The sequence below is a fragment of the Macaca mulatta genome, chromosome 5, assembly GCF_049350105.2.
Source record: "Macaca mulatta isolate MMU2019108-1 chromosome 5, T2T-MMU8v2.0, whole genome shotgun sequence".
Taxonomy (NCBI): Eukaryota; Metazoa; Chordata; class Mammalia; order Primates; family Cercopithecidae; genus Macaca; species Macaca mulatta.
The window spans coordinates 42,748,761-42,820,849 of NC_133410.1; the positions used below are offsets into that span (position 1 = coordinate 42,748,761).

Consider the following 72,089-nt stretch of genomic DNA (forward strand, 5'->3'; position numbering starts at 1 on the left):
ATGTGATAAATATAGAGTGAGTATCAACTTGTTATAAAAAGTTCTAAATGCTAATATTCAATTTTTGATGTATCTCATGTAGACCAGTAACAGTTTATCTGAGGACACACTTTGAGCAACATTCTCTAGGCCTTATTACCTTCTCTCATGTTCTTTTTTTTCTATCCTTTTGTTTATCCTTGCTTCAGTTTTAATATTTTCTTTTGAGATGCCTCCCAATTTACTAATTCTTTCTCTAGCTGCATCTAATCTACTGTCAAATACATACACTAAGTTCTTAGTTTCTGTTATTGTGTTTTTAAGTTTTACAATTTCAACTTTCCTTATTTTCTTTAAGTTTATACTTCAATACTGAAATTACAAAATTGTGTCTCTTACTTACTGAAACACAATTTTTATAATTATTTTAAAACCTGTGCCATATAATGGAATAATCTGAATCTCTTATCTGGTTATTTCTTTTGGCTTTGTGGTCACTTTATTTTTATCTACTCGCATACCTGGTTATGCTTATCAAGCCGTACGTATGAAGACTATCAAGGTAAATTGAGTCTCTGGATACTATTCTCTTACTCCAAGATAGAGTTATGTTTGCTATCATCTGCTGGCTATTCAAGAATCACTAGCCATCCTAGATTAATGTAATTCTAATAAGGGATTAATATCATGTATTCTGAGCTTTAGACCCTGTGAAGACTTCACTACTTCTATTTCACTTTCTTCCTAGGGTATAGACTCTCAAGGTGTTTATGAGGAACTCTCTACTTATAAGCCTAGACTCCAATATTTATCTCTCCCACCTCTCTGTAGAATGCACTGCTCAGTTGCTCAAACTCCCAGTCCTCTTTACTAGAATTTTCAAGTTAAAAGTCATCATAAATGTAAACCTTATTTCTATTTATTTTCTTCTAAATCTTTACCTCATAGTTCTTGAATATCTTTATAATTTTCCAATGTTTTCTAGTAAGTATATACATTATATTTTATCCATATATTCTCCTTGGTTTTTGTTAGCTATTATCAATAATCAAACTGAGCTACTGGGACTTTTTTTTTCTCAAGGTTATTTGTTCTTTAGAAAATAACTACTCCTCTTTTAAGAAAGAGTTGTCACTCTGTCAGGGAACAGATAGAAACTGAATGCCTGATTATGGCAATCCAGGTGATATTGTGACCTGAGCCACTGAGCAATGAATCATGGAGGCCATGCAGTGCACTTTCATCAAGTGAAATGACATACACCTAACCATGCTTGCTGATTCTGATGGCACAAATAGAGAATTATAATCACGTCAAATATAGCATTATTTCCAATGGTTAAAATTGAAGACAACTTACATATCCTTTAAAACAAGAATTTATAAAGAAATTTTTATACCAAACACAATGAAATGTGATGAAGCAGCTAAAATGTATGAACTACAATTTCTTATATCCTTCTGAATAAATTTTACATTATACAGTTATGAGAAAAGTGAGTCTATTAAGAATCTATACAAACTAATAGAATTTATTTGGAGATTAAGATGTACTGAACAATACTTTACATGTAATTACATCTGTATCTATTTTATATAATTATATATAATCATATATGTATATATATTATATATTATATATTTATATTAAGTAAAATTCTAAACACATTTCTGGAATTATTAATTGTAAAATTTCCTAGGGATAAAAAGGGGAATGGTTTCAGAATTATGTAGAGGACTTCAACAGTACATATGATTTTTTAAAAATATGAAACAAGCATGAGCAACTTTTTAAAATTAGAAGAAAACTATGTTCTTATACGGAGGTACTTAGTAGAGTGTTCTCTATACTTTCTTGTGTATTTGAATAATTTTATAATACAGAATAGGATTTTCATAATAAAAATCCTTTTTAAGAAAACTTAAAACCCATCCCTTTATATTGGTAATTGTGGAATATATTGTGCTTTCTCTATCCCAGTTTGCACACTGCCTTTCTCTGCTTTGCTTTTCCCTAGGAGGCTAAGTCCTATAGATTGACTCTTCAAATTTCTCTAGCTGTCTTCTCGTTGGGTCAACTCAGTGGGAACTCCTGGGAGATTGGAGTAGATGGAGTGAGAGAGCAGGGACCATAGAACAGTATTTTTTCCTTGCCTCTTCCCTTGATCAATACACAGTCTCTGGCAGTATTCTGTATGGTAGATGGGCCCTCCTCCAGAGTTCTGGGTCTCAGTAGGCTTTGATAATCCTCTCCTTGTTCCTTCAGCACTAAGAGTGGTAATGGCTTTGCATTGCTTCTGAGTGTCTCACCATTCCATATTCCATATCCCTGTCTACTCCTTTGTAAGTAGGTCTTTCCTAAGTCTGCTCATTGAAATATTTGTTTCCTGCTCGTATCTTAGCTAATACATTGATGGAATGAGAAAGCAAAAATAAAAAAAAGTACAATAAGCAGTAAAAATTTATTATTAATAAAATAAATATATGTATGCTTATATAACTTAATGTATGCAATGTGAGTAAAATAAAGCCATGTCTAAGACCATTTCAATTAGTTGATTAGTCTATTAATCGGATTTGTTCACATCAAACTCCAAAATATGTGGCCTAACTATAACACTCCAAGCCATGAATCAACTGGTTTAATAATAGTTTTCAGTTATATTTAGGACAATTAAACTAATAATATATGCAAATGTAATTATTGATATATTTAATGCTTCTTTTGAAATGGACAACTGTAATAGCTATTACAATAATCAATCGGATGGTCAAATTCTACTATGGTTATAGTGATTTGAAATTTTAAAGCATAGCAGTCATCTTAAAATTCCTTTTCCAAAGATTATTCACCGGAAATATTGTATCCCATTAGAAGCCCAAGGATATTTTTTTTTTTGTAATGGAAGGCAGCCATACTCCTTTAGCAAAACTGATTAGTCTGTCCTCCTACTTCAGTGTTTTTATCTATTAAAGCCAAAGCCTAATGAGTAAATTCACTAATGAGGCTCTCTATATCTGTTGTAAAGAAAAATATTTCTTTAGCAAACTTATTAAAACAGTAAGTAAATCTCGAGCTAAACTTGACAAAATTCTGTGATCCAAATTGACAAATGTAAGCATGTTTTCTTTTGCTACCTGAAATGTTGACTGCTAATAATAGGATCTCAGTTCAAACAAATAATTACAGTTGATGATAAAAAATAAACTTAACCCTAATTAATGACTTTGCTAACAGCTGCTGCTTATTTAGGGCATTAATCCAAGTTTTTGTTTAACCTCATTATATCTACTAACCTATATGAAATATTTAACAATTCATTGATTCCTAAGGCACTACGTGATAATATGTGACTGTATCCATGAGATGCCACTGACGATGATTTTGCTTGTCTACCCTGCATTCTGGCCAGGTCTTCTATTGTCAGGTTCCATCCTGAATTGAGGATTCCATTTCCATATACTCTTTTTGAAGAAACTGATTGCAGGTAGTTTTTAAAACCATAGATGACCTGGAGTCACAGTGAAGAGAATGGCACCTGGATAAAATACCACCATGTATCTGCTTGCCTATTGTCTTTGAGCAGTGCTGTTCACAGTATTGGACGGTGATTGCTAACCTAAGTCAGATCCTCCCATTTGGTCTTTGAATTCAAAACGTTAAACATTTCTTAGAGAAGAGAGATCATAGTCTTTTAAAAGAACTGAAATAAGTTTAGTAGGGCAGCAGAAACAGCTAGAGATAAGGCTGAAGATGAAGTCATTATTTAGCTATAAAAAGACTCATAAACCAGGATTCCAATTTTTATCATACAGGTTATTGGAACCCCTGGAGGATATAAAGCCAGAAAGTAAAATGATCTTATTTACATTTTTTCTCTTCCTGGTTTATTCTTATATTAAACCCTGATTCATTTAAGTAACTTAAATATGCCTCTCGTATAACCTGAAAGATGAAAGATAAGCCATGTCTCATTTTAATGATAACAAGCTGAGATGATAACTGTGCGTGTGCTCTCGCTGTAGTCTTCATGTACATACCACCTCATCTATCTACTTTTTTCCTAGAGTAGACATTTTGGCCTCAATAGCTCCCTCTATTAGGAACTTTACTTTATTTACTATCCTTGCTCAACTTCCTCCACTTCAGATTGTTTCTCATAGAACATAACTTACCACTGCTTGCAGTGCATCAACAAATCTTTTAATTCTCAAATGACATTCATAGTAAGAAATTTGTGTCTTGGCTCTACTCTCTGTTAACTGGAAGAGTTGGCATCATCTCAAATAAGTCCCATCATCTGAATTTATTTTTCTGTAAAGGGATGCTTTGTTTATTATACTTCATAGACTTATTGTGAAGGGAAATTAGGAAGTCTAAATGAGGTTATTCCTGATATCAAATGATGTGTGAATATTTTTTATTATGATAAAGGGAATGTAATTCACATATATTGTTGAGACCTGTCAATGATAAGTAGAGCAGCTGCATGAATATAAACCTGGGCTTTAAAGTCATACAGGCTTCAACCAAACCTTTTCTAATTAGCATCTGTAAAATTGCAGGAAAGTTAATTAACTGCTGTAAACTTCAGCACCTTTATTTATAAAATCAGAACAACAATGTCTACTTCACAAAATTATGATAAAGATTTAGTGAGTTAACACGTGAAAATTTATTTGAAAGGTCATTGGAACACAGTAAGTTGTCATTAAAAGGTTGCAAATATTCCATTAAGAAGTAAAATGTTTGATCTTTTAAAATTTGTATTTAATTGTAGAACCTATTATAATTTATTTAAGAATAATAGCACAAGGAAACTTATATGAATGGATTCATTATCCTGTCTTGCAAATTAGTCATGAGGAAGTAAAGCTAAAACATAGAGAAGGAGCAATAGGAAGTTAGCAGCTATTCAGGAAGGTGGAAACAGAGTTTTCTCTTTGTCTTCCAAAATCAGTTTTAACCTTACTGTTGAACACACAGTATTCAACTTAATAGGTGTTGAATGGACAAATGAAGGAATAAATGAACAAATTATAACTGTTTGAAAAGGGTCATAGCTGATTCAGGTCACGTAATGCACTGGGGGATGAGGTTAGAGTATTTTGGGGAATAGGGTAAGATTGATGCTCTAAAGGCAGTTCCAAACAGCAGATACATAAGTCGATGGGGCAATAATAAAAAGGATGATAATGGTGATGATATCTAATATGTATTGAGTGCTTAATAGTATCACACATAAATGTTTATAAAATATATAAAACTAGTTTAAATGTTTTATATATATTATCTTTTTATTCATCCTAAATCGCCTATAAACAGATATTATTATTATCGCTATTTTCATAGGGACAAACTAAAGCAAAGAGAGGGTAAGAAACTTCCATAAATTTATATATTATTAAATAATATCCTACTTGTTTAACATGAGAAAGAATGGCAAGGTTCAAATCCCCCAGGCTCCATCCAGGTAGTTCAGGAATCCAATGATTCTCTGTATTAGGGTTCTCTAGAGGGACAGAACTAATATATATATATATATATAAAGGGGAGTTTATTAAGTATTAACTCATGTGATCATATGTCCCACAATAGACTGTCTGCAAGCTGAGGAAGAAGAGCCAGTCCAAGTCCCAAAACTGAAAAGCTTTGTGTGATGTTCAAGGGTAGGAAGCATCCAGCAGCAGAGGAGAAAGATGTGGGTTGAGAAGCCAGGAGAGTGTACTCTTTTCACATTTCTCTGCCTGCTTTATATTCTAGCTGTGCTGGCAGCTGATTAGATGGTGCCCACCCAGATTAAGGGTGGGTCTGCTTTGCCCAGCCCACTGACTCAAATGTTAATCTCCTTTGGCAACACCCTCACAGACACACCCAGAATCAATACTTGACATCCTTCAATCCATTCAAGGTACCAGTATTAACTATCACAAGTCCACCCCTTGTCAACTTGAACCCATATGCATCTCCTGAAATCATACATAATCTTCAAATAAAGGCAATAATATGGTCATAATTATGCCTAACATAATACAGCTATCCTTCGTACAACTGGAAACACTCCCATCCCCAAACCAAATACTATTACATAAAGTTAACAATACTTAAATGCCGATACGGAGTCAATAAATCTTATGTCACATGGTAAAGAAAAAAGGAAATAAAATGAAGATATTTTCTTAGTACAAGTATCTACATATACAAACATGTTTTCAACAAAAGAAGGAGGAAATACGACAATTACAGTATTACAGTCCCCATTTCTGCAGCTAGTCAGGTGGTCATAGCTGGTATTGATGACTACCTTCTGCTACTACCCATTCTGTATTCCCCTTGCCTTCATCAAGCTCAGCAGGCGGTGGTTTCTTTCCTGATAGGGTGACCCAAACTTACATTCCTGAAGTGTCTGGACCATTTGTAGTCTGGCTTGGATTGGGCTGTTGTAATTTCCCATTGATCTTAATCACAGCGTATGATAATACTAAGAGACGCCCTAATTGATTTCCTGTATTACATGCATACTCTTCCTTACCTCCGTTGTGGAGTAGTAGACTGATTTCATCTTGATAGTCCTGGTCAATCACCCCAACCAACACTGTTACTCCCTTCTTAGCCTGTTGACTTAAAGGTAGGTGGAGCCCAAGGTGTCCAGGTCGCAATCTTAACTTCCAGTATAATGAAATAGTTGTTGTGTCTCCTGGTGGCAGCATTGGAGCCCTCTGGAACTAAGACCTCTAGGCCAGCAGAACATAATGTCACAGGAACAGGAAGCCAACATTTAGCTAGTGGATCACTAGGGGTGATGGTGAGTGGTGTCACTTCCACTTCCACTCCTTTATTCCTGGACCTGTGATTCCTGGCTATAGAAGAAACAGTACCATATATTGGATACTGATTCAGAGCATACATGGCCTTCTGGAGAACTTTGCCCCAGCCCTGTAAAGTATTGTCACCTAGTTTGTATTGTAACTGTCACTTCATAGGCCATTCCATTGTTGTATCAATCCAGCTGCTTCAGGATAATGGGGAACATGGTAAGACCAGAGAATTCCATGAGCATGAGTCCACTGCTACACTTCTTTAGCTGTAAAGTGAGTGCCTTGATCAGAGGCAGTGCTGTGTGGAATACTGTGACGGTGGATAAGATATTCTGAGTCCACTGATGGTAGTCTTGGCAGAAGCATTGCATGCAGGATAGGCAAACCCATATCCAGAATAAGTGTCTACTCAAGTGAGGACAAACCTTTGCCTTTTCCATGATGAAAGAGGTACAATATCATCAACCTGCCAATATTCCTTGGGTATCACCCCCAAGGAATGGTACCATATCAAGGGCTCAGTGTTGGTCTCTGCTGCTGCCAAATTGGGAACTCAGCTGTGGCCATAGCCAGGTCAGCCTTGCTGAGTGGAAGTCAATATTGCTGAGCCCATGCATAACCTTCATCCCTGCCATCATGGCGAGTTTGTTCACGGACCCATTAGACAATGACAGGGGTGGCTGGGGAAAGAGGCTGAGTGTTGTCTACAGAACAGGTCCTCCTATCCACTTGATTATTAAAATTCTCCTCTGTTGAGGTCACCCTTTGGTGAACATTCACACAGGATAGAAATATTTTCAGAGTTTTCGACCACTCAAAGAAATCCATCCACATACCTCTTCCCCAAATTTCTTTGTCACCAATTTTCCCACCATGGTTCTTCCAAGTCCCTGATCACTCAGTCAAACCATTGACTACAGCCCATAATCAGTATATAATAGCACATCTGGCCATTTCTCTTTTCATGCAAAGTGCACGATGAGGTGCACTGCTCAAAGTTCTTTCCACTGTGAGGATTTCCCTTCACTGCTGTCCTTCAGAGATGCCCTAGAAAGGGGGTGTAGTACTGCAGCTGCCCACTTTTGGGTGGCCCACTTTTGGGTGTCATGCAGAAGCATCTCTGAAGCAGGCCCTAGTCTTGTCTTCCTCTGTCAAACAATCATAGGGAACTCCCCATGAGTCCATTGGTGCAGGCTAGGGGAGAGAAGGAAGGGTGGCAAGAGTGGAGACCATGGGCATTTGAACCACTTTCTTATGTAACTTACTTGTTCCTTCAGGACATGCTGAAGCCTGATCACATATATACCACTACCAGTTGATGATGTAATGCTGCTGTTTATGACCCACTTTATGGCTAGATTGGTCAGAAAGCACCCAGTTCATGATAGGTAGTTTAGGTCGCATGGTGACTTGATGACCCATAGTCAAATGTTCAGTTTCCACCAAAGCCCAGTGACAGGCCAAGTGCTGTCTCTCAAAAGGAAAATAGTTGTCTGCAGAAGATGGCGGGGCCTTGCTCCAAAATCCCAGAGGCCTCCACTGTGATTCACTTATGGGGGCCTGCCAAAGGCCCCAAATAGCATTCATATCTGCCACTGACACCTCGAGCACCATTGGATCTGCTGTTCATATTGCCCAAGTGGCAGAACGGTTTGCATGGCAGCCTGGGCCTGTTGCAGAGCCTTCTTCTATTCTGGACTCCTTTCAAAACTAGCAGCCTTTAGGGTCACTTGATAAATGGGCCATAGTAACACACCCAAATGAGGAATGTGTTGCTTCCAAAATCCAAATAGGCCTCCTAGGCATTGTGCCTCTTTCTTGGTTGTAGGAGGGGTCAAATGTAGCAACTTATCCTTCACTTTAGAAGGAATATCTCAACAAGCCCCACACCACTGGACCCCTAGAAATTTTATTGAAATAGAAGGTCCATGAATTTTACTTGGAGTTATTTCCCATCTTCTGGCACACAAATGTCTCACCAGTAAGTCCAATGTGTTTTCTATTTCTTGCTCACTGGATTCAATCAGTGTAATGGATTAGTGTGATATCTTGCAGAAGCGAAAATCAATTAACGTCTATATAAATAAGATTATGACACAAAGCTGGAGAATTGATATACCCCTGAGGTAGGACAGTAAAGGTAAATTGCTGGCCTTGCCAGCTGAAGGCAAATGGCTTCCGGTGGGCCTTATGGAAAAGAATGGAGAAAAAGACATTTGCTAAGTCAATGGCGGCATACCAGGTACCAGAAGATGTGTTAATTTGCTCAAGCAATGAAACCACATCTGGTACAACAGCTGCAATTGGAATCACCACTTGGTTAAGCTTACAATAATCCACTGTCATTCTGCAAAATCCCTCTCTTTCCTGCCCAGACAAAATTGGAGAGTTCAATGGTGATGTGGTACAAATCACCACTCCCGAGCCTTTCAAGTCCTTTACGGTGGCACTAATCTCTGCAATCCCTCCAGGGATGTAATATTGTTTTTGATTTACTATTTTTCTAGTTAGAGGCAGCTCTGATGGCTTTCATTTGGCCTTTCTCACTAAAACAGCCTTCACCCTACCAATCAAGAAGCCAACATGTGGGTTTTGCCAGCTTCTAAGTATGTCTATGCCAATTATGCATTCTGGCACTGGGGAAACGACCACAGAATGAGTCTGGGGACTAACTGGACCCACTTTAAGTCAGACATGAGTTAAAACACCATTAATTATCTGGCCTCCACAAGCCCCTACTTTAACTGGAGAACCACAATGATGTTTTGAGTCTCCTAGAATCAACGTTAGCTCAGAGTCAGTGTCCAGTAGTCCTCAAATGTCTGATCATTTCCGTTCCCCTGATGCAGTTACCCTGGTGAAAGGCCGGAGGTTTCCTTGGGGAAGAATGGAAGAAAGATTCACTGCATAAATTTTCAGTACTATAGTGTGGTTCTTCCTCAAGGGGACCCAGACTTCCCCTCATTCAAGGGGTTCTGGGACTGTAAACTGACTTAAACCTGGAAATGTATTCATGATTCTCTGTTTTTATAATTCAAATTAGTCTTTTATCAATTCAACCTAGAAGTTTTCTGCTTATATAAATTAAGTAGGAATATAGTAGACTCCCCATCAACTTAACTTGTAGGAAAATCGTGATTAATTAACCAATGCCAGAGCGATACACAAGTCAGACTAGTCTGATTGCTGGTTTGTTTCTGCTGTCCATTATGGTAGCTATGCCCGCCTTGCCTTTGATGGTAGGGTGATCCCACTTGGGCCCTGCCACCTCAGGATCCAATTATTTCTACTGTACTTAAATTTTGTAATTGAGTGACTGTGGTTCCCACTGTTAGATCTGATATACAGAGAAGAGCAATTACAGGGTTCTTCAAAGACGCAGGTGCTATCATCATGAATCTATTTCACAAGGCATTGGTCATGGGTATATGTTCTGGACCATTCCAGCTGGGATGAGTAGCACCAAAGTGACTAATCCACTCCACCATCCCAATCTTTTTTTTTTGAGACAGAGTCTTGCACTGTCACCCAGGCTGGAATGCAGTGGCATGATCTCAGCTCACTGCAACTTCTACTTCCTGAGTTCAAGCAGTTCTCTTGTCGCAACCTCCGCCTTCTGGGTACAAGTAATTCTCCTGCCTCAGTCTCCTCGGTAACTGGGATTAGAGGCATGTGTCACCACACCTGGCTAATTTTTGTATTTTAGTAGAGATGGAGTTTCATCATGTTTGCCAGGCTGGTCTCCAACTCCTGACCTCAAGCAATCCACCTGCATGGCCTCCCAAAGTGCTGGGAGTACAGGCATGAACCACCGTGCCAGGCCCATCCTAATCTTTCTGAGCCTTTTGACCCCTTACTCTACATTAAACCAAGGGAGATTAAGCATTTCCAGCTCACTCACAGTGGGCCATCTTTTGCAGCTAACCAAGCAAATAAACTGTTAGAACTTTTATAGTCCCCTGAGCTGCAACATTAAATGCAGAGTCCCTGCATTTAATATATATAATATATTAAATGTATATATTTTGTTACAAATATTAATATATATTTATAAAATAATACATATATATTATATATTTATATATAATATTTATATATTCTATATATTATATATACTTAATATGTATATATTTGGTGATTCCAAAATGCTAAGGACCCTACTTCTAATAGTATGGAGAACACTGATAGTCCTTGGTGTAAACTGTATAGAGAGCTATTCAAAATAAATGCCTTTGAGACTTCTGATTCACTACTCATGAGAGGCAAGGAGTTTAGTGACTCTATACATAATACTTTTAAAAATATGTGGCGAACCAAGGAATATAATGAAGCTGGTTGGTTGCTCATAATTTCAGTGTACAAAGTGATTAAAGAAAATGATGAACTCAGAGATTCTGTCTCCTGGCTTCAGAAGCAGATACTGAGCCTCAAATCTGCTAAGATTGCCGTTAGTGAGAGTCTTATCTCCTGTAGGGAAAGAGCTGAAATTTTGGCAAAACAGACACAAGCTCTTATGCAAGTGGCTGACCTGCAATGAAAGGTGCATGCACAGCCTCAACAGGTATCTCAACATATATATATATATATATATATATATATATGTGTGTATATATATATGTGTATATATATACACATATATATATGTGTGTGTATATATATATATATGTACGTTGTGTGTGTGTGTGTGTTTCATATGACATGAAAAGGCAAATGCTTCTTTCTCCATGGAGTGGCCCTGCAGCTTTCTTGGCTATATACTCTTCTGGAGATTTTAAGCACCAGGCTTAGATGCTCTAATACAGTTACAAAAACCAAAGGAGAGGGAGGGTATGATGGTTAATACTGAGTGTCACCTCGATTGGATTGAAGGACGCAAAGCTTTGATCCTGGGTGTGTCTGTAAGAGTGGTGCCAAATGAAATTAATATTTGAGTCAGTGGGCTGGGAAGGACAGACTCACACTTAATATGGGTAGTTACCATTTAATCAACTGCCAATGCAGCTAGAATATAAAGCAGGCAGAAAAACATGAAAAGACTAGACTGGCCTAGCCTCTCAGCCTATATTGCTCTCCCATGCTGGATGCTTCCTGCCCTCAAACATCGGACTCCAGGTTCTTCAGTTTTGGGACTTGGACTGGCTCTCCTTTCTCCTCAGTTTGCAGATGTCCTATTGTGGGACCTTGTGATCATGTGAGTTAATACTTAATAAATTCCCCTTCATATATAAATGCCTTCTCAGATCTAAGGAAACAAGGACAGTTGCTATGCCCTGATATTTCTAAGGATTGAAGTTTTTGGATACTCCTGCAGAGCAAAACAAAATAGCTATACATTCCTAGCTGTTTCAGTTTTTAACTTAAGCTAAGATTGTCCTAGAAAATAAGAGCTGAGAGTCATGAGTTTTAGGTTTTAAGTGTAAAAGATTTTAAACCTTCTTTCCATATTTTCTAGTTTCTGTTTTTCAATAACAGCACCTTTTTATAAATCCATATATCAATTTATTAGAATAAATATAGATTCAGGCCATTATCAGAAAATAATCTGACAGAAAGAGCAAACATATGTATTTTACATTCACACATATACACAGGCATACACACACATACAAACACACAAACACAAGTTAAATTTTTCTACTCTATGCTGAGGTAGTGGCAAATTTTCATTATTGTTTGAAAATTTCATTTATTTTCTTGTTCTTCCTACTTTCTTTGTTACTCGTTCTACCAATATCTGGTTTTCTATGCCTCTAAGTCTCATGACTGCTCTTTCAATCCTATTTTGGAAGTCTTTTTTTTTCATGGATTGTAACTTCTTTTCCTAATATTGTAGAATATATAAGACATACAAGTGTCTCTTTTATTAATATTAGTCACTTTTACAGCATAACCTTAAAGTACAATTTTACAAATAACACAGATTCTGGCACAGAATAAATATTCAAGAATTAGTGCATGCACAAATGCTGAATAGTGGCTAAAAATCTGATTAGCTTCTGTGTATTATAGACGGGGACAAATTTTGAAGGACACAGACTACCTAAGCCTGCTCTAGGAGTTACTATTATACAAAAGAGTAGAATTTTCTTTATTCATTTAAGTTAAAATACAAAAATTAGCCAATAAGCAAATTAAACTTATATTCATAGAAATTTAAAATTATTACCTTAAGACTGTCTAGGACTAATTAAAGCTCAAACAAACTATAATGTTAAATTTTGAGACTCATTATCATATAAAATTCCATCTAAGAAGAACTTGTTCTAGAACCTCTCCTAAGGATGTTATGGTCGATATGCTTCCTGTGAAGCATATGTGAAGATAAAATCAAATTGGCTTACTTACTATATACATCAGTAATGTGGTTCTACAAAAACACAATTGTGACAAATATTCTAAAATTAGAGTGCAGTTTAAATAATAGTATTTTCTATTCCAAATATTAGATAACAGGTATGAAGCATACTTGCATTTGGGTGTTTAAAATGGCATTTTAAAACTTGGTCTATTATCTGAAATACTTATTGTATATTTTTCTCAAATTTTATATTTGAAAATTTATTTTAATAGACAAATAATAATTGATATATTTATGGGGTCCCGTGTAATGCTTTGAACTATACACATAGTAGTAAAAAGAGTCAATAAGCTACTTAACCTAACATCACCTCACCAACTTATCTTCTTGTGGTGAGAGTGTTAAAAATTTCTTCTTTCGGAGATGTTGAAATCTATAATACACCATTATTAACTGTGGTCGCCTGCAGTGCACTAGATCACTAAAACTTATTCCTCCAGTCTGAGACTCTATATCCTTTGATCAACATCTTCCCTTTCCCTATCCCACCCTCTCCCTGCCAGCCTCTGGTAATCATCTTTCTGGTCTCTGTTTCTATGAGATCGACTTTCTTAGATTTCACATATAAGTGAGATCACGTAGTATCCTGCTGTTTGAGACAACGTAGATGGAACTGGGGTACATTATGCCAAGTTAAATAAGGCAGGCTCCACTTTCATTTCTACTATCAGCTTTTCTCCTGTAGTGTTGTCATCTTGAGTTCTCTATTGAATCACGATGCTGTTCAGAATTTTGTGCAGAGACACTTTCCATTATGCCATGCTTTTTCTTGCTGCTGAATTTATCCTCTTTTCCCACACTGTATGTGGAGCTTCCAAATCTCTCAATTTGGCTTTTTTTTCTTACAAAGTATTTTTATGTCCACTTTCCCAAGAGTCTATTTCTTCTGAAAGATTAAACTATTTTTTTCAATAGTCACAATTTCCAGTAGAACTTGATGATTTTGGTCACTAGCTTGTGTCTAATCGTAGGACAGCGTCTTAGTTCTCAGAATAGGGACTTTCAAACTCTAGGAGGAAAATAAAGCTATTTTCTGGAAGTCTCTGCAACTGAACTGTAAATACCCAGTGTGTGCAGGAGTTATTAACCTGGCAGTTTCCCTCAATTTAGAGTTTCAATTGCCCACTGCTGACTGTGTCGTGACCTCATCATCTCCCTCAATGTTTCTATCTAGTCCTTTTCTTCAAACAACAATTTCTTATTTGCTACTCTCCTTAGCCAAAATGGGAGGGGCTATCTACGGATATATGGAAAATTTCATTCTTCAAAGTTTCCATATCTATTTGTCTTCTTGCTTATCTCAGAAGACAAAAGTATCTCTCACTTCTTGATTTTCTCTGCCACCTGTGACTCTTCCCAAAACCCCATAGCTATCCTTGGGGGTCAACCTGGCACTGGGACATAGCTAAGTGGCACAGTGGTCATAAAGCTAAGTAGTCTCTCATAACTTTCTGCAAATAAGAAGCAATACTTTTATTTTGTATATCAAGCTGATGTAAAAGGCAGTACAATTTTTTATTCATCCTGAAAAACTAAAATGAAAATTACACCCTAGAGAAAGATCGACTTTAGCCTTTATTCAGTAGCTCATCCTTTCTTAAACTGATTGTACCCCATTACATAATCTGCCTAGCACTACCCTTAGTCTTAACAAATCCTTTCCTCTGCTCTCTGTTTCCATTTATCAGAAACCTTCTATCATACATATAAAGAAACATAAACACACACACACATACACACACACACACATGCAACTTTTCCCCTTTGCCTAAATCATATGTACCTTTCAACTCAGTCTTTACAGCACTTTCATATTGAAGCACGGCTTACAGTCCCAAATCTCCAGAAAAGTCACCATCTCTTTTCTCGTGGCATTTCCAAATACACCACCTGTGGTGTGACAAGCCAATCTTCCCACATGCTTAGCACAGTATTATTAAGTATATATTAAGGGTTTAGCAGATTTGAGCAAATAGCCTAAACTTATCGAAGCAGGTTTTGTTTGTTTGCTTGTTTTTCAGACACCAACTGGAAGGAAAATTGGGAATATATCGTGTGGCTATTTGCCATGACTGGTGGCCAACTTTGGAATGAATTTCTAATATCTATGGAATTTCCTGTAATATGAGCATTAGCTCCTCAAGTTAGAAGCTGGAAACTCGCTTTCCCAGTTCTTCCTACTCATGTGATACAAACTTCACTAATCAGTCACACCACTTCAGTCTGTTCAAGAAGAAAGCAAAGGGAGAATGCAGAAACAGCATGGCTTTTATCTTTTCACAAAATGTTTGGCTTTCTGAGGAAGTGGAAGCAGAAGTTCTCATATCCAATGTCCTGCCTCAGTGGTGCAAGCTGCAATGTCTGTGCCAAGTCACAGATGAATTAGGTTCTTACTGGGGCAGCCATTAGGTATGAATTGGACTTTGTTGGCTATTTCCCATACAAGCCTGACTATTCCATCTGAAGATTCTTTTATACTTAAATTGGCTAGGAATTATGTTCTTTGTATCCTGGAACTCTGACACCTAGCCTTAGAGTCATATAACTCAAAATAACAAACTCACAATAATTAGGCCATCCTGATATGCTAGATGGCACTAATTTCTTCTTTTTCTTATCAAAATTCTTAAACTGTTATTTTTTTAACATCATATGATTCCTCTTGACCTTTCTTCAACTAAATTGAATTTAAAAGTGACTCAACTCTACCTCAAAGTATATGTGTGAGTGTGTGTGTGTGTGTGTGTGTGTTGTGGGAGGAAATGGTGATGGAAAAGATACAGAATCTTATAACTTTTTATCTTGCATCTGGAACTGAAAACACAGAGGTATTAAGAACAACTGGAAGTTTTAGAAGGTAGTTTCAAATTAATCACAACTAAAATGCGTCTGTAAATACAATCATGGTTTTTTTCTAAGAAAAGCTGATATAAATATACTGCTTCTCATTTGTATTCATCTAAAATGCATAAGTATTTTAGGCTACTCTATTCCTAGAAATTAATTTTCTAAATAATCTATATGTGGCTCTGAATGTATAGATAAAAGATAGCACTCAGGTTGTTTTTTTCTTAAGCATTTATTTCAGGTTTATTTTCAGACACCAATATGTGGAAAACGGTAATAATAATAAATTTGAGACCTAGCTCAACAATGATTTTCTTCTGCAATGGTGGCAACTTCAATCTCCCTGAATTCCTACTCTCTTCCACTGGATGTTGTAGGTAACATTTGCCTAGAAGCAGATTACGATACTGAGTTTAATATGCACATATTTTCTATGCGAGCCCTTGAGATCAATGCCTGTGGAAAGCAAAGGAGGGGAAAAGATTAGGCAGAGGGAAGTGTCCTGCTGTAATCCAGATCCAGCAATGGTCTTAGCCAATCCCACATGGAACTCGAGCTAAAATGTCCTGCTGTGTTATCTCAGATTGGGCCAATATTGTTGTTGGTGAGTCAGTTCAGGTTTTTGACTTCACTACACAAAAAGAATTTGAGAGCAAGTCCAAAGTAAAAGTAGGCCAATGAGTTTACTGTAAAGCAAAAGTAGACTCTGAGAGGCTGAGTAGGATGCTTAAAGGGAGAGAAAGTCCTTAGTGCCTTAGGGGCAATTCCTTTTGTAGGAGCCGTACATATATATTTATAAAATACATAAAAGTGAGGTCAAGTATGCAAATGTGGACCTGAGATTGGCACATACATTCAGCATCGACATGCTCTAACACGCATTGTATAAGACATTAGCATTTAAAATCTCCACCTAGGAGCCTATTTTTTTTTTTACTATGAAAATGAGGAAAAGGTCATTACAATCTAAACCCTGAACCTAGCTGCTCAAGTGGGACCTTGGAGATGTCTCTAGCTTCCCCAAGGCAGGAAATTTTAGCTAAGAGCCTCTTGGGCTTTTGGTGCTCATAGGCTGGAAATGAGGGGAGCCTCATCATAAACAAGGGGCTTTTATTCTCTTTCCCTGACCATATCAGGAGCTTGTATCCACCTGGTAGCTGGTATCCTGTAGCACCGCTTATCTTGCAAAAGAGTTAGGTGCATGGGATATGAAAGGGGTCCACGGGGCTTCACACAAGGTGACAAGTTGGTATGGCATCCTAAACTTACTTCTCATGCTCCTGAATGGCTAGTCCTTTCTGCCTTTGCTCTGTCAGTCATCCCTCATGGGCTGTCCTGGAAAGGATCTTGTACTTGGTCAGGTAGGCTCATTCTCTGAAGTTGAGGCAAACCCTGAAAGGGTTGAGATTTAAATGTCACCTGCCAATAACATTCCTGGAAGCTAGAACAATGCATTTTTCCTTGAAGGGATAGCTGGGCAGCTCACAGTGTCCACAATGCTATATAAATAAATAGTAGTGATGTTATAAAGCACTAGCAATACACACACACACAGACACACACGCAGTGTTTCATTAAACCTTAACCCAACAAAATCCTAATCAGCAGAAATTTTCACTTTAAAAATATCTATACAAAATAAGTAATACATCTCTAAAATTTAAAGAATTTTCTAACAATTTTAACATAAAACCATTTATATTTTTATAACTTTTAATTTAATTTTATATTTTATTTTATATACTTATTATAATCGATTTATCATTTTAATTTTTGATTTCTCCTCAACTTTTGAGGGTCAAATTATAATAATACAGGGCTGGACCTAGAAGAAAGCAAGCTCAGCTACTGAGTATCCCATGAAGGTAAAGCAGGACCTGGTTTCTGAACCTTGCACTCACTGGTGTATATTTCATTCCTTGTACCTGAACTGTTACCTGGATTTTCAGCAAGAATAGAACCTTGTTTGCTCTATGGAGTTCTGTAAAACTCATGGTGAAAAAAAAAAAAAATGTGATAAAGCCCTGCTGCCTTACCGTATTTCCAGTTCAATTCCTTCTGAGTAAACGGGTGCCAGCCAGGCCTACTGTGACCTTGTGAGTCTAATTGCTTACTTGAGCTCAGGTAAGAACTATAGATGAAGTGAACTTGTTATGACCATTGCCTTGTTTTATTTACTGATGCTATGAAGTGTTAATCATCTCATGTTTGATACTTAAATTTATACTATTAGTGGTAATTTCTAGGTGTAAGGTAAAATAAAATAGAATTGTTAAACCTAGTGTCATCTAAATAATCCCCTCCTATACTTTATGGCTTTGAAATGTCACTTTCAAGAATTCTTGGAATATGGATATAAGATGAGAGGCTGAATACAGTTCTAACTAAATTCCTGCCATTAATGTTATGGAAGTAGAAATTGTGTTAATTTTTTTTGGTAATACCTAATAGGAAAGCATGATAACGCATTATTGGTGGACTAGACATTTTGAGAAACTCTTCCAAAATAGAAATCAAGTGGAGATTGGATACATCAAAAACAAAAAAGAAACACTCCTGAGAAAAGGATTGGAGGATGGACCAAGGCACTGCAGAGTAAAAACCATATTGAAATCTTTCAAATTGTGTCCGTATTTCATCTATTCATCGAGAGGAGTCCTAACTCTATGAGTTTTGTCTGCATTCTGCCTCTTCATTTAAAATGAATAATTGTGTATTTCAAGTGAAACATGTACATTTTATTGATCTTTGATATAGTGTAAAGAGTTGTGCCTTACAACCTCTTATAATGTTTACTTATTTTCATATCTGTGGTTTCACTGAATGTTTTACTCTCATTTTTACTTTGGCTTTCTTACCTTTTTTCTTGGTTGTTTTTTTCTGAGCTTTATCAATTTTCTTGTGACTTTGAAATAAAAAATTTCTTTGATATTTTAATATTTACAATAATTTTCTTCTTGTTACTGTATTTATGTTTATGAATTTCTTCTTTCAGATTTCCTTTCTGGTGACTCATTATTATTTTAAATCATTACTGTTTTATAATGATGATAACAATTATGATTTTTTTTAGATGTTAGTTTCTGCAATGCTAAAGTACTTTATAAACATAGTATGTTTACTTTCATTACTTCTTGTTTAATAATAAAGTAGTTCAATAAAATCATTTTCCCTTAAGTATGTCATATCATCAAAGTTCTAAAAATTTAGTATTCTCTTTACTTACCCTTATTCTTCAAATAGTTTGTAAATAAAATTCTTATTTCCTTTTCAATTAAAAGTTATTTAGAATAGAGAGTGTGTCTTAGTGTTCAAAATTATTTTATAAAATTTGATCTGAGGCAAACTGGGATCCATTGGAGACCTGATATTCAGTCATACTGATTTTTTTTTTTTATTATACTTTAAGTTCTAGGGTACATGTGCATAACGTGCCAGTTTGTTACATAGGTATACTTGTGCCATGTTGGTGTGCTGCACCCATCAACTCGTCAGCACCCATCATCTCGTCATTTACATCAGGTATAACTCCCAATGCAATCCCTCCCCCCTCCAACCTCCCCATGATAGGCCCCGGTGTGTGATGTCCCCCTTCCCGAGTCCAAGTGATCTCATTGTTCAGTTCCCACCTATGAGTGAGAACATGCGGTGTTTGGTTTTCTGTTCTTGTGATAGTTTGCTAAGAATGATGGTTTCCAGCTGCATCCATGTCCCTACAAAGGACACAAACTCATCCTTTTTTATGGCTGCATAGTATTCCATGGTGTATATGTGCCACATTTTCTTAATGCAGTCTGCCACTGATGGACATTTGGGTTGATTCCAAGTCTTTGCTATTGTGAATAGTGCTGCAATAAACATACGTGTGCATGTGTCTTTATAGCAGCATGATTTATAATCCTTTGGGTATATCCCAAGTAATGGGATGGCTGGGTCATATGTTACTTCTAGTTCTAGATCCTTGAGGAATCGCCATACTGTTTTCCATAATGGTTGAACTAGTTTACAGTCCCACCAATAGTGTGAAAGTGTTCCTATTTCTCCACATCCTCTCCAGCACCTGTTGTTTCCTGACTTTTTAATGATTGCCATTCTAACTGGTGTGAGATGGTATCTCATTGTGGTTTTGATTTGCATTTCTCTGATGGTAAGTGATGAGCATTTTTTCATGTGTCTGTTGGCTGTATGAATGTCTTCTTTTGAGAAATATCTGTTCATATCCTTTGCTCACTTTTTGATGGGGTTGTTTGTTTTTTTCTTGTAAATTTGTTTGAGTTCTTTGTAGGTTCTGGATATTAGCCCTTTGTCTGATGAGTAGATTGCAAAAATTTTCTCCCATTCTGTAGGTTGCCTGTTCACTCTGATGGTAGTTTCTTTTGCTGTGCAGAAGCTCTTTAGTTTAATGAGATCCCATTTGTCAATTTTGGCTTTAGCTGCCGTTGCTTTTGGTGTTTTAGACATGAAGTCTTTGCACATGCCTATGTCCTGAATGGTACTACCTAGGTTTTCTTCTAGGGTTTTTATGGTATTAGGTCTAACATTTAAGTCTCTAATCCATCTTGAATTAATTTTCGTATAAGGAGTAAGGAACGGATCCAGTTTCAGCTTTCTACTTATGGCTAGCCAATTTTCCCAGCACCATTTATTAAATAGGGAATCCTTTCCCCATTTCTTGTTTCTCTCAGGTTTGTCAAAGATCAGATGGCTGTAGATGTGTGGTATTATTTCTGAGGACTCTGTTCTGTTCCATTGGTCTATATCTGTGTTTTGGTACCAGTACCATGCTGTTTTGGTTACTGTAGCCTTGTAGTATAGTTTGAAGTCAGGTAGCGTGATGCCTCCATCTTTGTTCTTTTGGCTTAGGGTTGTCTTGGAAATGCAGGGTCTTTTTTGGTTCCATATGAACTTTAAAGCAGTTTTTTCCAATTCTGTGAAGAAACTCATTGGTAACTTAATGGTGATGGCATTGAATCTATAAACTACCTTGGGCAGTATGGCCATTTTCATGATATTGATTCTTCCTATCCATGAGCATGGTATGTTCTTCCATTTGTTTGTGTCCTCTTTGATTTCACTGATCTGTGGTTTGTAGTTCTCCTTGAAGAGGTCCTTTACATCCCTTGTAAGCTGGATTCCTAGGTATTTTATTCTCTTTGAAGCTATTGTGAGTGGAAGTTCATTCATGACTTGGCTCTCTGTTTGTCTGTTACTGGTGTATAAGAATGCTTGTGATTTTTGCACATTAATTTTGTGTCCTGAGACTTTGCTGAAGTTGCTTATCAGCTTCAGGAGATTTTGGGCTGAGACAATGGGGTTTTCTAAATATACAATCATGTCATCTGCAAACAGGGACAATTTGACTTCTTCTTTTCCTAACTGAATACACTTGATTTCTTTCTCTTGCCTAATTGCCCTAGCCAGAACTTCCAACACTATGTTGAATAGGAGTGGTGAGAGAGGGCATCCCTGGCTTGTGCCAGTTTTCAAAGGGAATTTTTCCAGTTTTTGCCCATTGAGTATGATATTGGCTGTGGGTTTGTCATAAATAGCTCTTACTATTTTGAGGTACGTTCCGTCAATACCACATTTATTGAGCGTTTTTAGCATGAAGGGCTGTTGAATTTTGTCAAAAACCTTTTCTGCCTCTATTGAGATAATCATGTGGTTCTTGTCTTTCATACTGAATTTAAATAGGCCACATGGGTAGGGAACCTTTGTACTAAAGTTAAGATGCATGCTCTGGGCTGCCTTTTGTGCTTCCTGCAGTTGCACTGTAACAAGACTTAGGTTAAGTCTATTACCTTTTTGCCCTTTGGATTCACGCAGCTGGATGTTAGGAGGGCCAGGCCTTTTTGTTCTTATGTGATACTTACTCCCCATTTCTCTTATAGGACATAAAACTGGGGCATAGGAAACTACTCGGTCTGTGAACTACACAGCCTTATCAGCTCCATTTTGGCATGAGACCAAAAATGATCAATTTCTCCAATCTCTTTGAAACTCATGGAAATATTTTAGTTTGTTCTTTCCCCTCACTTCAAGGATAAAACCTATCCTCATATTTTGGGGTCTCCAATAATTCTTGTCATAGACACACCAGGTCACTTTCTTAGGGAACAAAAGACAATGTGATAAAAATCAGAGTTATACATTACCAAGAGTGGCTACTGGCTTTGAGACAAACATATCTAAGCCCTCAAACTGAAACATTAGTGAATGAGATCTTGCTTTGGGATACTGAAGCAGGACTGGGTTGTATGGAAATTGGGGTCATCCTTAAGAAACCTGAGATTTTAAAGATAGCTTCACTTTCCGTGGGTAGGGTTCAACATGAAAATACTATGTGTTTGTTTGCTAGGCCCAGAAAAAACTCAAGACAGAATAGGCAGAGCTTCAGTATATGGGTTTTATAGGCATTGCTCAGTGGAATGCTTTTCTGTAGCCTGTAGTGTACGTACATTTAGTTATCTCTTTTTTTTAATCATCTGGGATATAGGATATCTCTCTTGGGAAAGCAGATTTCCACCATGAAAGGAAGAATTTTAGGAAATAATTATTTTCTTTGGTTGGAATTCTGAAAATATAAAAATTTCTCTTTACGGTACTCTGGAATAATTCTGAGTATCCTAGTTTCAAAAATTGTAAATGTTTTCTAAGTTCTTAAGAATCAGACGATTTGTGTTGATTTTTTTCTAACTTATAAAGAATATATTACTTTGGCATAGAATATGAGGTGTGCAATCTTTGTATTTAGAAAACTGAACACATATTGCATTATTTTCTTACATTTTACTGTTAAGAAATGTTTGATAGCAATTTGCTTTTATTTTCCTACTAACAAACTGTCTCTCTATACATCTTCACACACACATACACATATATACATGCATACTTCAGAGCTTCAATTTATTATTAAAATTCAGAAAACTTCACAACCTCTAAATCTTTTTTTAAAAAGAGATCTTCTTTGTTGTTGAATAGTTTTTTGCCTTAATTCAGGGAATGTATCATAAGATATTTTAAAAGATAATTGATTAATTATTTGCAATATTTAAACTGCTTTTTCTTGTGTTGATTGAATTATATATTTTGGTAATCAAGTTTTATATCTGAAAGCCACATTTGTAAACTTATTCTTCTTTAAAGACATAAAGACTTTTTGAATATTGTTGAGTGTATAAATTACAGTTAGTTGACTTTTTAAGCTTTCTTATGGCAAATATTCAGGGGGAAAAAAGCCTTTTTGTTTTATTCTGCCAAAAGAGTCTCTATTTTTAGCTACTGAATAGTTTCATATGCTTAGGAATAATCATTTATTGTTCTTCTATTATATAAGAACATCAATGTTTAAATTTAATAGGTAAAATCCTCTTTAATTAGGATGGATTTGTATTGAAATATTAAAGTCTGATTTAAAGAGAGAGATTTGAGTTTCTATTTAATCAAATCAGAGGTTTCACTGTCCAAAACCGGAAGTGTTTATTTCCAGGTTTATTGAGCTATAATTAACAAATAAAAATATATATGTTTAATGTCTGCAACATGATATAATATTAATGTATATATAATGTATACATTGTGAAATGATTACCCCAAATTAACTAACCTGTCCATCACCACACATAGTTACCACTTTGTATGTGTATCTGGTGGGAGCACATAAAATCTAAGTAAGCAAATTTCAAGTAAACAATACAGTAGTATTGTTAACTACAGTCACCATGATATATTTCAGATTCCCAAAACTTATCCATCTTTTTTTTTTTTTTTTTTTTTTTTTTTTTTTTTTTTGAGACAGAATCTTGCTCTCAGCCCAGGCTGGAGTGCAGTGGCGTGATCTTGGCTCACTGCAAGCTCCACCTACGGAGTTCAAGCGATTCTCCTGCCTCAGCCTCCCGAGCAGTTGGGACTACAGGTGCACGTCACCACACCCAGCTAATTTTTGTATTTTTAGTAGAGATAGGGTTTCACTATGTTGGTCAGGCTGGTCTCAAACTCCTGACCTGTGGTGATACACCCACCTCATCCTCCTAAACTGTTGGGATTACAAGCGTGAAACATGGCCAAACGTATTCATCTTATGACTGAAAGTTTACACTCTTTGACCAGAATCTCTTCATATCTCCCAACCCACAGCCCCTAAACAAGCACATTCTACTCTCTATTTCTATGAGTTTGACTTTTTTACTTTCCAAATATAAGTGAGGTTATACAGTATTCATCTTTCTGTGTCTGGTTTATTTCACTTAACATATTGTCTTCTGGGTTCATCCACGTTATTGCCATGGCAGGATTTTCTTCTTTTTTTTTTTTTGTGGCTGAATGATACTGCATTGTGTGTGTGTTTGGGTGCATGTGTGTGTGAACACAGTTTCTTTATCCATTTGTCTATCAATGAATGTGTGGGTTGTTTCCATATTGTGGCTAGTATGACTAAAGATGCAATGAACATAGGAGCTACGATATCTCTTTGAGATGCAAATTTTATTTTCTTTTGGATGTATATTCCGAAAAGAGATTGCTAGATAATACTATAGTTCTATTTTTAGTATTTTGAGGAATTCTATACTATTTTCCATAATGGCTATACAAACACACAGTTGCACCAATAGTGTACACGAATTTCATTCTCTCTACATCTTGACCAACATGTGTTATCTCTTAATTTTTTTGAAAACAATTATTCTAATATATATGAAGTGATAACTCAGTATTTTAATTTGCATTTCCCTAATGATTAATGATGTTAAGACCCTTTCACATACTTCGTGGCTGTTCAATATGTCCCCTTTGAAAAAAATGTCTATTCAGGTTTTCCAGTCATTTTTAACTTGTTTTTTTCTATTGAATAATATGATTTCTTTATTTTGGATATTACGAACTTATTACATATGTGGTTGGCAGATATTTTCTCCCATTCTGTGTGTTGTCTGTTTGTTTTGTTCATTGTTTCCTTCACTGTACAGAAACTTTTTAGTTTAATGTAGTTTCACTTATTTATTTTTGCTTTTGTTGTCTGTGCTTTTGGTGTCATGTCCAAAAGATTATTTTGACTATCCATATCAAAAATTTTCCCCTATGTTTTCTTCTAATAGTTTTACAGTGACAGATCTCATATTTAAGACATGAATCCAACTTGAATTACTTTTTGTATATGATATAACTTAGGGACCAATTTCATTTTCTTGCATGTGGATATCCAGGATTTCTAAGATCATTTATTGAAAAGGCACTCCAGCCTGGGCAACAGAGCAAGATTCTGTCTTACCCTTTTGTGTATTCTTGCCACACTTGTTAAAGATTCGTTAACCATATATATATGGTTTATTTCTGGGCTTTCTATTTATTCCATTGTTCTGTCTTTTTTTTTATTTTGACAGAGTCTGGCTCTGTCACTGGGCTGAAGCGCAGTTGCGCAATCTCGGCTCACTGCAACCTCCACCTCCCTGCAACCTCTGCCTCCCTGGGTTCAAGCGATTGCCATGCCTCAGCCTCTCTGTAGAGGGTCTGTAACTGAGACTACAGACCCTCCCGACCATGCCTGGCCAATTTTGTGTATTTTAGTAGGGACGGGTTTTCACTATGTTAGTCAGGATGGTATCGATCTCCTGACCTCGTGATCCACCCGCCTTGGCCTTCCAAAGTGCTGGGATTACAGGGGTGAGCCATCGTGCCAGGCCAAATTGTCTATCTTTATGCCAGCACCATATATTTTGATTACTCTAGTTTGTAATACAATTAAAAATGAGGGAGTGTGATACGACCAGCTTTATTCATTTCTCACATGATTGTTTTTATAATTCAGGATTTTTTGGTGGTTTATTACAAAGTTCAGGATTATTTTTCTCTTTCTGTGAAAAATGCTATTGGAATTTTAATAAATATTACACTGAATGTATAAATTGTTTTGGATAATATGAAAATTTTAACAATATTATTTCTTCCATTTCATAAACATGAGATATCTTTCTATTTAAGTCTTTTTCAATTTCTTATATCAGTATCATGTAGTTTAGAGTGCATTTTCATCTCCTCGGTTAAATTTATTTCTAAGTATTTCACTTTTTTGGATGCTAGTGTATATGGGATTGGCTTCTTGATTTATTTTTAAATATTTTAGTTTTAGTGTATAGAAATACAACTGATTTTTGCATATTCATTTAAGATTTTTTTACCCCACTCTTTATTTATTTATTTCCTTGTGGATACACAGTAGGTGTTTATATTTATGGGGTACATGAGATCTTTTGATAAATGTATGCAATATGAAATAAGCACATCATAGAGAATGGGGTAGACTTTCCCTCACACATTTATTCTTTGAGTTACATACTGCTGTGTAGAACCCAACTACACTTACTAGCCTCTGGGAGCTATTCTACTCTCTGTGTCTACGAATTCAATTGCTTTAATTTTTAGAACCCACAAATAAATAAGAACATGTTATGCTTCCCTTTCTGTGCATGGCTTATTTCACTTAACATAATGATCTCCAGTTCCATTTCTGTTGTTGCAAATTGCTGGATGTCATTTTTTATGTGGCTGATTAGTACTCTGTTGTGTTCATGTACCACATTTTCTTTAACCACTTTTCTGGTGATGGGCACTTAGGTTGCTTTCAAATCTTAGCTATTGTGAACAGTATTGCAACAAGCATAGAAATGAGGATATCTCTTTGAGGTACTGATTTTCTTTTCGGGGGGGTATATACCTAGCAGTGGGATTGCTGGATTATATGATAGCTCAATTTTTAGATTTTCGAGGAAGTTTCAACCTGTTTTCCATAGTGGTTGTACTAACTTACTTTTCCACCAACATTGTAAAAGGGTCCCTTTTCTCCACATTTTTGCCAGCATTTCTTGTTGCCTGTCTGTTGCACGTAAGTCATTTTAACTGTGGTGAAATATCTCACTGATGTTTTGATTTACATTTATCTGATAATCAATTATGTTGAGCACATTTTCATATGCCTATTTTCCATCTGTATATGTCCTCTTTGAGGAATGTCCATTCAAATCCTTTGCCAGTTTTTTGATAGGATTATTATATTTTTTCCTTCAGAGTTATTTGAGCTCCTTACGTATTCTGCTCCCTTCTTAGAAGGATAGTTCACAAATATTTTCTCCTATTCTGTCTCTTTGTTGATTGTGTCCTTTGCTGTGTACAGCTGTTTAATCTAATGTAATCTCATTTGTCCATTTTAGGTTTGACTGTCTGTGCTTGTGGGGTATTGCTCAAGAAAATTTTGCCCAGAACAATGTCCTGGAGAGTTTCCTTAATGTTTTCTTATAGTAGTTTTATAGTTTGAAGTTTTAGATTTAAGTCTTTAATCCATTTTCATTTTTTGGTATATGATAAGTGTTAGAGGTCTAGTTTCATTCTTCTTCATTTCAGTTTTTCCAGAACCACTTATTAAAGAGACTGTCCTTTCCCCAATGTTCTTGGCTTCTTTATCAAAAATGGGTTCATTGTAGGTGTGTGGACTTGTTTATAGTCTTGCTACTGTTTCATTGGCCTATGTGTCTGTTTTTTATGCCAGTACCATGCTGTTTTGGTTACTATAACTCAGTAGGGTAATACGAAGTCAGTTAATGTGATTCTTCCAGTTTTGTTCTTTTTGCTTAGAATACTGGCTATTCTGGGTCTTTTGCGGTTCTACATAAATTTTAGATTATTTTTTCTAATTCTGTAAAGAATATCATTAGTATTTTGATAAGGATTGCACTGAATCTGTAGATTATTTTGGGTAGTATGGATATTTTAACAATATTGATTCTTCCAATCCATGAATGGAATATTTTTTTTTTCATTTTTTGGTGTCTTCTTCAATTTCATTCATCTGTGTTTTACAAATTTCATTATAGAGATCTTTCAGTTTTTAGTTAAGTTGATTTCTATGTATTTAATTGAATGTGTAGTTAATACAAATTGGATTACCTTTTTATTTTTTTTTCACATTTCAATGTTGACAGGTATGCTACTAATTTTTGGACATTGATTTTGTATCCTGCAATATTACTGAATTTGTTTATCAGTTCTAATAGTTTTCTTGAGAAGTCTTTGTTTTTTCAAATATCAGATTATATCACTTGCAAACAAAGATGATTTGACTTTGTTTTGTGCTACCTGGGACTTCCAGTACTATGTTGAATAACAGTGGTGCCATGGGGCATACTTGTCATATTCCAGATCTTAGAGGAAGAGCTTTCAGTTTTTTTTCCTATTAAGTATGATACTAGCTGTGGATTTGTTGTGAATTGCTTTTATGTAGAGATATATTCCTTCTGTACTCAGTTGTTTTGAGAGTTTTTATCATGAAGGAATGTTTAATTTTTATCAAATGCTTTTTCTCAGGGTGTATTGAAATAATTACATGGCTTTTGTCTTTCATTCTGTTGATATAATGTATCACACTGAATGATTTGCATATGTAGAAACATTCTTGTATTCTAGGTATAAATCCTATTTGGTCATGATAAATGATCTTTCTAATGTATTGTTGAATTCAGTTTGCTGATATTTTGATGAGAATGTTGGCATTAATCTTCATCAGAGATACTGGCTTGTAGTTTTTTTGTTTTGGATTTTTTTATTTTTTAATTTTTTTTATTTTTTATGTATGTCAGGTTTTGGTTTCAGGGTAATACTGGACTCAGAATGAGTTTGGAAGTATTTCCTCCTCTATTTTTCAGAATAGTTTTAGTAGGATTGTTATTATTTTCCTTAAAATGTTTGATAGAATTCAGTAGTGAAGCCATCAGGTCCTGAGATTTTCTTTACTGTGAGACTTTGTGTTACACTTTTGGTCTTCTTACTCATTATTTGTTTATTCAGATTTTGAATGTCTTCTTGGTTGAATCTTGGTGGGTTTTATGTGTCTAGGAATTTGTCCATTTCATCTAGATTTTCCAATTTATTTGCATAGAGTTGCTCATAGTAGCCACTAATGTTCTTTTGAAATTCTGCGGTATCAGTTGTAATATCTTTTACTATTTCTGATTTTATTTATGTTGGGAGAAAAGCTGAGTGTTAGGAGAGAAGCTGAGGCAGGACTTGCATGTCTGCTAGACTTGCTGGCTCCTTGCTTCTAACACTCCCATTATCTCAAGTAGCCATATATTTGAAAGAAAATGCTAAACCGTCACAGCTGTAGCTCATTCGCTTGATACATCACTTCTTTCAACCCCCACATCCTCATCATCTGTTTCTTTGTTGGATCACCAATAAATAGCTTGGGCTCCCAGAGCTCAGGGCCTTCGCAGCCTCCATACTAGCGTTGGCCCCCTGGTCCCACTTTCTCTCCTCAGTTGTCTTTTCTCATTCTGTGTCCGGAATTGGTGGGTTCTTGGTCTCACTGACTTCAAGAATGAAGCCATGGACCCTAACGGTGAGCATTACAGTTCTTAAAGATGGTGGTTCTGGAGTTTTTCCTTCTGATGTTCCGATGTGTTCAGAGTTTCTTCCTTCTGGTGGGTTCATGGTCTCGCTGGCTTCAGGAGTGAAGCTGCAGACCTTCATGGTGAGTGTTACAGCCCTTAAGGCAGCGTGTCTGGAGTTGTTCCTCCTGTCTGGAGTTGTTCATTCCTCCCAGTGGGTTCGTGGTTTTGCTGGCCTCAGGAGTGAAGCTGCAGCCCTTTGCTGTGAGTGTTACAGCTCATAGAGGTGGCATGGACCCAAAGAGTGAGCAGCAGCAAGATTTATTGCAAAGAGCAAAAGAACAAAGCTTCCACACTGTGGAAGGAGACCCAAGCAGGTAGCCGCTGGCTGGCTTGGGCAGCCTGCTTTTATTCCCTTATCTGACTCCATCCACATCCTGCTGATTGGTCCATTTTACAGAGAGCTGATTGGTCCATTTTGACAGAGTGCTGATTGGTGCATTTACAGTTCCTGAGCTAGACACAGAGTGCTGATTTGTGTGTTTACAATCCTTATGCTAGACACAGAGTGCTAGACAGAAAAGTTCTCCAAGTTCCCACTAGGTTACCTAGATACAGAGTACTAATTGGTGTATTTACAAACCTTGAGCTAGACACAGAGTACTGATTGATTTATTTACAAACCCTGAGCTAGAAACAGAGTGCTGATTGGTATATTTACAATCCCTTGGCTAGACATAAAGTTTCACCAAGTCCCCACTGGACTAGGAACCGAGCTGGCTTCACCTAGTAGATCCCACAACAGGGCCTCAGGTGGACCTGCCCGACAGTCCTGCACCATGTGCTTGCACTCCTCAGCCCTTGGGCAGTAGATGGGACAGGGTGCTGCAGCACAGAGAGCAGTGCTAGTAGGGGAGGCTCAGGCCACGCAGGAGCCGATGGCAGGGAGGAGGCTCGGGCATGGCGGTCTAAGGGTCCCAAGCCCTGCCCCATGGGGAGGTGGCTGAGGCCCAGCAAGAATGTGAGCACAGCACCAGCAGGCCAGCACTGCTGGGGGACCTGGCACACTCTCTGCAGCTGCTGGCCCAGGTGCTAACTCCCTCACTGCCCGGGGCCTGCTGAGCCCACGCCCACTCAGAACTCACGCTGGACCACAAGCACAGTGCCGGCAGCCCTGGTTCCCGCCCATGGCTCTCCCTCCACACCTCCCCAGAAGCAGAGGGATTGGGCTCCAGCCTCAGCCAGCCCAGAGAGAGGCTCCCACAGTGCCATAGCAGGCTGAAGGGCTCCTCAAGTGCTACCAGGTGGATGCTGAGGCCGAGGAGGAGTGGAGAGCAAGGACCAGCACGTTTTCACCTCTCAATTCCTTAGACTCCAGTGGACTTTGTTGCCCCACAGCCTGGTGTTGGGTCCGATCACCCCAACATTCCTAGCACCTAACATGGGGTGATGAAGACCCCAGTGAAGGAATGCTAGAGCATGTGAAAGTGGAGGACACATCATCAGAGGATACCCAAGGACGACTGAAAGAAGCTCAGTGGGAAAGCTGAGCGCTCAGAAGAACCAGAGTAACAATGGGACAAAGTGAAAGCAAACATTCTGCTTATTTGAATTTCTTAAGTCATTTATTATGAAGAGGGGGAGTGAAAGTTAGTACTCAGAATTTGTTAGCACTCTTTAGTACAGTAAAGCAGTTTTGCCCATGGTTTCCAGAACAGGGAACTATGGAGTTGGATGAAAGGGAGAGAATTGGAAGATATTTTTTAAAAGGCGTATAAAGATGGAGCAAAAATTCCAGCTTCCATTTGGTCAATGTGGGCGCTAATAAAGGCAGCTCTTGAGCCATTTCAAACAGATGATCAGGCATATTCAGATGAGGAAGAGGAGGATGAGTGTAAAAAACTAACTTCAGATTCTGAGTGTGAGGAACAGCTACCAGAGGAGGTTAAAGAAGAGAAAGGAAAACTAAAAAAAAAATTGTTTAACTAGCCTGTTGGCTCCACATCTCGAATTAAGTGAATGGCTACCTCCTCTCTTTCCCCTTAATGGGCAAGTGAATGAGTTAGTTGAATATATTAAGGATTGTGATGGCATTGGAGGTAACTTACTTAAGGCTACTCTTTAACTCAGGCTATGGCTGGATTGCAAGTAGGAAAAAATGTACCCTGTTTCTCAGGTCTTGCTTCAATTGTGGGCAATTTGGACACAGAAAAAAGGAATGTAGAAAAGGAAATGCTATCTAGTAATGGAAAAGCCTCGTTTGCAGGACCTCAACAGCAAATTTTTCAAACTGACTTTGCTTCTGCTTAAAGGGCTGAACTTATGGCTGTGATAACATTGTTAAAAACTTTTAAACAGCCCATAAACATTGTTTCTGATTCAGCCTATGTATTGCAAGTCATGCAAAATATTGAATGTGCCTTAATTCAAATGTGACTGATGAACACCTTAATCGTTTATTTCATTCTTTACAGCAAGCAGTGCAACAAAGTCATCCCCTTTCTATATAACTCATATGAGAGCACATACTAATCTCCTTGGCCCTTTAACTAAACTTAATCAAAGGGTGGGTACATTGGTGTCTGTAGTCTTTGCTGATGCACAAAAATTCCATTCTTTAACCCATCTTAATGCTACAGGCCTTAGAAAAATGTATGGTCTATCATGGAAACAAGCTGAATAAATTGTGCAACACTGTTCTGCCTGACAAGCCCTAGAGGTTTATCTCCAAATTCCATCTGGCAGATGGATGTAACACATATTCCTGCTTTGGAAAATTGTCCTTTGTTCATGTTTCAGTAGATACCTATTCACATTTTATCTGGGTCACATGTCAAACAGGGGAAGCTACAGCTCATGTCAAAAGACATATTTTGTCTTGCTTTTCAGTTATGAAAATCCCTGAAAAAATCAAAACTGATAATGGCCCAGGATACTGTAGTAAAGCCATGGCTAAATTTTTTTCAACAATGGAATACTATCCATACTATGGGTGTTCCCTATAACTCACAAGGATAGGCAATAGTGGAAAGAGCTAATAGTACTTTAAAACTCAAATACAAAAGCAAAAGAGAGGGGACCAGGAATATAAGACATCACACATTTGATTGCATTTCACTTTACTAACATTAAATTTTTTAAATTTACAAAAAGATCAACCCATGACTGCAGCTGAACAACACCTGAGAGGACAAAGGGAAAATAAAAAGACTGGACAAGATATATGGTGGAGGGATGCACATACAAAGAACTGGGAAAAAGGAAAGATAATTATATGGGGAAGCGAATTTGCTTGTGTCTCTCCAGGTGACAATCAGTTGTCTGTGTGGGTGCCAACCACACATCTGAAGATCTATCATGAGCCATAGCATCTAGTGGACCCACCTGTACAGTGCAAATTGAAGGTTTAAGGATTGCTTTTTTTGTTATATTGTTGCACAAGGATAAGCCTCAATTCTGTTAATCAGAAAAAGCCTGATTCTCATTATCAATGGTAAGTTTTATCCCACAGTAATTAACCAAAGAGGCAGAAGCTGAGTTACAAATGCTTCAGCAATGGCATGCCTCCTGGCTACAGCAAAAAAGAAACAAACAAACAAAAAAAGCCTTTGCTTCTGTTTCAGTAGATTTACTAACGTGGGGGTGAGGGTATGTTTGTGTTTTTGCAGGAAATGAACAAACCATGCGCGTGCCCTCAAGTTGTGTACAACCATGGAATGGGAGACTGGAGGGACCCATGGATCCCAACCATGGACCAGGTTCCCCCAGTATGAGCCATGAGCCAGTTGAATCTGAATGTAAAGATGGAACAAGGACCAACTGGAGTCACACTAACAACAACTGGCATAACATGGGGACACATAAAACACACACACACACACACACACACACACACACACACACACACACAAAGTTGAAAAACTGCTGAAGTGCCAGGGTTTTACCTTTTGCTGGGATTCAGAGGTACAATAGTTGCTTAATGCACCAATACTTTTTGACTGAACTCCTCTCTACCTTGAATACAAGAGACCCTAATAAGTAGGCAGGAATATCATTGCCCTCATTCAGCATGAAGTTACAGAAGACAGACCTTCCTCCTTGTGCAACCCTTAGAATTAAAGGTCCTCTTGTAAAAAGGAAAGGGGAAATATGTAAGAAGCATTCAAACCAGAGTGATGCTATTTTAAATAAGGGCTAAGAAAAATGAAGCTGGATCACCAATGGGTAATTAAAGGTGGCACAGCCTGCAATTGCCTTGCTCAATTACTTTATAAACAAAAAGAGGATCTTTTGGATTCAAAGTTGTGTTATGTTACTCTTAAACGTCATCTGGAGGGCAGAGATGAAAATCTCACCCTTGATATTGTTAAAATGAAAGAGCAGGTTTTTGAAGCCTCTCAGGCTCACTTAGCCCTGCTCCCTGGAAGTGATATTTTGAACAAGACAGCCAATGGATTGTCTACAATCAATCCTCTTAAATGGATTAAGGCCATTGGAAGCTCTACACTTGCAAATTTTGTTCTAATAATTATGTGCTTGTGCTGTCTCCTTTTAGTCTGCAGATGTGGAAGCCGCCACTGCAGAGAAAGCCACCATGGAGAACAAGCAATGACAGCTACAAAAGAGAAAAGGGGGCCATGTTGGGAGAAAAGCTGAGTGTTGTGAGAGAGGCTGAGGCAGGGCTTGCATGTCTGCTGGACTTGCTAGCTCCTTACTTCTAGCACTCCCATTATCTCAGGTAGCCATATGTTCCAAAGAAAAGGCTAAACCATCACAACTGTAGCTCATTCACTTGATACACTGCTTCCTTTCAACCTCCACATTCTCACCACCTGCTGCTTTATTTGATCACCAATAAATAATATGGGATCCCAGAGCTTGGGGCCTTCTCAGCCTCCATACTACTGTTGTCCCCCTGGTCCCACTTTCTCTCTTGTCTTTTCTCATTCCTTTGACTCTACCAGACTTTGTCATTCCCACTGCCTGGTGTCGGTTCCAATCACCCCAACAATTTACTTGGACCCTCTCCCTTGTTTTCTTAGTTTCGTTCAGTTTTGTTTAACTTTTCAAAAAATCAATTTCTTTATTCATTGATCCTTTGTATTGTTATTTTCATTTCAATTTTATTTATTTCTGATCTTATCTTTATTCTTTTCTTCTAGTAATTTTGTGTTTTGTTTGCTCTTACTTTTCTAGTTCTTTAAGATGAATTATTAGATTATTTGAAATTTTTCCTCTTTTATGATATGGCACTTATAGCTATAAACTTTCCTCTTAGTATTGTTTTGGCTGTATCCCATAGGTTTTTGTATGTTGTATTTTCATTATCATTTGTTTTAATAAGAAATTTTCAATTTCCTTCTGAATTTCTTCAGTGACCCACTTGTCATTTAGGATCATATGGTTTAATTTTCATGTATTTGTATAGGTTTCAAAATTCCTCTTGTTATTAATTTCTAGTTAAATTCCATTGTGGTCAAAGAAGATGTTTGATATTATTGCAACATTTTGAATGTTTTAAGACTTGTTTTGTGACCTAACATATGGTCTATTCTTGAGAATAATCCATGTGCTGAGGAAAAGAATGTGTATTCTGCCACTATTTCATGAAATATTCTGTAAATATTCATTAGACCCCTTTGGCCTGTAGTGCAGATTAAGTCTGAGGTTTCTTTGTTGATTCTCTTTCTAGAAGATCAGTCCAATGCTGAAAGTGGAGTGTAAGTATCTATATATTATTGTACTGAGGCTTATCTCATTGCGTCTATTTGATTCTTCTCTCTTTTCTTCTTTATTAGTCTTGCTAGTGGTCTATCAATTTTGTTGATCTTTTCAAAAAACCAGCTCCTGGATTCACTGATTTTTTGAAGGGTTTTCTGTGTCTCTATCTCCTTCAGTTCTGCTCTGATCTTAGTTATTTCTTGCCTTCTGCTAGCTTTTGAATGTGTTTGCTCTTGCTTTTCTAGTTCTTTCTATTGTGATGTTAGAGTGTCAATTTTAGATCTTTCCTGCTTTCTCTTGTGGGCATTTAGTGCTATAAATTTCCCTCTACACACTGCTTTAAATATGTCCCAGAGATTCTGGTATGTTGTATCTTTGTTCTCATTGATTTCATAGAACATCTTTACTTCTGCTTTCTTTTGTTATGTACCCAGTAGTCATTCAGGAGCAGGTTGTTCAGTTTCCATGTAGTTGAGCGGTTTTGATTGAGTTTCTTAGTCCTGAGTTCTAGTTTGATTGCACTGTGGTCTGAGAGACAGTTTGTTATAATTTCTGTTCTTGTACATTTGCTGAGGAGTGCTTTACTTGTAATTATGTGGTCAATTTTGGAATAAGTCCCATGTGATCCTGAGAAGAATGAATATTCTGTTGACTTGGGGTGGAAAGTTCTGTAGATCTCTATTAGGTCTGCTTGGTGCAGAGATGAGTTCAATTCCTGGATATCCTTGTTAACTTTCTGTCTCGTTGATCTGTCTATTGTTGACAGTGGGGTGTTGAAGTCTCCGATTATTATTGTATGAGAGTCTAAGTCTCTTTGTAAGTCTCTAAGGACTTGTTTTATGAATCTGGGTGCTCCTGTATTGGGTGCATATACATTTAGGATAGTTAGTTCTTCCTGTTGAATTGATCCCTTTACCATTATGTAATGGTCTTCTTTGTCTCTTTTGATCTTTGATGGTTTAAAGTCTGTTTTATCAGAGACTAGGATTGCAAACACTGCTTTTTTTTGTTTTGTTTTGTTTTCCATTTGCTTGCTAAATCTTCCACCATCTCTTTATTTAGGAGTTATACTTGATGTAAATGACGTGTTGATGGGTGCTGACGAGTTGATGAGTGCAGCACACCAATATGGCAGAAATATACATATGTAACAAACCTGCACTTTATGCATATGTACCCTAGAACTTAAAGTATAATAAAAATAAATAAATAAATAAGTAGAAAAAGTAGAAAAGAGACATCAAAGTGGTTGTTTATTTATGCAAGTGCATTCAAGGTTGGTGAATGAAAATGGCCCAAGTTATTCTCTAGCAAGTTTTAGGAAAGGACAAAAACAAAACAATGTAGTACCTGAGAGATTCTCATTCCACCTAATAATGACAGAAGGGTAGCACTGGCACATGTACAAACATTTACCTTTCAGGTTTTTTTTTTCCTAGAAATATAAGATGAATTTTTTTTTTTAAACTACACAAATTTCTATTACTTATGCCTTTGTATGCCCTCTGAACGCCTCCAATTTTAATAGCAATTGTAATCTGTGACTAAAGAAGACAAGTGGATAATCACCCTTGAAAGAGAACTCCTCCATAATTAATAGGGATTTGATTCCACTAAGAAGCAGCAGCTTGAGATAGATGATTGGGGAGATGGGAGAAGTTTTAAGAGTTGGCTTGACAGTGGTCATGGGAGGTGTTGGACTTCTCTACTGTGTTAGAGAAAAACTTAAGCTACGTATTATGGTATAATCAAATGGGACATTTTTTGCTCATATTAAGAAACTTTGTTCAGTGCAGATTTGTAGGTTGTTTTTGGGAAGAGTAAGGAAAAGAAATATAGTATTACCAGGATTGTCTATGTTTCTCCTTTTCTCCGTGTTGACTTTATTCTTTCCTAATATAATTGGGCTCTCTTAATATAGCCCCTGCTCATATTCTTCCAATTATTAATCGCAGATAAAAAGGGAAGCAGGTAGATTGGCCCTTCATAGGCCTTGTGCCCTTATCTTAAATCAGGCACAGAGTCAAGATGTTACTCCTTACATTAGATCTAATTTGAGACATTTACCACTTGTGTGACAAGAATAGGATCTTTTCTCAGAGGAGAAAAAGCACAGACCCGAGGACCCCGTAAGCCAGTTACAAAGGCGTTACCTAATAAGAGGTTTTCTTTCTAATGGAGCCAAGTTAAAGATTACACAATGTTTCTCTGTTCAAAAAGCACTGAAGATACTGTCAAATAAAAATACATTGCTACACTATGAGAGAACAGCTACATCTGTAAGTCACCCAGATTCTCTACTCGTCATAGCTCAAATCCTCATTAGTTCTCTCCTGGCCTAGTTAAATAAACTCCCTAATCAAGTGTCTTCCTTCTCTCATGCTTGTCCATTCTTATATTCTTGGCAGACTCACTCTTCTAAATAACAGCACCTAACTGGTGTACTTTTTTCTTTTAAAAATGGCGGTATCTTAGTGTTCATCTCTCTTTTTTAAAAGCAAGTTATCACTAATTTGTTCTGTGATTGTTTACGCATTCTTCAGAATTCAGCTCGAATGTCATCTGATTCAGTATTTTCCAACCTGGTTGATCAGCATAACCAATTAGAAGACATATTAAAAGATAAATTTCAGGACTTGCTACCACAGTCTGATTCCATAGGTCTGGATAATGCCAGGATAACTCTGATGTCTCAGAAATTTTGATAATCAGTGATCCAAATATAGAAGCCTTTCAAAATCCATCTCTCCTTCAACCTTTGGTACTCCACATTTGTAATTCCACAGCAGTAATTGTTTGCACCACATCCTCAGTGCTCTTATGACAATGGGATAAAACCAATTTGAGAAACCGATTTTCAAAATACTAAAAGGTAAATTTTCTTACATTGATATTTAACTATTTCAGGGATTAAACTTAAGTGCCTCTAAAATAGCAGATAAATTTCTTAGTTAATATCCACTTATGTAATTCTGAAACATTATAATACATGAATCATAGGAAATAAACCACTTGTATTTCTTTTTCATTATTTAAAAACAATTTGCTCAATATAAAATTTTTAATGTATAGAAACTAGTTTAACTTTAAACATTGGCATGTACTGAGATAAGCATTTCTAAATAGTAGTTGAGTTATCTTTAGAAGGCTGGTAAAATATATATGTATATATAATATATATAGAATTATGTATATAAATATGTAGAGATAGCAACTTAAGAGGGTACTTGTGAGGTTTTGAAAATCTGTTCATAGAAAGCTTTAAATACATTGTTTAAAATTTAGAAAAATCTCAAAGTACAGATTTTTTCAGTTTGAATTATTTTAAAGTTTATTGTTCTTTTAAGAAGAATTTCTAATTTCTATTTATTTAGCTAGTTTATTGGGGAGGGAGTTCCTGAAGCAATTAGCCCTTAAAACATCTTCCCAGGCATACACATTGGTGCACTAACCCTTCTAGCTAAGATATGGAACTATGTGAAAATCTTTTGCTACCGTGTTAACAACTTGAAAAACGTGGAGAGGAAAATTCCCATTTTCTTGGCTTAGCAAATAATAATGGATGTAAATAAAATATGAATAAATAATGAATTATAGAAATGAAAAATAAAATACCTGATATTTTAAAAAGTATTGCATGGGGGTAAAAGCACATTGCAGAAAATTATCAGTAAACTTATATAAAATTTGTCTAAATTAAAACAGGAAGACAGAGGGTAAAAAGAATAAAAAATGTAAACTGAGTATCACTAACCTGTGAGAAAATATCAACAAATCTATCTTAAGTGTAATTAAAAGCTTAGAAGAAAAGAATGAGAGAAAAAAAATCTCAACCTACTGATGTAACAACAAATACTTAGTAGAAATATAGCAAGGAAAACCCCAACAAGGCCATTACAGTTAAATCACTGAAAACCAAAAGATAACATTTTAAAGGCCAGAAGAAAAAAATACATAGTATGAAGAGGAATAATTATAAGAATGATAATAGTCTAATTATCAAAAATATGTAAGCCAGAAGGTAAAAAAAAAAATTTAAACATCGAATTTTATATCTATTAAGATTATATTTTAAAAATCAGGACCAAATAAAGGTATTTTTAGATAAATGAAAGATGTGACGGTATGTAGGCAGTAGATATGTACTGAAACAGACACGAAGGAAAATTGTTCAGGGATGAAGAAAAATAATACAAGAAGGAAATGCAAATATACAAGAAGGAATAAAGAGCAATAGATATGGTAAATATGCAGCCTCATGTTAAAAACTACTTTTTACTTTCTTAATTTGTTTTATAAAATAATTGGAAGTTTAAATTGCGATGTCCATACACAATGGATTATTATTTAGCCATAAAGAGGAATGATTTCCTGTCATTTGCAACAACATAGATGGAACTGGAGGACAATATGTTAAGCAAAACTTGCCAGGCAGAGAAAGACAAATTTTGCATGTTTTTATTTATTTGTGAGAGTTAAAAATTAAAAAAATTAAACTCATGGAAATAAAGAGCAGAATAAGGATTACCAGAGGCTGGAAAGAGTAATGGGTGGGGTGGGGTGGACCGTTAATGGGTGTCAAAATATAGTTAGATAGAATGTGTAAGATGTAGTACTTGATAGTGCAATAGAGGGACTACAGTCAACAATAATTTATTGTAGATTTTTAAATAATGAAAAGGATATAATTGGATTGTTTGTAACATAAAGAAAAGAAAAATCCTTGAGGTGATGGGAAAAAATAATGAAAAATAAATAATTAAATTAATTAATTAAATATTCTATAATGTATTTTGGGTTTTTTAATGCACAGGAGGAACAAAACATGTAACATCAACAGTCAAAACAACTGAGTAGTCAATGGGATTATATGGTTGCATGTTTCCTAGAGAATATGTAAAGTGTCATAATATTAATCTTAGGTAGAATTTGATAAGTTAAGGGTATGTATTACGATTTCAAGACAATACACTTATGACTAAACAATAAAATGAAGATATGGTTAAAAACAACAGAAGTGGAGAACAGTGTTATGGATGGAATTTTGAGCCCTCAAATTCATATTAATGTATTGACACCCTAAATTCTAAATTGTCTATATTTGGAGAACGGGACCTTAGAAAATGCAATGGAGGTCAAATGAGATCATGAGTGGTGTCTTAATCCAATATGACGGATGTCCTTATAAGAGGAGGAAGAGATAACAGAGAGACACTGACACAGAGAAGAGGCCACATGAAGACGTTTAAATCCATTAAATGTAAATGGATTAAGCACTCTAATTTAAAGGTAGTATATTAGTCTGTTCTCATGCTGCTATGAAGAAATATCTGAGACTGGGTAATTTATAAAGCCTGTTAACAGTTCCAAAGTCACTTCCACATTTTCAAGTGTCTTTATATCTGCACCCCACGCTTTGCGGTACCAATTTATTGTATTTGTTCGTTCTACATTGCTCACTGCACTCACACTGCTAATAAAGACATACTCAAGATGGATAATTTATAAGGAAAAGAGGTTTAATTGACTCAGTTCAGCATGGTTGGGGAGGCCTCAGGAAACTTACAGTTATGACGGAAGGGGAAGAAAACACTCTTTCACAGGGCAGCAAGAAGGAAAATGAATGCCCGGGAAAACCATCAGATTTCATGAAAATGAACTCACTATCATGAGAACAGGATGTGGGAAACAACTCCCACGTTTCAATCACCTCCACCTGGTCCCTCTTGTAACACGTGGGGATTATGGGAACCAGAATTCAAGAGGAGATTTGGGTGGGAAATCTGCAAAATTATATCATGGAGTGATTGCCAGGCTGAATAAATTTAATACTAAATTTTATGGTCTTTAGAAGAGATATTATTTAAAAATGAATACACAGATTGAAAGTCATGTATATTTTTATTCTCCAATTTTTAAGTTGTTTTCTACTAAGAGTTTAGATACGTAACTCTGTAATGCATCTGGAGTTGAATATAACATATAGTGTTGATAGGATTTAATGTTGTATTTCTTAAGAAAACCATTTTTTTCCAACTCCACTAATTGAAAAGTTTTTCTTTTAGTGCTTATCTGAACTGACAGCTCTAACATACACAAAAGTTTCCTACATAGGTAGGTCAGTTAATTGGCTCTCTAACTCTCTCTCTCTCTTCTCAGTCAACTTATAAACTATATCTTCATAGAAAAACTTAAAATCTTATATGACAATTCCGCTTTGGTTATTCTTTGGATGTATTCTGTTTTCTTAGAATTATAACTCTTCAGGCCGGGCGCGGTGGCTCAAGCCTGTAATCCCAGCACTTTGGGAGGCCGAGACGGGCGGATCACGAGGTCAGGAGATCGAGACCATCCTGGCTAACACAGTGAAACCCCGTCTCTACTAAAAATACAAAAACTTAGCCGGGCGAGGTGGCAGGCGCCTGTAGTCCCAGCTACTCGGGAGGCTGAGGCAGGAGAATGGCGTGAACCCGGGAGGCGGAGCTTGCAGTGAGCTGAGATCCGGCCAATGCACTCCAGCCTGGGTGACAGAGCGAGACTCCGTCTCAAAAAAAAAAAGAATTATAACTCTTCATGTAAATTTGATAATAATTATAAAATTAATTAAAAGATGATTTTCTTGGAATTTCATGAAATGTACAGGTCAATTTGTAGCAAATTGATATATTTATGATAATAAGTCTTCTAAAATTTCTACATTTAGGGTAATATGTGTATCAGGTTTATGCTGGCTTCTTAGAATGTGTTGAAGAACATTTCCCTTTTATCCTCCTTTCTGGAAAAGTTTAAATAAAATTGGGATAATCTGTTCCTTGAAAGGTTAATAGAATTTTCTTATGAAACTTTCTGGGCCTGATGTTTTCCATCCAGAAAAAGTTTAATCCTGACATCAGTTTCTTTAATTATTATAGAAATCTTCAATCTTTTCATTCTTGTAGAGCCTTTTCAGTAGAAAGAATTTCTCAAGAAATTTGTACCTTTTATCTGCATTTTAAAACTATTTGGTATACAGTTATTGATATTCTATTATTATTGTCTAATATCTTTTGCCCATATATATGTATCTATTTTTGTTCAAGATAGTTTTTATTAGTTTTTTTCTCTTCTCTTGATAAACACTGCCAGAGATTCGTTGATATTGTCAGCTTTTACAATGAAGAAACTTTTGGCTTTGTTGTTTTTTGTACAGTATCTTTATTTTGCAACTTATTAGTCTCTGGTTTTATTCTTAAATCTATCATTCCATTCATTTGGGTTCATCTTGGTTTTTTTTCTACTAATTAATGATGGACACTCAGCTCATTATGTTAATTTTTGTCCTTTCAGCATAGTCATGCAAGACTACAAATTTCACCATAATACACAACTATTATTACATCTCAAACCCCACATGTGCTGTTTACAGTGTAATTTTAATTCATTCTATTTGCTCCATTTTTTTACATTATTTAATTATGATTTATTCTTTAATTACTTATGTAACATGTACTTTTTTCTTTCCAAATATATGATGATTTAAAATTTATCTTTTTGTTAATTATAACTGCTGTATTACAGTGAAAGATTATATTTTTGACATCTATTATTTATGTTTTGAGGAATTTTATCTTGTAAATAACTCATTATTGTAAATGTTCCACGAGTGTTAATAAAGATGCATATTCACTCTAATTGCTGGACAGAGAAGGCTAAATATTTTCTTTTATTCAAATTATATACTATTTATTCTACTATCTTGCTAGATACTTAACATACATAATCACATTTAATCCCCACAAGAGTCCTGCTGCATGTATATAACAAGCCTCATTTGACAGAAGAAAGAGTTGATACTAAGCATTGAGTTGCAGAACAACCTTTGCTGCTAATTGTAAGTGGCAGGATTTGCCCCTGGGCTGTTTAATTCCAGAGTCCATGCTTTTATATTATGCCATTTTATATAGCTTTCATTATATAGATGTTTACCAACCTATGTGTGTACACAAATACAGTCACACATATATACATATTTTCTCTTGAGAGAAATACAGCAAGCTCTGCTATCTGGCCTATGCACATGTTGACACTTCTCTCTGAACACACCATTTCTGTGACTTTCAGCATAGTTGGATTCTTGTAATCTTATAGGTCTCAGCTTAAATGTTACCTCCTGATTTTCTTTTATTATTATTATTATAGTTTAAGTTCTGGGATACATGTGCAGAACTTCCAAGTTTGATACATAGGTATACATGCGCCATGGTGATTTGCTGCACCCATCAACCCGTCACCTACATTAGGTATTTCTCCTAATGCTATCCCACCCCCAGCCCCCCATCCCCCAACAGGCCCAGGAGTGTGATGTTCCCCTCCCTGTGTCCATGTGTTCTCATCGTTCAACTCCCACTTATGAGTGAGAACGTGCTGTGTTTGGTTTTCTGTTCCTGTGTTGGTTTGTTAAGAATGATGGTTTCCAGCTTCATGCATGTTCCTGCAAAGGACATGAACTCCTTCGTTTTCATGGCTGCATGGTATTCCATGGTGTATAAGTGCCACATTTTCTTTTTCCAGTCTATCATTGATGGGTATTTCATTTGGTTCCAAGTCTTTGTTATTGGGAATAGTGCTGCAATAAACATACATGTGCATGTGTCTTTATAGTAGCATGATTTATAATCCTTTGGGTATATACCCAGTAATGGGATGGCTGGGTCAAATAGTATTTCTGATTCTAAGTCCATGAGGAATCGCCACACTGTCTTCCACAACGGTTGAACTAATTTACACACCCACCAACAGTGTAAAAGCATTCCTGTTTCTCCACATCCTCTCCAACATCTGTTGTTTCCTGACTTTTTAATGATCACCATTCTAACTTGCGTTAGATTGTATCTCGTCGTGGTTTCATTTACATTTCTCTAATGAACAGGGATGGTGAGCTTTTTTCCATATTTTTTTGGCAGTATAAATGTCTTGAGAAGTGTCTGTTCGTATCTTTTGCGCACTTTTTGAGGGAGTTGTTTATTTTTCTTGTAAATTTGCCTAAGTTCCTTGTAGATTCTGGATATTAGCCCTTTGTCAGATAGATAGATTGCAAAAATTTTCTCCCTTTCTTTAGGTTGCCTGTTCACTCTGATGATAGTTTCTTTTGCTGCACAGAAGCTCTTTAGTTTAATTAGATCCCATTTGTCAATTTTGGCTTTTGTTGCCATTACTTTTTGTGTTTGTTCTGGCCAGGGCAATCAGGCAAAATAAAGAAAGAAGAGGTATTCAGTTAGGAAAATAGGAAGTCAAATTGTCTCTGTTTGCAGATGACATGTTTGTATATTTACAAAACCTCATCATCTCAGCCCAAAATTTCCTTAAGCTGATAAGCAACTTCAGCATATTCTCAGGATACAAAATCAAAGTGCAAAAATCACAAGCATTCCTATACCCCATTAATAGACAAACAGTATGCCAAAGCATGAGTAAACTCCCATTCACGATTGCTACAAAGAGAATAACATACCCAGGAATACAACTTACAAGGGATGTGAAGGACTTCCTCAAGGACAGCTACAAACCACTGCTCAAGGAAATAAGACAGGATACAAACAAATAAAAAAACATTCCATGCTCATGGATAGGAAGAATCAATATCATGAAAATGGCCATGCTGCCCAAAGTAATTTATAGATTCAATGCTATCCACATCAAGCTACCATTGAGTTTCTTCACAGAATTAGAAAAACTACTTTAAATTTCATATGGAACCAAAAAAGAGCCTATGTATCCAAGACAATCCTAAGCAAAAGGAATAAAGCTGGAGGCATCACACTACTTGACTTCAACTATACTATAAAGTTACAGTAACCAAAACAGCATGGTTCTGATACCAAAACAGATATATAGACAAATGAAACAGAAAAGAGGCCTCAGAAATAACACCACACATCTACAGCCATTTGATCTTTGACAAATCTGACAAAAACAAGCAATGGGGAAAGGATCCTCTATTTAATAAATGATGTTGGGAAAACTGACTAGCCATATGCAGAAAACTGAAATTGGACCTCTTCCTTACACTTTATACAAAAAATAACTCAAGATGGATTACAGACTTAAATGTAAGACCTAAAACCATAATAACCGTAGAAGAAAACCTAGGCAATACCATTCAGGATATAGGCATGGGCAAAGACTTCATGACTAAATATTTTCATTAGATTAAATTGTCACTTTGTTTTATAAATCTTGTACACCCTTGCTATATTATTGCTAAATTGTTGACTTATGAATAATAAAGAAATAAATAATTCATAATGGTAGATTTCTCAGTTTTTCTCTATAGTTCTATCAAGTCTTGCTTCATGTTTTGAGCTTATTGTATAAGTAGTTTACAGTATAAAATTGATTTTTCTTTATCATTAACATTTTAGTGTCATTTCTGTAGGTTTATATCTTTACCTTTTAATCTGATGGTTATTGTATACGATATTAAATTGAAACATGATCTTGGAGTTAACATTTGCTTCATGTGTCTTTTCCCAGTTCTTTAAAATTTTTTGGTTTTATGCTTTTTCATGCCTCTTGTAAACAGTGAATTTCTGGAATTTGCATTCATTTTATCCAATTTGTGAATTTTTATCTTTTCACTTTTAAATTTAGTCCATTTGCATTCATTGTAATAATGTATATATTTGGGCATTGTTTCATCATTTTAACGTATTTCATTTTATATCATACTATAAAGGTTTCTTTAAATATTTTAATTTTTCTTTAATAAACATTTTCACATGGTTTTACCTCTTTTGTTCTCTTCTATGTCCCAAATTAACTAGCTATTACCTAAAATTTTTATTCTAGGGTATTATGGATATTTTTCTTTACTCTTCTGCTTTTAGCTATTTCTAGGACAGTAGTAAATTTTCTCACATTTTCACCAAAACGTCATATATCTCTTGCAGTGCTATCTCTTTGATATATCACTTTATAATTCAAGAACTGCTTAAAGAGAAAAGGTATATTAATGTATTTTTTTTTTTTATTTTTTTATTTTTCTGAGACAGAATCTCGCTCCGTCAACCGTGCTGGAGTGCAGTGGCCGGATCTCAGCTCACTGCAAGCTCCGCCTCCCGGGTTTACGCCATTCTCCTGCCTCAGCCTCCGGAGTAGCTGGGACTACAGGTACCCGCCACCTCGCCCGGCTAGTTTTTTGTATTTTTTAGTAGAGACGGGTTTTCACCATGTTAGCCAGGATGGTCTCGATCTCCTGACCTCGTGATCCGCCCGTCTCGGCCTCCCAAAGTGCTGGGATTACAGGCTTGAGCCACCGCGCCCGGCCAGTGTATTTCTTAAGTTATCTTACCAGTGCTTAGGAAATCATGGCACTGAAGTGATTATGACTCATTCATAATTAAATTTGTAACAATGTTGTTAGGTTAGCATTCCTTCTGATACTTTACTCAGCATATTTTACATTTCTGTTGAGTAGTTTCCCTATGGGATATCTCTTCTCTTCTTATATATTTTGCCAAGAAAACTGTTAGCCACACTTATGTGTTGTCTAGAATAATTAGGGTGGACACTAAAAAGAAAGTTTTTTAAGTGAATTTTAAAAATTGATGGAAAAAGTATACTATATAGACATTCTGTCATAGTTGAATCAGTGAACATGGGAGAAGCTCACATACTGTTGCTGAAAGGGAACTCAGAAAAGGCTTTAATTCAAACAAGGCTTTATTTCAATCAACTCTTAAAATTTTCATTGTACATTTTTTCTCTATTGAAAAATTAATATCCCCAAAGGCATATACATATATATATATAATTATGTATACAAAAATATAAATAAATGTTTAAAAATGAGAAAATGTACATATAAATTTTATCCAACACATCAGGGTAAGAAATAATAGTGTAGCATGATACCTTTGTTAAAAATTTTACTTTCATTAAATATTAAAAAATGGACATATTAGTTTAAGTAAATATTTGGCATATATGATGATATATCTTATTGAGAGGATTTTAAAAGATGTTGAAGAGATATACATAGGTAGACAGTTGGAGTGGTGAAAAAAGTATTTATAAAGCACTTTGGAAAAATAAGTATGGAGTACAAGACCTAGTGGAACTTTCTTGCGGCATTTACCATTTTACTAGATCAGAGACGTTCAAGTGACTTCACAACACATGCAAGGTGTTGTGTCAGAAATTTTGTTTTTGAAAGTTTTATTAGCATATATGTTACTGAAAAAGCCCTGAGTTTTCATGTTTTGTTAAAATATTGACCTACAACTTAGCAGCTGTGTGTCTTTCCATAAGCCATGCTAACTCTCTATGGTTCTATTTATTCACTTTATAAATGAGGGTTTTTGACTAGGGGATTCTAAAAGTTCTTTCTAACATTAAATGCTCTTGGTCTATGGCTGCAGTTTTTAGTCTTACGCCCAGGCTCACTGAAATTGAATATATAATATTTTAAGATATTTGCTAGCCAGGCGCAGTGTCTCACGCCTGTAATCCCAACACTTTGGGAGGCCGAGGCGGGTGGATCACGAGGTCAGGAAGTCGAGACCATCCTGGTTAACACGGTGAAACCCCGTCTCTACTTAAAAAAAAAAAAAAAAAAAAAAAAAATTAGTCAAACGTGGGGCAGGCGCCTGTAGTCCCAGCTATTCAGGAGGCTGAGGCAGGAGAATGGCGTGAACCCGGGAGGTGTAACTTGCAGTGAGCAGGACATGGCACCACTGCATTCCAGTCTGGGTGAAAGAGCGAGACTCCATCTCAAAAAAAAAAAAAAAAAAAAAAACAACTTTGCTGAAACACATTTTTCAGGAAATAATTTTATAGTTTTATTAACTGTAAGATATTGTGGTACCCAAAAAGTTAAATCTCATTGTTGTAGGGACTATTATAGTGATAGACTTGACCATTTCTTCCAGGGTTGAATTCTACAAAACAGTATCATTCCAGTGACATTGTAAAATACCTTATAATGTGTATTTGTTAGTAATTTATGTTATATTTTACATATAACATATCCTGTTTGCTTCCTAAAAATCTTATATTGAGAAGCCAACTTATTTGAAAAGATTCTGAATAGTAATGTCTAATCTAATTAATAATTCTGTTATTATTAATTAGGTGAAATATTTTCAAGAGAGAAAATAACAGATTTTTTTCAGATAAATTCATTAATTCATTTGTTCATCAAATATATATTGGGTCACTATTATGGACCAAATATTGCTCTAAACACAGCAGTGAATAACTTTACTTGCCTTTATGGCATATTAATTTCAGGGGGAGAGACCAGTGATAAATGATAAATGAATACAATATTAATATAAATAATGTATTGTCAGACTGTCAAATGTTATACATGAAAAAGAAAGGAATGCAAGTTTTAGAGGCTGGTGGGTGGAGATGTGGATTCTTACTTAAACATGTCATTCAGATAAGGGTTTAAAGGAGGTGATTTTTCAGCAGATGCCTGAATAAAGTTAAGGTGAGGGAGACTTCTTTGAATTCTGGGGGAGAGATCCAGGCAGAAGGAAGAGCAAGTACAAATACCCTGCATCAGATTTATGATTAGCATGTTGGAGGAAAAAAAAACAGATGAATATCATAAGATCACAGGGAAAGGAAGATCTGGTTCCTAACTTTTTAATGTCATATTGTCTATTTCAGTTTGGGCTGTTAAAACAAATGACCATAGACTGGATGAATTATAAACAACAGCAAATTCTTTCTCACAGTACTGGGAACTGGAAATCTGAGATCAGGATGCAGCACAGCTGGGTTCTAGTGAGAGTCCTCTACTGGGATGCAGAATGCTAACTTCTTGTGGTATTCTCACATGGCAGAAAAAGATCTACGTAGCTCTCTGGCCTCTTTTCATAAGTGCATGAATTCCACTCATGAGGCATCCACCTTTATGACCTAATTACCTTTCAATTGTCCTGTGTCCAAAACACATTTAATCCACACATACACACATATAATATGTATGTGTGTTATAAACATACACACTATAAGGTATATGTGTGTGTGTGCATACACACACACACACATACATAAACACACACAGATGTGTAATACCTTACTGCCTGTAACATAAATTCCATGTAAACGTTCTATAACTTTCACTTTAAAAAAGAAAGGCTGTCTATTGGTTGGAGATTATAAAGGCAAGAATAGCAATTTTTATGTCTTAGATTAAGAGATTCCTGAGAAGGGAGTCATTTTTTGTAAACCTGAACTATTAATGTAGTAGGTTAAATCACCAATTGTTTATATTTCTGGACTGCAGCCTGATTTAAAGCTGTTTGTCTGAATTGAAAAATTCATGATTTTCCTGCAACTGTTTGTAATTATGTCTAGAACAGATTGGTATTTTAGGAATTCTTATCTTAAAAATATGCAGCTTTAGAGCTTGTGGTAGTAATGATAATGTCTATGTTTTAGATTCAACTTTGAAGCAAGTTTGTAAAGACTTTGTCTGATGGAAGCTTTTCTACTTTGGGAAATATAGAGGTAGCTGGGAATTAATAAAATGTTATAGATGTTGAATTCTAAACTTTTCAAGCAGAGAGGAAGTTAAGGTTAAATGAGATAATGCACTGGAGAGCACTTTCATCTCTTTAGAGGAAAGTTGTGATGCAAATTATTATGTTTTATTGTTCCTCATTTTATGCTGTTTATACAAATAAGCACACCACTTAATATGTTTTTATAAGTACCTATTTTTCTAGAAGCAGAATTATTTCCTCAATGCCAGACAATCTAAGACTGGCGTTTTCCCAATATTTTAATTTTGGTGTATGTTGGCTTTTGTAGCTATGTATAACATCTGTAATCCCAGCACTATGGGAGGCCGAGGTGGGCAGATCACGAGGTCAGTAGTTTGAGACCAGCCTGGCCAACATGGTGAAACCCCATCTCTACTAAAAATTAGCTGGGTGTGATGGCAGGTGCCTGTAATCCCAGCTACTCGGGAGGCTGAGGCAGGAGAATCTCTTGAAACTGGAAGGCGGAGGTCGCAGTGAGCTGAGATCGTGTCACTGCATTCCAGCCTGGGCAAAAAAGCAAAACTCCATTCTCAAAAGAAAAAGTAAAAAAAGAGAGAGGAAAAAAACATATGCTCACAGAGGATATTTGAATATACATGATTTTCTTATCTTCAGAAAATTCAACATACTAGTAGTAAATTAAGAGTTGACTATTAATTTTCCAAGAGAATTCACAAAAGAAATTCATTCATTCTGTAAGCTTCCTTAATTAAATTATTATAAATCCAAGTATGAAAATATTCAATTGAAAAACATATTTACAGGTATTTCAGAGATATCATTCATCTAATAAGGTATTACATCCATGAATTTCTCTGGCACATGCACTAAAGTCTTCTTTATAGAATGGTTTTAATCTCTGCTTCTTATCTTTACTGCCAAAGAAATACTACACAACACACTTTGAGTATAGAAATAAAACAAGACAAAATTATATTCATACTCTCTAATGTAAGTGAGCTAACATGATTCGCTCTGTCAGCTGTTATTCTGCATAAATGTCAGAGATTCCCAATCCTGTTTCATCTGCAAAGCTTGATTTCTCACTGATTCCCACTGAAATTTATCTCCCTCTAATTCAACTTAAATATCTTGATATAATTTAATGATACAATGTTTAAAATCTGTACTTTAAAACCTAACAGCATAACTAACAGTAGTACTATGCTGTATAATTTTTGGTAATGAATCTACCCATCCATGTTCATTCACCTACTGAAAGAGAAAGAGAAACATTATACTAGACCAATGAGATAACACAACATTAAAGTACCTTTTAATTTGAGAACCTCAGCCTCTGATAGTCTCATGATGTATATATGAATAAAAGTGTATATAATTGTGTGTGTGTATATATATGGCAACAAATGCTGGGATAAAGATATGAACAAAGTACCATCGTACGTATGTGTCGTGGCTCAGAAAGCAATACTCCAAAGTTTAATGTTTTGGTATGCCGAGTACTTCAAACTAAAGGAGATTGGAAGGCCTCAGAAGCAGCCTTAAAAGTTTCTCTCTGACCTTCTCCTTCCCTCTGTGTCCCATCCTCTTTCACCCCCAAAGTGTGTGATGGAAACCAGAATTTCTCTTCCCACTGTGAGTCATAGAAATCAGAATCCCTCTCTCCAGAACAAGCCATAAAACCCAGAAAGGTCAATTTCTCCTATCTTCCTTAAAAAGCCTCATTCTAGAGGGACCTGTCCCATACCCAGGAGGAAAGAATGGTATACGGAAGAATCAGGAGGAATCTGAGCAGTCAGGCCTCACTGCACTGAGTTTCCCCTTCAGTCTATTACTATTAGATTATGCCCTATGCTCCCCTCACATTTCGACATGGCTGTCTATTCTACATCATTTCTAAGCATAAAAACACATGGTCATACCTGGGTCTTTGGGTCTTAACTTCTGAAGGCTCCCATGTTACATTAAACTTTGATTAAATAAATTTGTTATGCTTTGCTCTTGTTAATATGTGTTTAATTATAAGAGTGTTAGTCATGACCCTTTTGTTGATTGAGGAAAATATTATACATTTTCTACCCCTTTATATGTGCATTGAGGAAACCAAGACAGAAGTCCTTCTTAACTTAAAATATTATATAAGTTGTCCTTAATCTGATTTTACCAATTGTCTTAGTCTATGCAAGCTTCCATAACAATTTATCATAGAATGGGTAACTAACAAACAATGGAAATTTATTTCTCGTAAGTCTGAAGGCTGGGAAGTTCAAAAATACGGCAGATTCAGTTTCTAGCAAGGGTTTGTTTTCTGGTTCATAGATGGCAACTTCTAGCTATTTCCTCACATGATAGAAAGGATAAATGAGCTCTCCGGGAGTCCTTAAAAATGTGGATAAAAAAATCCTCATCTAAAATATATTCCTCTGGTACCAATATGCATTTACATGTGTTTGTGAATATCAAGATGTGTGCACTGATTTTGGCTTCTGCTTTTGGAATTTGTAATAATCCATTTTCACATCACTAATAAAGACATACCAGAGACTTGGTAATTTATATAGGAAAGAGGTTTAATTGACTCACAGTTCAATATAGCTGGGAAGGCCTTAGGAAACTTACAATCATGGTGGAAAGGGAAGCAAACACATCCTTCTCATGACAGCAGCAAGAAGTGCCAAGCGAAAGGGGGAAAGCCCTTTAGAAAATCATCAGAGCTCATGAGAACTAACTCACTATTACGAGAACAGCATGGGAAAAACCACCCCTATGAGTTGATTATCTCCACTTGGCCCTCCCACGACACATGGGGATCATGGGAACTACAATTCAAGATGAGATTTGGGTAGGGACACAGCCAAACTATATCAGAGCTTATTTGACAAATCACAGAATACCTTAGTCCTTGTTTCTGCAAACAGTAGTTTTCATGTAACAAGTTCTGGGGAAAGATGTATTTCCCCCCAGTAAGTGTTGCTTGATGTCAGCCAGATGCTTTACTTGGTTTATGTAAATGGCACCTAGCTGCTACAGCTTCTGTTTCTCCAGCTTAAGCATTTTGCCTTGATTCTGAGGAACCAATTTTATTTCACTCACTATCATGATGGTTTTGATGAAATAATCATTTTACACTTAGCCCCTGAGGTGACATTGGATCTGCCCATTTCATAACATTATGCTGTTTTCTTTATTTCAACAATAAAACTCTCCTCTAGCAAGAGTTTATGGATGTACATGGTTAGTCACTTTGTCCCGAATATCACATGTTTCATCAAAGCACAGTGGAGGAAATGATTAATCTTGTACTATGACTTAGAAAAGGTTTCATAGGGAGGTGCCATGAGTTAGAGCTTGAAAACCAATGATGTGCTTTCCAGCAAAGGAGGCACAGAATACTGCATGATCATTCTACGCAGGCAATGTGCAATAAGGGATAATTCAAGAAATGACTGCACTGTTTCTTATCTAAACATGCATAATATTTTTCCTTTCCCTTAGGGTGTTTAGAGAAATGTCTAACACTTGGAAAAGGGAAAGAAGAACCACCTATTTCTGATTTGTGGGCCTTCACACATGCTACCCGCTCTGCTTGGAACAGTTTAATCTTTTTCCGACATTATAGTCTTGCCCCATCTCCTCCAGACACATCCTTTAGCTCTCAATTTGGTGGTCACTTCCTACAATCATCTATCCATGGCCTCAATCCCCCATATCTACAACAGGGCAAGTCATCTGTGCTTCTAAAGCATCCTGTATTTTCTATTCAATAGCACGGACCTCATGATATATATATGTACAGTTTTACTTACGTGATTTCCACCATACTGTAAGAGAAGGAACTATGTTCATGTTATTATTATGGTACAACCAAATGCCTACCTCTAATGGCCTACAGTAGCATTTCTAAAACCTATAAAGGTTCAGGGTCAACAGCAGTTACTTATATTGGCAAAGCATGTACAAATACTTTATAAGTGGATAAATGAATGAATATATGCATGAAAAATGAAAGAAGAGAAAGTTTCAATTTTTAATATCAAGTTTATTTCCAGTCCAACCCAATTATTTGTCAGGACTGATGCCATCATTATTAGTAGTAATAAACCAAGGGGTATTTCAACTTATAGTAATAGAAATGGTAGCTGGAACTTCAACTCTAGGGATATGCAACAAAATGCATGCCCTCTTCACCACCGTATTCTGTTCCAGGAAAAATTTTGTCTTTGTGACCATCATCAAGATTTATATCCAACAGCTCTGAATGCAGATATCAAGTTTTTCTTATTATATTTTGCAAAGAAGGCAAGAAGGTGACTACCTTAAGAATATGAATCCACTCTAAATAAGGAATATAAAGCCTGCCAATGAAAAAGTTGGTTCTCTTCTGTCATGTGTTCAACCTCTTAGGGTATTGGAAAAAAAGAAAACACAAGGAATTATAGGACATGTGATTACTGAGAAATAAATAGTAATTTTTAGTGCACTGGTGTTTTCTGGGGAGAGGAAACAACACCCCAAAATATGACCATAGAAAACCAGAATATGCCACTCTAAAATATGCCTCTTTGGCATATCGATTATTTGGGACTGGTTATTTTGAGAAACTTCAGACATAGGAGTGCTCTGAGAAATAGCCCTTTTATAAGATAAATTTGCCTGTATAAATGAAAAGACCCTTTGTGATGGTCTTTCTGCACTCCCTTTCTGAACCAGGAAAAGAAAGACAGTATCAATAGCGAGTCTTAATGGAGAAAGCTGGGACTTAAGTCTGCGTAACAAACTCTAACTTAAAGGCACTTTCTGTGGCCATCTTGTCTGATTAGGACCTTCCCCCATAGCCATCTTGCTTTGTTTCAGAAAACAAAATGGCGATATTTAGCCTGAAGTTTAAAAGCTTTTTTGAGATCTCCTATAGCAATTTCCTTTTTTTCTCTGTTTTCCCTTATGTATACATGAGGTCTATGTGTGAATAAACTTCTGTTTTTTGGGATTTTTTTTTTTCTTGTTAATTTACCTTTTGTTACATGGAGTCCCAGTTAAGAACTATGAAGGTAGGAAGAAAACATTCATTTTTAACCTACCAGTGTTAATGAGAAAATTTAACACATCAGTCTGATTGTTTAGGTTGGGCCAGATGTGTGTTCTAGCATCCCCTGTATTACTGTGCTGAGTTTGTAGCAATGCAAGATCAGTAATGGGAAATGATCAGTCATAAATAATACATGCATATATAAATTAGGTAAAATAGTTTCACTCATGTTGGAGGAAAAATTGAAGTTGTACTCGAGCAGTTATTAAGTTAGGTGTTTTGGTAAGCATATTTTGTTTTGGAAAAATAATATTTCATTCTTCAAATGCAATAATGTAGTTGGACAAACATTTGAATTTAATTCCTGAGCTGATTGGATTATCTGGGAGCTAGAAGCTTAGAAGTAGTAAGCAATGCAAAAGATTCACAGGCATTACTATCTGTGAAGAGAAAGAAAATGAAATATAATTAGACAAGGAGAGCCATCAGATCAAGATGCAGGCCTGACCAAATCTGTTAAAGCATGGTAAAGCTCTAGAGCAAAGCCTGCCTGCTAGAAAAGTCCCACGTTGGTTGGAAATCACTAGGATCTCAAACTAATTCCTTGTGCAGTCATTGCGTAGGGATTGTCCCAAGAATATCATGACCTTGAAGGCTGTGGTGGATCCTGCAGAATTGACATTTGGAGGCATCCTGTTGAATTACCTCCTTTGCAACTGAACAGCAATTATTTGTTTTTTGGAGGAGATCTGAGTGGCTTATATGTATAACTGCCACAGTTCCTACTTTAGTTTTTTTTTTTACGATTTGTGTTTCCTTTGCCATTTCATTCTAACACAGTGACAGAATGCAGTGAATGTATAAGAAAGTTTCATGAATATTAATCTTGAAACTTTAAAGCAAAGACATCAATAAATTTTCTAATAGTCAACATATTAGCTAGAAATTTTTGCCATTTGACAAACATAAAACAATACATTGTTTAATAATCTTTATTTCTGATGGTAATTTTTAAGAATCCAACATATTTAATTTATTGAGATAATTAATTTTTATGACATTCTCCAATTATACATTCTATTTATTTAATTTTTATACCCCATATAACATTCTGGCAATACAGAATCAATCACATTTTTATGCTTCGAGTGCAACAGCAATAAATCTTTGAATAATTTATAAAATGTATCTCTTAATTTTCTGGTTAGATGACATGAAATGAGTGTAGAAAAAAGCACAAATGAAAAAATAGCTTTGGCAGAAAAATATTTTGAGACAAATATTCAAAACTAAATGATATTTGGATTACATATGTATTTAATAGCATTAAGCCAGTAAACATTTTAAAAATGACTTTTTAATTCCATTTGCTAGATAGTTTTGTGGTTTGGGATATTTCTAAAGAGTACGAAAAGAAATAGACATGTAGGTAATGGAAAAACAAACTTTCACACTTTCTTGGTGAAAAATCCTCTAAGTCCCAGACTTTGCCATTTCTTTATTCTGATTATCTGATCTTAGAATACTCCTGATTTTTATTTATCTTTTTAATAAATATTATGTTTTGCTAATTTTATATTAGAATTGTTAAAATAATATTTATAGCAAAATATTGTCTCCTTCAAAATTTCTTCAGTTTTTAAATAGAGCCATGTTTTAGCAAAAATGTTCTAAAATACTAGTAAATATTTTTATCCATTTTTGACTAGATGTCTTGAAAGCATATTATTAACACTGGTTTGTATTAATGCATACTGTGCCAGACTTTGAAACTCAGCACTTAACACATGTTCTCTTATTTAATCATTCCATGAATGCTATGATATTAGTCTTATTTTCATTTTATCAGTGAAGAAACTACAGCACGTAAAGTCAGCAACTTGCACCAATTCACTACGTAGTAAATAATAGAGTTAGCAGGTCAACCAAGACTTGTCTAGTTTGTAGCCTAAGCTCTCTCAGCAACACTATCTAAGTATATTGCAAGCATTTTTTCATGTATTCAACTACATACGCATGAAATCACATCTGCTAACTGAAAGTGAAAGGAGAAGCCAACAGCAGCCCTGATGCTTGAAAAGTAGTAATGAAGTGACCAAGGAGTATAAAGGTAGTAGTCTGACATCTAGAAGCAGGAATAATAATATCAACATTATACTTTTTTGTGAAGATTAAACGAGAGTAACAGGTAAAATAAGCAGAAGTGCTTCTCAATATTCCTGATGTGAAGTAGTCATTCAAAATGGTAGTTTTATTCCTATCAATGTCCTTTTTGTGTAGGCAAAGGCACAAAAGACAGATCTTTAGTTGTAGCTTAAAAGATACCAAGTTAGATTTTAGCCAGAAAACATGGGAGTTTAGAGGACAGGTAAATCTTTATCTACTATGCTATAGATTAAAATTAGGAAATAAGCACTAGACTACAAAATTATAGTGAAGAGGTGCTATCTTTGTGAAGTAGGTAACATTGTGGAGTCAGTCAAAAGAATTTAATTATAAAGGAGTTGCTCACTTGGTATTTGAGATAAAAGTTTAACCCAAATGCTTATAAATTTCGGAATCTTTAACATTACCATTTTCTTATAACACTTAAAATTTTGAAAGGTTTCCTAAGTGCTTCCCTATTGGAATAATGAATTCAGAGAGTGTTCATGTACAAATATGCTTTTTCTGAAATATTGAAATACTGGGAAAACTTGATTAAGATTCTTGGTGACAAGGTAAAACTCACATTTCGGCCTAAGCAATAAGAGAGAAAAAATATGTATCAAAATGAGAAATAAAAATCAAAATTATAAGTATTTGCCAAAAAAAAGTTTACTTACAAAATATGAGCCTCAAATGAAAAATCGTTAGAACTTAAATGACAGTATAGTATGAAGAGTTCAGACTACAGAGACAGATATACTTGGATTTGAATTGTATCCCCCTCTGCTGCTGGTTGTCAGAAAACAATAACTTCAGCCTCAGTTTGCCATTTACTAAAATGGAGATAATAATATTACAGATTTTTTGGTAAGATTTAAATGAAAGAATACACGAAAAGAATATGATTCATTATGCAACAGATAATAGGTTCTTGGTAAATGTAAATACACGTACTCACAAAGTAGATATGTGATCATCAGTCCAAATTAATTATTTTCTTATATGCTATTATTATTCTATGAGAAAGTGTAATTTAAAAGTATAAAGTGTTCACATAACACCAAAAGTTTGAAACATATGTGAATACAATTTTACAACTTTTTCACAGCCTGAACAATTTATCAAACCTAAATGCATGTATATTACAGCAAATGTATTTATTAGTATACTTATTGCAGCATTGTTGTAGAAAAATAGAAACAATCTGATATCTATCAATAGGGGAATGATTTTTGATATATGCATAATACAGAATTATATGCACAGCATGGGATTGTTTAAAAATATATTGTTGAATATAAATTCATAATTTGTCATAGTAGAAAAAATGCGATTACATAAATGTCTAAAATAAGAAAATCATTATTAACCTTCATATATTGATGTTATAGAAGTATATATGCCATGACATGAAAGTTTAAGATATACTGTTTTTATAAAAAGATTGTGAAGTAATAACACTATTTTTTGTTTGCATTTTTGTTAAATGTATACACACACACACACACACACACACACACACACATGCCTCCTTAATAGTGATTCCACCGTGGAATAGAATCTTGGGAGAGGCTGGAAACAGAGAGGGACCTTCAGGCTTTTACTTTATATTCTTTGGTATTACTTGAATATTTTTCAAAAACAACTTTCTGCTGTTATTTAGGGATAAGAAAAATAATAGTTGCTATAAACATTTTTTCTCACAAATCAGTGCTTTAAATAATCTCTCCCTCTTGCTCAACTTTTTTAAAGACTGATTTTTTTAGAACAGTTTTAGAATCACAACAAAATCGAGAGAAAGGTAGAGATTTCCTGTATACCACCCGATAGGAATGTCTCCCACATTATCAACATCCCCCACCAGAATGATATATTTATTACAATCTATGAACCTACACCAACATATCCTTATCATACAAAACCCATAGTTTACCTTAGAGTTCACTCTTGATGTTGTACATTCTGTGGGTTTGGTCATATGTATAATGACATGTACTATATGTCATTGCAGTACTATACAGGGTATTTTCACTGCACTAAAAATTCCCTTTCCTAGCCTCAACCCCTTGCCACCACTGATCTTTTTATTTTATCCATAGTTTTACCTTTTCCACAATGTCAAATAGTTGGAATCATATAGTACATAGCCTTTCAGATTGGCTTATTTCACTACATTTATATTAGTCTGTTTTCATGCTGCTGATATAGCATGCCTGAGATTGGGAAGAAAAAGAGGTTTAATTGTACTTACAATTATACATGGCTGGTGAGGCCTCAGAATTATGGCGGGAGGCAAAAGGCACTTCTTACATGGCAGCTGCAAGAGAAGTATGAGGAAGAAGCAAAAATGGAAACCTCTGATAAACCCACCAGATCTTGTGAGACTTAATTGACTGTCATGAGAATAGCACAGGAAAGATCAGCCCCCATGATTCAATTACCTTCCCCTGGGTCCCTTCCACAACATGTGGGAATTCTGGGAGATATAATTCAAGTTGAGATTTGGGTGGGGACACAGCCAAACCATATCAATATTTTATGTGTTTAACTTTCTTTTATGTTTTTTCATGGCTTCATAGCTCATTTCTTTTTAATATTGAATAATATTCCATTATCTATATAAGCCAATTTACTTATCTGCTCACCTACTGAAGGTTGCCTCCAAGTTTTGGCCATTATGAAGAAAGCTGCTATAAATATCAACATGTAGGTGTTTGTGGAGATGTAAGTTTTTCAGCTCCTTTGTATAAATACCAAAGAGATGATCAACATTTAGATTGTTCTTTATCAAATTACATTCTCAGAGATGTTTAATGAATTGAATCAGATTGTCCTTTCAAGAAAACAGAATATTGATATTTTTCCCTAAGTTCATAGGAAAATAAAAGTTACTAAATATATGTTTCTCAATTTTGTGTTAGTTCTGATTATACTAGCAAATCAGTATCGGAAGTAGAGTTCCCAGATGGAACCTTGGATTAGGGTTCAAATTTAACTGTGTTGAAAAATTTGTTAAGAGGTTACATCATGTGATTAGTGCATGGTTTTATTCGTAGAAAATGCTTAATAAAGAGTAGGTATAAGCATTATTTTTAATCGTATGAGAATTACCTTTGATCTTACACAAAACAGTGACATAAAAGCAATGAGGTTTGTAGCAAAACTTCTGTTTCCTTTTCCGGAGTGTGAAGCTACCACTGGAAGGAGGCTGTTCAGTCAGAGGCTCCGCTTTTTCTAGCGCCTGGGCACCTGTGCCTAGGTTACATGTTCTTGCCAATAAAATGTATAATAATTTTGTGTTTCACTTATTGCCTGAATCTTTGAAGAAATGCTTTCACTGGTCTCTCTTGCTCTTCCTGCTAACTCAAGCAGATTCCAAGACAGGCTTTCTCAGCTGGAGCTCTTGGCTAAACCATAGAACACAGTAAGTAATTTGATTGACTGTTTTCTCAGTTCTCTTTGTGATTCACATAACTATGGCTGTTAGAGGTCTAGGAGAAAAGTTAATTCATTACATACAATGGTTGCCTTAGAACATTCTGGTTTAATTGCCTGGGGAATTTCTTTCCTAGTGAGACAGGTTGAGGGGTGTGGAAACATAAGATGCAAGTAATGTGAGCACCTGAATCACAATATAGATGAAAGAAGCACACTGCCAACCAGAATCTGTGTTAGATACTTACATAAAAGAAAAACAAATTTCTCGTTTATTAAACCATTGAAAAACTGGTGTTTTTTAATAGCAACAAGTATTATCTAAATTAATACAAACAATATATTTTTTGACCATAATTCTGTATAATTGCTTATAAAATCAATAAGCAGAAATTGAAAACGTGTATAATCCCAGCTTTGAAATTAGAACTGGGATTAAACTATAAGACACAGTTGTATTCTAAGTTAAATTTGAGATATTTATGAAAGAGATAGTAGAAATATATACATTAAAATGATTCTTAAGTACTTTACTATTTCTCAAGAAAATATAGCTTAGAGGCTTAATAATTATTAGCAAGAGAATATATACTAATAATCATGTGTAGCAATTACACAATGCAATAAAACTGTAATAAAGATAAATATGTACATGTATTGTACAATTAAAGAGGTTACAGAAATTCTCAATAAGGGAAGCTGCATATGTCCCATTAAACTTCAAGGTGAACTGCTATTAGAATGCAGACCATTTCTCATAAACATTCACAGCCATTACAGAAAACATAATCACTATCTGTGTTCAGAGATAATTTTATCTTTGTATTAAGAGGATAATACATTTACTCATTCATTCAAAACATTTAAAAATGCTTTGAATATTTTATTCTTGTCATTGTTTTAGCCACAAAGTAATTATTTAAGTATTCCCTTAGATTTTATTGAAGAACGTTACAATATTGTTGTATAAAACCAATGCAATAATTCTGTTATGTGTCATGAGAACCTCTTTTATAAGAATATGCAGAGAATATTACTTTTTTGTCTTAGTAGAAGAAAGCCCTATCCTTGAGAAACTGATTTGTTTTACGTTACGAAACCTATGAAGATTGCGGGTGATCCCATTTTCCATGAAAGCCCTAACTTTGAGCAACTGATTTGTTTTATGTTATGAAACCTATGAACTTTGCAGGAGATTCCATTTCCCATTTTTTCTTGTTTATCTAGGAATCCCAGAGCGAAATTGTGGTCAATCTCTAGCAGCAGGTACAGCAAATTAATATATATTTCTAAACAGTTTTGCCAAATATTCTTTTCAATATACTTGTTCAATTTTATTATGTATTTGCTTGTAAAGTGTTTTAAATGTTTGTTGGGGGGATACATGGAATCAGCACAAATAAAAATTATCTAAAAATTAATAATGTGCTGCTCTTCATTGTATTTATCTTTTATTTTTAAAGTGCATTTATTTAATTGTTTTTAATAAATTCTTCAATAAGTGTCTCTGAGTCTCTATTTTGGGGATATAGTGGAAAACAAAAAATATTCTTCAATATGACAGAATCTGGAATCTAGTGGAGGAGATATTAAACAAATAATTACATAAGTAAACACATAATTATAAGTTTTGATAAAATATTAAGCACAATTTGTCACTTTGTGAACACCTCCTATAGGGGACCTTGTTCAGAAAGACCCCCTTTGAAGAAGCTGGGAACTCTGATGTTTAAAGAGAACTTTTAAATCATATTTCCTATTTGAAGCTGTACGCAGGGATGTTAAAATTATTCATAATCATCAAGAATTGGAGTGAAGATGACTCTGTCCAAGAGTTGAAATATTCAGTGAGGAAGGTAGAGTGACTAGGAGGTGTGGAAATTATTATGAAGAAGTTAAAGTGAACCTAAGGAAAGAAGAATATTTAGAAAGAGAGAAGTAGTAATGATCTAGAGACAGAATTAAAAATGTTACAGGCTCTAATTTCTAATTCTGAAATTTTAGGAACATTTCAGAGAAAAGAACACAGTTGGAGTTTTACAGAAAAGCAAGATGTTAATTAACTACATTTCATTGAAGATAGGGAGCATATTTTCAGAATGGTATGACTATTTACCTTTTTAGAATTCTTAACCTCTATAAATCCAATAGTTTATAACATATTCCTTCTCTAACATAAATCGGAAGTGGTTCATTGTATTGACAATAACAAATTTTTAAAAAGCTATCATATATAAAGTGACTATAAAATTTATCATTCAAATTGAAATAAAATTAAGTGGGACTCTTCCATGAATCTGTATTATCAGCCTCTATGACAGACTGATTATATACATCCTTAGCTGAAAACAAACAAAAATCTTTAAGTTCAATGAGCTAACTTTATTTTGATTTCTGGATTTTGCCAATAAATATTTCCTAAGGCAGGAACTGCCAATTACTCTTACAAATTCTTTCTTTCTCCTTTAGTAATAAGAAACCCAACTTTTAGAACATATATTTTAAATAACACACTGATTATAACATAAGAAATTCACTAACTTTTTCATCAAATGGGTTCTGCTTATGGGTAAAATTGAGCCATGAAATATGGTAGAAAATATCTATACTAATGCAATATATAGAACAACAGTTGGGCATCTCCAAATTACTCTATATACTTCACTCATCTTCCTCATTAACTTTTCTACTGCACCTTCTGAAATTTTTAAGCTGGGATCAAAATTATCCTGCTGTATCATTCCTCCTGGCTTAATGTCTTTCCCACAGTCCTAAACTCTGGCATCATCCTTGGTTACTTTGTTATCTGAATCAAGGACTCATGTTGCATTTTGACCTCAAGGTCACTGACTCACCCATCTCCAAGATGATTTTCTTTCACTCATCCTGATCTATAACGATGCTGAACTTTGCCATTATCAGCAACTTCACCTTATGAATATTAGCCAGCCATGAAATTCCACTTTCCAAACATTGACCACTCACGGAGTCAACAGAGCTTCTCATTTCCAGCCATTTCCTGAATTACTGCCATTACCACACTTAGATGTCACCCAAACCCTCATATGCATCAATTTCACTACTTTCTCACCTAGTTTCCCTTTATTTCTATTCACTTTACTAGATTTAATGGTTCATTACTCTAAGAATTTCTTCATGAGTACTTTCATTCGCTTTAACCCTCTCTTTCTTTTTTGAATTTGTTTTCAAAACTCCAACATGAATAGCGTCTAACAGCTGCACTTTCAATGTGTAAGTGAAACCAACCTGAACAGCTGAAAGAAATCATATAATTGAGTTGAATGGTTTCAGTTAAATTAATAATTATCATCAATAGAGGCCACAAACTGGTACTTAATAGCATCAAGCGTGCCTATTGTATTTCTCTTTCTACTTGCTTGAGAAATCTATATGTGCTGCCTCCACTTTCCCACTCCCTATTCCCCAGTCAGCCTCTCTCTGGCTTCCTTATTCACCCACTGACACTGTTTTTGCCATAGTCAGTAATTCTGTTCATGGTGCCAAGTCCATAGAATTACTTTGTGTACTCACCTCACTCAAATTCTCAATAAAAGTTGATAATGTTGAAGACTTCCTCTTTTTAATTTTTTTCATCCCTTTTTTTCATGATGTCATTTTCTCCTGAATTTTATCCTACTTTCTTGGCCACTCCCTTATAAACTCCTTTCCTCCATATTATTCCATACTAAACACGATTCCATTCTGGGTCCACCTCATTTCTCTGTCTTATTAGGCAGGTAGATCATTACACATTTTTACACAATATTTACATTCCTGCCAAAACTCTCATTGTAGCCCCATATTCATATTTTCAGTTACCCAATCAGATAGCTTCAACTAGATGTCTCACAGATGTCACAACTTTATTTAAAAATGCAACTTTTCATTATTATTCAATCTTGTATTAGAGCTATCTTCTTTCCCCATCACAGCCAGTAGCATTGTCACTCATCTTTGAACCATCTTTGATTCCTCACTTTCATTCATCCTCCACATATAATTCATAGCAAACTTTGTCAGTTCTTTATCAGATCTCTTCAGTTATTTCCATGTGCCTTGGCATGCCCCATATTGGGGCTCTAAAATGTTCTTGTCTGAACTATTGCCCTAGACTTGCGATTGGTATCTATAATCCAAATTTATCCCATTTCTTTTTTCACATACATTATTCTAAAATATCTGTTGAAAATGTAAATAGAGTTGTGTAACTCCTTGTCTAAAATTTTTATGGAGTTGTTACTGAACTCAAAATTAAATTAAAACTCTGTATCAGGACCCAAAAGGTCATGCATGATTCAGTTCCTCTCTGTCTAAGGCTACTTTTTTACCATGTGGCTTTATAAAAAGAATTTCATTTGTGGGGGAAGGGGAACATTATTTCTTCCATCTTCATGTAATTTAATCCTTTACATGTCAATTTAGTTTTTGTTTATAAAAGTTCTATTATTTGCCTTTCTAATCTAGAAACTTCTTCCGCTAAAATTATACTTATCTCTAACTCTCATAATAGCTTCAATTATTTTATATATTTTATTGCTTACAGTGTTTTTTATTGTTCCCTCACAAGAATGTAAAACAAATAAGGATGAAGACTACATTTGTCTTGTTCTTAGAACTACCTTCTCAGCTAGCTCAATACATGGCAGGAAGAAGGTAATTAATTTATATTTTCTGAATTACAATACAATTTTTACTAAAACATAATTCCAAAGTTTCTTCTTATCCTATTTAATTAATAGCAATATAGAGTCCACCTTATTCACAGAGCTATTTATAATAATCTCAAAGAGGTTACATAACTTGGAAATTTACAGAGGCCACAAAATAATGTACCAAGAGTTACTCACACTCTCTGATGATAGCAAGTTATGTACATTTGATTCTACAGATTACATAGAACAAATTTAAAATGAGCCCAGGTGCGCTGGCTCATGCCTATAATCCTAGCACTTTGGGAGGCCGAGGTGGCAGATCACTTGAGGTCAGGAGTTCGAGACCAGCCTGGCCAACATGGTGAAATCCTATCTCTACTAAAAATACAAAAATTAGCCGGGAGTGGCGGCAGATACCTGTAATCCCAGCTACTCGGAGCCTGAGGCAGGAGAATCGCGTGAACCCGGGAAGCAGAGGTTGCAGTGAGCCGAGATCAAGCCACTGCACTACAGCCTGAGTGATAGAGTGAGACTCTGTCTCAGAAAAATAAAAATAATAAAAATAAAAGTGTACCAAGATTTCTGTTATAAGACTGCAGGGATATGCTTTCAAAGAGAGTGGTGAATACCCCTAAACAATAGGGTTGGATTTTTTTCAGGTAGAGCAAGGGTTCTGTTCTAAACTATTTGCCATTATTCCATTCTAAGATACCAATGCTGGAATATTCACTTACTGCATAAAGGAGCTCATTACTAATCTCAGCAAGTCATTTATTATGTCTGAGTTCTATCTGTATAGAAGAACCTGTTTCTTTTAAAATAAATGTTGCTTAAAACTAGCTACTTGTTGTACTTTTTTTCTTTTTCTTTTTCTTTTTTTGAGATGAGTCTCAGTCTGTCACCCAGGTTGGAGTGCAGTGGTGTGATCTCGGCTCACTGAAACCTCCACCTCCCAGGTTCAAGCAACCTCCTGAGTGGATGGGAATACAGGTGTCCGCCACCACTCCTGGCTATTTTTTTTTTTTAAATTTTTGTAGAGATGGGGTTTCACCATCTTGGCCAGGCTTGTCTTGAACTCCTGACCTCATGATCCACCCGCCTCAGCCTCCCAAAGTGCTGGGATTACAGGCGTGAGCCACCGCGCCCGGCCTCATTTTGCTTTTTAATGAAAGTGGCTGTGTGATCGGAAGTTCTTGTTTTCTCTAACATGGGCATTTCATGTGTGTGTCTCTGTGTGTGTTTCCTGCTATAATCTTTCAGCCCATGCTGTTGGGTCATAGGAGAAGTGTTTTCAGTACCTTTGATGGAATGAATCATTTTCTGCTTGGTCTCAAGTTTAAAATGGATTCTCATTGTGCAGCAGCAAAGACACCATCATGCATATTGCATAACACTGTTAAATTTCCTTCTAAAAGCGGCAGTTCAGAGAAACGCATTTATTCACTACATCACAAGTATTATGCAGGTTATTCTAGTATTAACTTACTTTAAGAACGAGTTGATGGGTGCAGCAAACCAACATGACACATGTATACCTATGTAACAAACCTGGACGTTGTACACATGCACCCTAGAACTTAAAGTATAATAAAGAAAAAAAAAAGACATTTTAGGTAAAAATACTTATATACAAGAGTAATTAAGAACTTAATAGGAGTAGACTCAACATTTTTACTTGTACTTCATCTTGAATAGCTGTGATTTTTAGATATAAACAATAGTAAATAATTTGTAAACACATGACTGGTTATAACATGAATATTATAGTCACCAACATGTAATGAAGAAGTGCACAAATCAAGAGATTTCTAAAACACTGCATAACCATCCAGTGAAAATTTCTAAGAGGAAAGCAATTAGGTTTTTAGTTGAGTAGTAACAAACATGGTACTAAAGCTTTCAGGGAAAACTGTAAAAAAACAAACTAGACAGCTTTTTTCATAGCAACTATATAAATAAAAGGTGTAAATAAGAGCTAATCTCAAAATTTGTTCTAGGTATTAATTAAGCTGCAGCATATTCCCTAACTTATTTCCTTATAGAACTAACAATTGAGCAAAGAGATTAATACTTGTATAGTCACTCCTTTCTGGGAAAATAGCAGAAACATGGGCTCATAAGTACACAGGTTAGAAACTAGGTGGACAGCTGATTATGGATATAGAAATGGAGAAATCGGCATATTCTAGTTCAGTGATTCTAACACTTTATTCTGTCAGTTACTTAAATGGATAGTTACAGTTTGGGCTGTGGGCTTCCATCCCCAGGGTTTCTGATTTGGTAGGTCTGGGATGGGAGACATACATTTGCCTCTCTACCAAATTCCTAAGTGAGGCTTTTGCTGTTGTTGAGGGGTGCATGCTTTGAGAAATGCTGCAAAACTACAGAGAAGAATTAAACACAACGTGAACTAATATTAGCACAACCCCAGGATCACTGGCATTATATTCAATGTGTGACAGGAGACAGTGAATGCGTCCAAAGCCAGGAGACAAGGAATAGCTAAAGAAACAAAGTTTCCCATAAAGCAAGTGTCCAGGGTTTGGTTTGTTGAACAAACTGGGTACTATTATTTAAATGTGTACCCTCCAAAATTCAGACGTTGCTAATGTGATAGTACTAAGGTGGAACCTTTAAGAGGTGATTAGGCTATGAGAGCTCCTCCATTGTGAATTGAATTAGCTACCCTTATGAAAGAGCTTGCCAAAGGGAATTCTTCCATTTTGCCTTTCCTCATCTGCCATGTGAGGACAGAACATTCAAGGTGTCCCCTTGTAAGCAGAGAACAGACCCTCATCAGACATGGAACCTCTTAGCCCCTTGATCTTTGACTTCCCAGTCTCTAGAATTGTGACAAATAAATTTTTGTTATTTATAAATTACCCAGTATGTGCTAGTTTATTGTAGTACAAATGAACTAAGATATGAGGGATTCAAAACTCTCAAGGAGTGACGGCCCAGCTTAGAGATTGAGGTAGATGCTTACTGTTTAAAGCTGTAGGCTTATTATGAAAAATCCTAACCAAAAATCTGATTATTGGAATATCGGGATTTAAAGTTCATCTGCTCCTTCATTTAACTAATAGATAAAAGTTCATAAAATTCACAGATAGTTTACACAGGTATCTATCATGCAATTATAATTTTGGGGGTGCTATGGTCTGAATGTTTGTGTCCCTCCAAAATGTTTATGTTGAAATCTAACCCCAATATGTTGGTAATAAAAGGTGGGGCCTTTGGGATGTGACTAAGTCATGAGGGTGGAGCTCTCATGAATAGGATTAACTCTCTTATAAAAGAGACTTGAGAAAGGTTGTTCACTCTTTTTCCCTTTACTCCATGTGAGGACACAGTGAGAAGGCATCATCTATGAGAAATGGGGCCTCACCAGTCACTGTATCTGCTTGCACCTTGATCGTGGACTTCTCAGTCTCTAGAGTTATGAGAAATACATTTATATTATTTATAAATTACCCAACATAAGGTATGTTTGATAGCATACTAAACAGTCTTAGACAAGAGGTATGTCAAAGATTGGCTGTATGCTCACTAATCTATTTATTCTTAAGAGGTAGTTCAAATGTCCTATTTTTCTCTTTCAGTGAGGTATAATTATGTGACTGAGTTTTGCTGATATGTTATTTATGTCACTTTTAGGACTGGCATTTTTAAAAACTTTCCCCAGCATCTTAAATGCTTACTATCTTTCCCCAGGTATTAGCTGACAGTGGAAGAGGCCCAAGCCCAAGAATATGTCATAATTACATGGGAGAAGGAAACCGTGTTTATGATACTCTGGAGCAAGCCCCTCCTCCAACTCCCACTAAGTGGCACTGGACTGTGACATGTGTTAAAAAATAAATACACTTAGTGAGTTAATGCATTGAGATTTTGTTTTTTGGTTTGTTTTGCCTTTTGTATGTGTATGTATGTGTGAATGCATGTATTTTATATATATATACACATATATATTTTATTTATTTATCTATTTTTACAAGTATATCCTTATTCGTTTGGGTAGCTTGGTGGTAGTTTAAAAATAGTTGCAAATGCTTTTACATTTCTTCCATAGAGAGGTGAAGTTTATGTTCCCTCTTTCTGAATCTGGCCAAGTTTAGCGATCAATAGAGTAGAGTCAAAGTGATGCACTAGTTTCCAGGAAAAATCTTTAAGGAACTCACAACTTCAACTTCATTGATCCTGAAATACTCTCTTGAAACTCAGCCACCAAGCCATGAGGAAGGTGAAGCAGTCCCATGAAGAGTCTTACTAATTTTCCAGTCACTGAGTAAGCCTCTTATAAATGCATTGTCTTGCCTGGATTGAATTCCAGTTGGTGTGTGCAGACACAAAGATCTGTTGCTGATGTTCTTGATTTATTACATAGTGTATTAGTCCATTTTCATGCTGCTGATAAAGACATACTCAAGAGTGGGTAATTTATGAAAAAAAGCAGCTTAATGGACTCAGATTCAAATGGCTAGGAAAGTCACTCAATTATATTGGAAGGCAAAAGGCATGTCTTACATGACAGCAAGCAAAGAAAGAATGAGAATCAAGTGCAAAGGGTTTCCCCTTATAAAGCCATCAGATCTCCTGAGACTCATTCACTACAAAGATTGCAGTGTGTGTGAAACTGCCCCCATGATTCAATTAGCTCCCACTGGTCCCTCCAACAACGTGTGGGATTTATGGGAGCTACAACTCAAGATAAGATTTCAGTGGGGACAGCCCTGACCCATACAAAATCTCATGTCCTCACATTTCACAAGCAATCATGCCTTCCCAACAGTCCCCCAAATTCTTAACTCATTTCAACATTAACTCAAAAGTCCAAGTCCAAAGTTTCATCTGAGACAAGGCAAGTCCCTTCTGCCTAGGAGTCTGTTAAATAAAAATCAAGTTAGTTACTTCCAAGATACAATGGTGGTACAGGTATTGGATAAATACACCCATCCCAAAAGAGAGAAATGGTCCAAAACAAAGGGGTTAAAGGCTCCATGCAAGTCCAAAATCTAGCAGGGAAGTCAAATCTTAAAGCTCTAAAATGTTCTCGTTTGACTCCATGTCTCATATCCAAGTCACACTGATGCAAGAGGTGTGTTCCCCACCTCTTTTGCACCTCTGCCCTTGTGGCTTTGCAGGCTACAACCTCCCTGCTGGCTGTTTTCACAGGATGGCATTGATTATATGCAGCTTTTCCAGGTGCACAGCGCAAGCTATCAGTGCATCTACCATTCTGGGGTCTGGAGGATGGTGACCCTCTTCTCACAGCTCCACTAGGCAGTGCCCCAGTGGGGACTCTGTTTGGGGTCTTCAACCTCACATTTCCTTTTAACACTGCCTTAGCAGAGGTTCTCCACGAAGGCCCCACCCCTGCAGCAAACTTCTGATTGCATATCTGGGTGTTTCCATACATCCTATAAACTCTAGGTAGAGGTTTCCAAACTTCTGATTGCATATCCGGGTGTTTCCATACATCCTATAAACTCTAGGTAGAGGTTTCCAAACCTCAATTCTTGACTTCTGTGCACCTGCAGGCTCAACACCACGTGGAAGCTGCCAAGGCTTGGAACTTCCACCCTCTGAAGCCATGGCCTGAGTTGTACCTTGTTCCGTTTTAGCCAAAGCTGGAGTGGCTGGTACACAGGGCACCAAAACTCTAGGCTGCACCCAGCAGGGGAACCATGGGCCTGGCCCAGGAAACCATTTTTTCCTCCTAGGCCTCCTGGCCTGTGTTGGGAGGGTCTGCTGTGAAGGTCTCTGACATGCCCTTGAGACATTTTCCCTATTGTCTTGGTGATTACCATTTGGTTCCTCATCCTCATTACTTAGGCAAATTTCTGCAGCCAGCTGAATTTCTCCTGAGAAAATGGGTTTTTCTTTTCTATCAAATCATCAGGCTGCAAATTTTCCAAACTTTTATGCTACATTTTCCTTTTAAAACTGAATGCCTTTAATGGCACCCAGTTCACCTATTGAATGCTTTGCTGCTTAAAAATTTCTTCTGCCAGATACCCTAAGTTATCTCACTCAGATTCAAAGTTCCACAAATCTCTAGGGCAAGGACAAAATGCCACTAGTCTCTTTGCTAAAACATAGGAAGAGTCACCTTTACTCCAGTTCCCAACAAGTTCTTCATCTCCACCTGAGACCACCTCAGCCTGTATTTTATTGTCCATATGATTATCAGTATTTTGGTCAAAGCCATTCAACAAGTCTCTAGGAAGTTCCAAACTTTTCCACTTTTTTCCATCCACTTTGAGCCCTCCAAACTTCCAACCTCTGCCTGTTACTCAGTTCCAAAGTTGCTTCCAAATTTGGGGGTACATTTTCAGCAGAGCCCCACTATACTGGGACCAATTTACTATATTAGTCTGTTTTCACACAGCTGATAAATACATATCCCAGACTGGGCAACTTATAAAGAAAAAGAAGTTTAAGGGACTCATAGTTCCTCATGGCTGGGGAGGCCTTACAATTATGGTGTAAGGTGAAAGGTAAATCTTACATGACACCAGGCAAAGATTGAATGAGAATCAAGAGAAACGAGTTTCCCCATATAAAACCCCCAGATCTCGTGAGAATTATTAACTACCATGAGAACAGTATGGAGGAAACTACCCCAAAAATTCACTTATCTCCCACTAGGTCCCTCAAACAACATGTGGGAATTATGGGAGCTACAACTCAGGATGAGATTTGGGTGGGGAAAGAGCCAAACTATATCCCATAGAGACAGATAACTGAAATACATCTTTTTTCTTAATAAAATTGAAATTTTTATTTTCCAAATTACTCTTTTCCAAGATGAATATATTTAGAGTACATTTATTGCACAGATATTCTGATTGCATATGTTAAGTATTCTTTGGCAATACTTAACAATTCTGTTAATTCCCTCCTACTCACTCCAACCTCCTCAGAGGAGATACTGGAAAATATAGTAGAAAATAGAAACAATGGGAAAACACCTGGGGAATAATTGGAATTGAGATCAAAAGAAATAAACAATTACAGAACAGGAATACAAGAAAGAAAATGCAACACCTATTTTGAATTAGAGAAGTGGCTGATATTGTTTCCCATTTCTTGTTGTTTTACATTTTATATTATCTTGTAATGTATGTATCCATCTTTGTCATTGAAATGTAAGCTTTTTTACAAGGGGACACTGTCTTTTGTCTCATTATGCCCAGATAATGATTGT

At 35.9% G+C, this 72,089-nt stretch overlaps 1 long non-coding RNA gene across 1 annotated transcript; it reads right to left on the reverse strand.

Moving 5' to 3' along the window:
• Window positions 1-16,218: 16,218 nt before the first annotated feature.
• Window positions 16,219-48,923, reverse strand: LOC144340904 (uncharacterized). The gene is made up of 3 exons (XR_013417449.1): window positions 48,822-48,923; window positions 17,272-17,501; window positions 16,219-16,458 (listed from the first exon to the last, which is right to left on the reverse strand). It is a non-coding gene; the product is annotated as an uncharacterized LOC144340904 (long non-coding RNA).
• Window positions 48,924-72,089: the final 23,166 nt, after the last annotated feature.